Below are 70818 nucleotides of genomic sequence, written 5' to 3' on the forward strand. Positions count from 1 at the left end.
TTTCATGGCAGTGATTACTACCAATGGAGAGTCTTTGTCCCTGGAAAAGGTTTGCACAATTTTAATTGATGCTGAAATGCAGTTAGCAGGATTTACTGCTCAAGAAGAAGTAATCTTGGCAAGTGCGAATGTTGCTCGTGGGTTTGAATCAAATAAGGATGGTTCACACTCAAACTCCCAGCACCATCCATCTTATCAGTCTTCGCATTCTGGTGCAAGATCGAGTGGTAGGTCTGGTCGTGGACGTGGAAGGTCTCGGGTTCAATGCCAGTTATGTGGGAAGCCAGGTCACCTTGTTGACCGGTGTTGGCATCGGTATGATGAGAACTTTCACATTATAACCTTTAATACTGGTCAGTCTCAGTACACGAGTGATTCTGCGAGAGCTAACAATATCTCATATAACAATACTGGGTGTGAGTGTTGTTCGAATAACACGCGTTATCAGACGGGGTTAGAGGGTGTTTCTCGTGATCATATGCCTTCTGCATCAACTCAAGATGAGTGGGTGGTCGATTCTGGTGCCACGCATCATGTGACATCAAAATCAGGTAATCTTGCTCATCGAGTAGAACGTAGTGGGCCAGGTACGCTTATGGTTGGTAATGTCCTTTCTTTAAATGTTAATATGATTGGTAATGCCACCCTAGAAACCTCAACAAGATCATTGTTGCTAAATGACCTGCTTCATGTGCCTAGAATAACACAAAATCTACTCTCGGTGTCCAAGTTTGCTAGGGACAATGTAGTCTATTTTGAGTTCAATGCTGATGGGTGTTGTGTTCGTGATGTCACTACCAAGGAGGTTTTACTGCGTGGACGAGTTGAGGGTGGTCTGAATGTTTTCTCTAGAGGTTCAGTTTCAAGTGCTGAAACAAGTGTTGTTGTTAATTCAGTTGTTAATAGCTTTAGTCTTTGGCATCGTCGGTTATGACATGCAACATTTAACACAGTTGCAAATGCTTGTAAAATAATTGATGTAATGCTTTCAAAGGATACAAATAACATGTGTGAAGCGTGTTGCATTGGTAAAAGTCATAAGTTGCCTTTTGTTAACTCTACTACTGTCTATAATGAACCATTTTAGCTTGTGTTCACTGATATTTGGGGACCTGCTCATGTAATATCCAATGGCTTTCGTTATTATCTATCATTTATGGACGCATATTCTAGGCACGCGTGGGTATATTTTCTAACAGATAGATCCCAAGATGTGGCTGTGTTTAAGCAATTTCAGAAAATGGTGATGAACCAATTTGGTGTGTCTATTAAAGCCATACAAAGCGATTGGGGTGGTGAGTACATGAGTCTGTCTACTATTCTAGCTAAGGATGACATCATTCATCGAGTAGCTTGCCCCCACACCTCTGAACAGAATGGGGTAGTAGAGAGGAAACACAAACATATTGTGGAATTGGCTTTAGTACTATTAGCTCAAGCTGCAATGCCTCTACGTTTCTGGTATTATGCTGCAGTCACTGCTGTTTACATCATCAATCGACTACCAACAAAAGTTTTAGATGGTATGTCTCCTACTGAGAAGCTATGGGGAAGGAAATCCGAGTATGAATCAATGAGGGTATTTGGTTGTAAGTGTTATCCACATTTAAGAGTGTTCCAGAGGCATAAGCTTGAATTCAGGTCTCAATCATGCACTTTCTTAGGGTATAATCCACATCATAAGGGACATATGTGTCTTGCTACAGATGAGAGGATTTATATATACATGTAGTCTTTGATGAGGCAGTATTTCCATTTATGAGTTCTGGTTCTTCTTCTGTTGCATATACTGTTCCAAGCTTTAAATCAAGTTCTCTTGAGCTTGTTACAGATGTTAGAAAATTTCAGACTAATGGTGCTATTGTGGAGGCTGAGCCAATAACTACCAGTTTGAGCGTAAATTCAGAGAATGTACATGTGACAGAAGCAGTTCAGGATGAGGTTTCGAGTACAAATACTGAAAGTAATCAGCCTAATGCACTCGATGCTCAACATGATGATAATGATCAACAAGTTAATGAAGACTTAGGTGTTCATGTTAGCATGGATTCAGAAGCAGGAAATGATGCTGAAACCATAGTAAATTGCCACCCTATGCTCACAAGAAGCAAGTATGGTGTGTTCAAGCCTAAAGCCTATTTTGTCACTTCTGACACGATGGAGCCTGCCAATGTTCATGAGGCTTTGCAGTCACCACATTGAAAACATGTTGTGTTTACTGAAATTGAAGCATTACAGGCGAATGATACGTGGTCACTTGTCTCGCTACCTGAAAGAAGATCAGTAGTGGGCTGCAAGTGGCTGTTCAAAGTGAAGAAAAATCCAGATGGATCTGTCAGCCGGTACAAAGCACGGCTTGTAGCACGAGGGTACTCTCAGGTTCCAGGGGTTGATTTTAATAAAACGTTTAGCCCAGTAGTAAAGTTTGCTACAATTAATGTGGTGCTATACTTGGTTGTAACAAGGGGCTGGCAATTGCGTCAGATTGATGTCAATAACGCCTTCTTGCATGGAGATTTGCATGAAGATGTCTTCATGCAGCAGCCACCCGGATTCGAGCAGAGGGCTTTTGATGGTACTTTGTTGGTGTGTAAGCTTCAGAAGGCTCTATATGGCCTGAAACAGGCGCCGCGTAGCTGGCATGCTAAACTAAAACACTGCCTACTGTAAATAGGTTTCAAAGAATCCAAGGCAGACACGTCCTTGTTTATACGCTGCATTCAAGGCAAGTATGTGTATATGCTGGTATATGTTGATGACATAGTGATCACAGGTGAATCAAATACTCAGATTGAAGAAGTGGTGAAGTTGTTAGGTGCTGAATTTGCTCTAAAGGATCTTGGAGAGCTCAATTACTTTCTTGGAATTGAGGTTAAAAGATATGGAGAGTCATTAATTCTTAGTCAACGCAAGTTTCTATTGGAATTGCTGATGAAGACTAAGATGCATAATGCAGGAGCTGTGTCCACCCCCATGCTGGTAACATCGAAGCTTGCGCAGGGCGATGGTGAACTACTGTCTGATGCATATGAGTATCGTAGTATTGTAGGTGCTTTACTTTATGCCTGCCACACACGTCCGGACATTTCCTTTAGTGTTAATAAGGTTACTCAATACATGCATGCACCTAGACAAGAGCACTTTGTAGCTGTTAAGCGAATACTACAGTATTTGGTAGGAACACTCAATCACGGTTTGATTATAGCGCCAGCAGTGGCAGGTGTGCATGTTGTAGCCTTTGTTGATGTCAACTGGGGTGGCAATACTGATGATCAAAAATCAATCACAGGGAATTGCATCTTTGTTGGCGATAACCTGGTTATGTGGACTTCGAAGAAACAAAAATCAGTTTCTCGATCCACCATGGAAGCAGAGTACAGAAGTGTTGCTGATGCAACTGCTGAAATAACATGGGTGAGTGCACTGCTTGCAGAAATGAGAGTTCAGCAGATGAAGATCCCTGTGGTGTGGTGTGAGAACAATAGCACAGTTGCCATAGCTGCAAATCCAGTATATCACACTAAAACGAAGCATGTAGAGTTGGATGTTCACTTTGTTCGAGAGAAAGTTACAGCCAAGCAGGTTCTGGCGAACTATGTGCCTGCTAGCCATCAAGTAGCTGATGGCTTGACTAAGCCTCTGTCAATAGCACAGTTTGAGATTTTTCGTGCAAAGCTTAATGTACAGTCATTTCTTGGGGGAGAAGAAAAAAAGCAGGGTGAATGTTAAGTATAGCTGAGGTTCAGGTAGTTAAGTTCTTGATGGTTAGTTAGTTGTTGTGTCAGTTAGTTTGTTGCTTAAGGCTGTTAGTATAGTTACAGTAGTTAGTTTTACTTCTTGATGTTGTAAGCTGTATATAACAGCAAGTGATCAGCTTGTATTGGTGTGTGGTACTTACTTTGTTATTCACAAAGCAGTTGATTTCTCAACAGCGCCGATGCCACCCTTGTCCATGACCAACAAGGGGTTGATCAGGTGGGGGTTTTTGTTTTTGAATTTCGAGAATTGTACTCCATAATCGTTACAATTAGCGAGAAAACTTGAAGCAGATAATCCCACAAAGCACAAAGCAGCCTTTGAAATCTGATTTATTAGATGGGAAATGGGAGCTTATTTACACGACTTCCCAATCTGTTTTACAAACTTAGGTTGCTAAAACTCACTTTGCTTTGCTTTTTTCTTTTCTCATTTCTTATAGTTTAATATTTTGAAATAATGTTTTGACAGAGACCCAATTTTCTAAGATCAAGAACAAACTACCAAGCAATCAATGTTGATACACTTAGAGCACAAAATATGGAATATTTTCCTTTCTTCAACCAGGTAAAGCTTAAACTGTTCCAGTTCCATTGGGTTAAAGTCAGGTTTTTCATTTTACGGTTCATGTTAGAAGTTTGCGACTATCGCCTTCAAGTCTCAACGATGTCATTTCTAAGGTTCGAATTGCACCCACCACTCAGTGTTGGTTAAACTCGGCTTTTAGCATATTCATTGGCATGGATTTCCTGTTTAATTTCTTCTTAATTGTCATCTAATTAAACTGTTATGCTTTGTAGGTTACTGCAGATTTAACACCTCTAAATCCAAGGAAAGTGGCTGTAAAATTTGATAAATTCAAAATTGGAGGTCTGGTAAGTTGAAATGTAATCATCTGATTAGCTTGATATTTAAAGTATTGCTTCTCTTTATAATATACTATCGACCCTGCTTCCAACTGCTGCATTTTTAACCTGGATTGCTGTTTTGAAAGTATGAGTTCCAGCATTGCAGTGCTGGTTAACAGTTTCCCCATGAAAGCCTCAAAAAAGTATTTTGAAAATTGGGCATTTGGGGTAGAGAACATTGCATATTTCACTTTAAAGTTTAGATTTTTTTTAGAACATGTAAATGGCTCGTTAAAGAATCTCCTTTAGTGCCAGTAGTTCCTTTAGCCAGGGATAACATATTGCAGAGACCCCATCGTATAATTTGTTTTCTCTCGATCTGCAGATACCTATTAAGGCACCTGGAAGAGCTCGTGGTGAATTAGAGATTACATATTTGGATGAAGAACTGAGGTGAGTTAACATCCTGATATCAAAATGAAATATATGTTCAACATAAACTCACTTTATCTACGCCTATGGGGTATCTCTGACATGTATATGCGGAACTTTTGTATATACGTGTTAGATATGAGTGTTAAATAAATGGCTGTCCAGCTTAGTTGGTAGAGTGTAAGGTTCTTAGCCTTGAGGTCATGGGATCAAGTCTCAGGGTATTTCTTAGATCAAATATAAATTCATTCTATTACTTTTTATACAATTCTTTTCTTTTATTGGAATAAGCATTTAAATTTTACTTTGAGAATGAATGAAGGGTTTTCATGTAAGGACATGATCTGGTATAATAAAAGTTTTAGTTCTTATAACGTATACAATCTATCAATTTGATCTTAAATCAAAATAATTTAATATATTTAACCCTTTATATTTAAAATTTTATCATTTCAATATGTTGTTCCTCTAAATTATTTGTTCTTCCATCATAAATATTATATTATTTCCTTTTACGTTTATGGTATAATAGCAGTTTAACAATAACTTGTCGTTACTTTATGGTCGAATATGATTATTCAATTATTACTTTGATATGATGGGCTTGTTTAGATTGACTGTATCATAAAAAAATTAAATTAAAGAAATTTCTAATATGAAGAGTTAACTTTATTAAATCTCAAATTATGACAAAATTAATATAATATATAAGTTTTACAGATTAAAACTATTATTACATCATGTTATATAAAACATATTTTTTAATTTTAATGATAGACGATTTATTTGCAATAATATTTTAATTAAGTGATATATTTTTAATTTTTCTTAAAAATATTCATTATTAAACATATCATTAAGTGACTTAAAATGTATTTTATCGACAACAAATATAATTATTATAAAAAAAACATCGACAAAAACTGCGTTCAAGATAAAAAGGAAAAATCAGACAAAATTTTCAATAAATCCCGAATAAATATAAGGTATTATATATTAGAAAACTTTTAACTCTTTAATAACGAATGTTCATATTTTTGTATACACAATATTTAAATATGAAATTTAAAAAAGTAATATTAAATTTTTTAATCATTAAAATTATTTGGTCCGTTCCACACATTTGATATACAAATTGGTTAACAAAACAATTTTTATTAAGAAAGCAGATATTTAAGACAAGCTGGTCAACATACGTGTTTTTAAAGGGTTGTTATCAGATAAAAACATCGAGGAAAATAAATGAGTATTTTGCGGGAAAATAAAATAAAAAAATAAACACAGCTCCTCCTGACAAATCTATGTAAGAAGGAAGTTGTTATGGATATAGGTGATTGTCTCAGGAAAAGCGGTTAATATACGGTGTTATTGGATATATTAAAATATATTTAATAAATTTATTTTAGCGTTATCGGAAATGTTGAGTAATAATAATGTAGTAAGTCTAAATCATAAAGAAATATTAAAAAATTTGACAACTGACAAACTTAGCTTGTCGGTTTATGTCGATACTTTATAAAAATGTATCGATCCATATCAATATATCAAGAAAAAATATGTCAAAACTGGTCATGAAAAGACAAAATCGGTAAAGCACTACCGGATATATTGCACGTGTCGATACTTTAATATAAGTATCGACACATAGTGAATTTAAAGGTGAAGCAGTTTTAGTGCATATAAAGTGTCGATTCTTTATAAATATGTATCGATCTACAACGATATAACATGTAAAAATATGACAAAATTGGTCAGGAAAAGACAAAACCGATAAAGAGATACCGAATATATTGCAAGTGTCGATACTTTAATATAAGTATCGACACATTGTGAATTTAAAGGAGAAACAATTTTAGCGCCTATAAAGTGTCGATTCTTTATAAATATGTATTGATCCACAACAATATAACATGTAAAAATATGACAAAATCGGTCAGGAAAATATAAAACCGGTAAAGAGATATCAGATATATTGCAAGTATCGATACTTTAATATAAGTATCGACACATTGTGAATTTAAAGGAGAAGCAGTTTTAGCTCCTAGAAAGTGTCGATTCTTTATAAATATGTATCGATCCACAACGATATAACATGTAAAAATATGACAAAACCGGTCAGGAAAAGATAAAACCGGTAAAGAGATATCGGATATATTGCAAGTGTCGATACTTTAATATAAGTATCGACACATTGTGAATTTAAAGGAGAAGCAGTTTTAGCGCCTAGAAAGTGTCGATTCTTTATAAATATGTATCGATCTACAACGATATAACAGGTAAAAATATGACAAAATCGATCAGGAAAAGACAAAATCGATAAAGAGATACCAGATATATTGCAAGTTTCGATACTTTAATATAATTATCGACACATTGTGAATATAAAGGAGAAGCAATTTTAGCGCCTATAAAGTGTCGATTCTTTATAAATATATATCGATCCACAACGATATAACAGGTAAAAATATAATAAAACCGATCTCGAAAAGACAAAACCAGTAAAGAGCTGCCAGATATATTGAAAGTGTCGATAATTTAATATAAGTATCGACACTTTGTGAATTTAAAAGATAAGTTGTTTTAGCGCCTTTAAAGTGTCGATACTTTATAAAAATGTATCGATCCATAATGATATAACTGTTAAAAATATGATAAAACCGGTCTCTAAATGACAAAACCGGTAAAGCGCTACCGAATATATTGAAAGTGTCGATACTTTAATAAGTACGCGTAATAAATTATCGATATTTTCAAAGAAATAGGTAATTATACTATCGAAAGTATCGACACATGATATAAAAGTATCGACACTTTTGTAGTTGTATCGATTAAATAGAAATAACATATGGCATAGTTAAATATCCTCTGAAAAATAGATAGAACAGATGAGTTTTTGAAATAGAAGCGTAATTGTTGTTGCATTTCAGAAGGCGTTTCTAAAGCGAAGTTTGTTTGTTTGTTGCTACAGTCGAATCGAAAAGTACGTTGTCAAAACCCTAGTTTTTTATTATTACAGTAATCGAAATAAGGTTTTTATGTGTTGTTTGTGGTTTTGGAGTAAAGAAGCATTTGAGACCGATTACATGTAGAAAGTGATATTCTAGGTAAAATATAAATATCGATACTTTTATTAAATATTATAGGTTGTATAAATGTGTCGATACTTGGAGTATTGAGTGTTCTCATTTGTTTAAAGGAAATAGGGATTAAGGTTTTTGGGTTTGGTTTGAGGATTTCGAATTGAAGCCAAGAAGGATTTGGGACCGATTATATAATATTCTAGGTAAAAAATAAATATGGATATATGTATATAATATTATAGGTAGAAAATGATATTTTAGGTTTATAAATGTGCCGACACATTTTGTAGTGGCCATTCAAATTCTTTTGAAGAAAACCGTTTTACCACAAGAGTAGTTATCTATATTTGTATATTGAATAAAGTGTATGTAACAAGTATTTGATTTGATTTGCGTAAACTGATATATGAAGAAAAAATGGAGTCAATGGGTGGAAATATTATTGGTGGCGCATATGACTTTGAAATTGAGGCCGAGACTCAAAAACAGCCAAATGGTGGATATATGTACTTCTAGTAAATATCAATGTCTTTTTGTTATTATTGTTGAAATGGTAATTGTATTAAAGTATTTAAGAACTTTAAATTGATGACAAATTTTAAATGTTGACAGTATGACCGAATGCAAAAGGATGAAAGAAGGTGGCAAATACATCAGTTCAGTATGTAAATTGAAATTGACATTGAGTATTATTTAGCGTTAATGTATTGATTAAAAAAAGTTATGCTTAATATTAGGTTAGAAATGATGTGTTGGAGAAATGGAATTCGATAAGTGATGCTGAGAAGGAACCTTACATCGCACAGTCAAAGATGGATAGTGAAAAATACAAAGAATGGAGGAAAGCCATGAAAAGAATGTATTCATTAAACTTGTAAATACGTTGATACAAAATATATAAGAACTATAACATTATATATTGTTAAAAAATATAGGAAGTGTCGACAAGGTGCAACATTAAAAGGGTGAATTCATTAGTTATACACCTTAAGAAGAAGGGTCAGTTGAATGTGCTGGGAGAAATGGGATTTAGATCATTGGTAGGAGTAAGGGATCGACCTATTCGGAGGGAATTGTGTCGATCCTTGATGGCGCAATTTGATGTCAAACAATGTATTGCTAAATATGGTGATTTTTCATTTCCACTCGGGATCCCATGTGCTGCAGCCGTATTGGGGGTAGGAAATTAAGGCAAAAGTGTTGTAGAAGTCTCTAAGAGTAAGGACTGGAAAGCACTTGCCTCCAAATATAGTTTGAAGCAAAATGTGACATATGCTGAACTTGAAGAAAAAATCAAAAGTGGATCTTACGGGGAGGATGAGCTGAAGGCTCGAGTTCTATTGTACCTTATCGAGATTTTTCTTTGTCCAACGGGTGATACGTCAACGAACAAGGACTATATGAAGTTCATTTGTGATGAAGGCTTGAAGGGTGAATTCAATTGGGCTGAATATGTCCATTCGAGATTGATTGAATCAATAATTACCTTTAAAAAGGGTAACCAGAGATACCTCAAAGGGTGCATAGCAATCTTAGAGGTAAATGAGTTGAAGAACGTTTTTGTTTTTTATATAAAATTAAATTATATAAAATTATAAATTTTATTATAAATGCAAATTGCACTGTTCGATTTTTGGTCGGGCTGTGAGGCAGTGCCGGCTTATGAAAGAACCAAAGTGACACACATCCGTGCATGGGGGAATGAAGAGGTGGTTAGATTGATGTCGAAGTTGAAGTTGGATAGACTGAGGAAGCAAGAAAAGGTAATAAATGTAATTAAATAATATTAAGAATATAATCAATGTCTTAATATTGTAATTTAATTTTGAAGGTTATTGGCAAGGATGTAGTGGATGCAGTGGAGGCAGAGGAGAAGGAAGAAGAGATGGTTGTATTGGGGGATGACGGTGAGGGAAAACAAAGTAAATTCGACATTTTGATGTCTGAATTGGCTGATATCAAAAAAATCCAATTTGATATCATGCAAAGACAATCAAGAGTCGAAGAGAAACTTGAGAGAGTCGAAGAAACACTTGAGAGGCATAATGAGGAAGTGGAAGGAAAAATAGATGGAGTGGTGAAAGAAGTTGAGGTGTTGAGGGGTGAACTTAAGATGGTGAGGGGTGAACTTAATATGGTGAGGGGTGAAAAATTTGATGGAGTGGTGAAGGAGGTTGTGGAATTGAGGAGTGAACTTACGGGGGTGAAGGGGGTGGTTGATGAATACTTGGATGAAGGGGAAAAATTGAAGGGTGAAATAAAAGAGATGAATAGCAATGTAGAGCAAAAATAAGATGAACTGAAAAAATATGAAGAAGAAAATAAGGAGGAAGAAGAAAAGAGGGAGGAAGAAGAAAAGAGGGAGGATGTCAATGTGATCTATACACCAGAGAGTGTTATAGATGCAGATTTGGATTCAGAATGTCCTGCACCCCAGAAGAAGAAGCAAAAGGTAAATTGAATAAAAGAAAACTTAATTTGATATTTATCATGTTGTTGTGACAAAAATTTGTATGCAGAATTGTAGGTTGAAAAAGCGGATATTCCAAGCAGAATTGATAAAATCGAAACTGTAATTTGTGATTATTTATGGAATAGTGAGTTAGAATCGGGGTAAGTGAAATATATTGCTTTGTGAGTGATATTTAAATATTTCATGACAAGATATTAATCCTAATGATTCATACAGATATTCTATAATCTCAATGGGAAATCAATTCGCTAATATATTCGACGTTGCAACGTTGAAGCCTACAAAATGGGTTGGCGGTGTGGTAAGTAAAAAGTACAAAATGTTAAAACCTATTGAATATGTAATTAATTTTGTTAGGTTATTGATTTGGTCGCCTGGACAGTATGCTATGATTCGAAAAAATCACTCCGGAGGATTGGCTACATTCCATACCATTTAGCGGTGAGTTAAATTAATAAATGTTGAAAAGTAATGTTATAGACGGTAAATTAATAATGATTGTCGCGTAATTGCAACAACAGGCGTTGGATGCCAACAACGAAGTAAGTGTTGAGAGTATTGCTACCTTTTGGGGTCCCATATTGGGTAACTATGTGAAATTCACCGACTGTGAGAAGGTAAGACACCATACGAATTGCAAATGATGTTTTCGGATATAAAATGTTGAATTTTGTCAAATTGGGTATGAAATTTGTTGCAGATCATGATCACAATAAACTACCATAATTAACATTGGTATCTGTTGGTGTTGGATATGGTAGATCATGTTGCAACAATATATGATAGTATGTTTACATCTGAAGCAGCTAAATAGAGAGTGAATGATGCTAAGAGATTGGTATATATGAAAGGACATTATGTAAATTATAATGCATATTTTGTTTGGATCATAACTTCATATTTTTTAATGCATATGAAAATATTATATAGTTATAATAAGAAACGCAATTGGGTAGAAGTATGTGGATCTCTATGAAAGTTCTCCTTGAAAAATTTCAAATTTGTGGAGCATAAGAAGAATGAGCAATTGAATGGGTATGAGATCTTCTCATAAATAGAAAGCCTAATTTATGCAGGTTTCATAATTGACATATGTGTTTTTCAAATTTTGTTACAGATATGATTGCGGCATGTATGTGATGATGTGGATGGAATCGATCGGTTCTACAGGGACAACTGGTGATTTTGTAAGTGGAATTAAAAATTCGTTTGCGGTTAACTTGTTAAAAGTCGTAGATTGAATGTTGTGGTTTACAATACTTAACGTACTGACAATTTGAATATAGGTTGTTGGAGAGTGAGATCGATCGCGAATATTAAACGATATCGTAAGCCACAATCAAAATCAACGAAGACAGGAGATAACAAAAGCTGTCATGAGACACAAGAATAACAAAAGTAAGCGATTATGTAAATGTAGAGTTAATTTTGTATAAGATTTATAATTTTTTATACGATTTATAATTTTTTATGTGGATGTAATTATGTATGAGATGAGAAAAGTTAGCAGTAGGTTGGTAAAATGTAAATGTAGGGATTGAATGACCATTTCATATTGAGGGTATGTACAATAACTACAAAATTCAATAACTTTAAAGTAAAAGGTAAATTTACAATGTAGACGCAAAAAATAGATTTTTTAATGAAAAATTAATAAACACAAAGATTTGTTTCCAACATTTTGTCCAGTACGGTTCCCAAACGTTAAGTTTTCAAAAAATAGGTAAGCATATGTGTCGATACATTTATAAAACGTGTCGATCCTAAAAACATCGAAACAAATAATTATAATATAATAGGTAATTTTATAATATAATCGGTATAAATATATCGATTTTATGTGAGAATATGTCTATATAATGTATCGACATTTTTTATTTTGTGTCGATACTTTTTGTCCAGAATGAATGTCAAAAATGATGAACGAATAAAGTGTCGATACATATATAAAAAGTGTCGATCCTAAAAACATCGAACAAATAATTATAATGTAATAGGTAATTTTGTAATATAACCGGTATAAATATACCGATTTTATGTGAGAATAGGTCTACATAATATATCGACATTTTTTATTTTGTGTCGATATTTTTTGTCCAGAATGAATGCAAAAAAATGATGAACGAATAAAGTGTCGATCCCAAAAACATCGAAACAGATAATTATAATGTAATAGGTAATTTTGTAATATAACCGGTATAAATATATCGGTTTTATGTGAGAATAGGTCTACATAATGTATCAACACTTTTTTATTTTGTGTCGATACTTTTTGTCCAGATTGAATGCCAAAAATGATGAACGAATAAAATGTAGATACATATATAAAAAGTATTGATCTCAAAAATATCGAAACAAATAATTATAATGTAATAGATAATTTTACAATATAACCGGTATAAATATACCGGTTTTATGTGAGAATAGGTCTACATAATGTATCAACACTTTTTTTATTTTTTGTCGATACTTTTTATCCAGATTGAATGCCAAAAATGATGAACGAATAAAGTGTCGATACATATATAAAAAGTGTCGATCTCAAAAACATCGAAATAAATAATTATAATGTAATAAGTAATTTTGTAATATAACTGGTATAAATATACTGATTTTATGTGAGAATAGGTCTACATAATGTATCGACTCTTTTTTATTTTTTGTCGATACTTTTTGTCCAGAATGAATGCAAAAAATGATGAACGAATAAAGTGTCGATACATATATAAAAAGTATCGATCCCAAAAACATCGAAATAGACAATTATAATGTAATAGGTAATTTTGTAATATAACCGGTATAAATATACCGATTTTATGTGAGAATAGGTCTACATAATGTATCGACACTTTTTTATTTTATGTCGATATTTTTTGTCCAGAATGAATGCAAAAAATGATGAACGAATAAAGTGTCGATACATATATAAAAAGTGTCGATCCCAAAAACATCGAAATAAATAATTATAATGTAATAGTTAAATTTACAATGTAACCGGTATAACAATACCGGTTTTATGGGAGAATAGGTCTACAACATGTATCGACACTTGTGGAATTTGTGTCGATACTTTTTGTCCAGAAGGAAATCCAAAAGTTGCACGCATAAAGTGTCGATACATTTTTAAAATATGTCGATCCCAATAACATTAAAAGCGATAATTATAATGTAATAGGTAAATTTCTAATGTAACCGATATAAATATACCGGTTTTATGAGAAAATAGGTCATCATAAAGTATCGACAATTGTTAAATTTGTGTCGATACCATTTTAAATATCGTGTGTTTTCCCCCTCCATTATTTATAGTGGATACAAATTTCAAATCGACAAACCCTAAACCTAAAGGCAAAAGAGAACTCTTCCTTTCCGACGAATACTAGCGTTATCATAACAGTGACGATCAAATATTCAGGTAAATTTATCTATATTTTATGGGTTTGATTGATTTCCACATTGGAGTTTTTTTTCTGAATGTGTTTGTGTTCTAATGTAATAGCATCCACACCCAAAATGGCTCCAAAACGTCAGCGTCAGAAGCGCGGTCTTTCTCAAAGCTCTTCTCAACCCACGTCTTCTCAACCACAACCTCCTTTTCAAACAATCGTTTCTTCTGAGGAAATCAGGTCGTTCGAAACTCTGAACTTTAGATCCAATACGGAGAAAGAAAGATGGCAGACGAGTTTTAAAGTAAGAAAGATTCGTCCCGAACGTGTTATTGACCTGGGTTTCTTGTTTGATGATAAATATGCTTTAGTTTTAAATCCATATTTACATCTTGGGGTTGGCTTGAATTCCTTGGTATAGAACTAAAATATTACCCCAACCTAGTTAGAGTCTTCTACAATAATGTTTCCTTACAGCGCGAGCCTAATAAGACTAATATAATAGGAATTAATGCCCATATCATAGGGAATGATATATATATATATATATCTCCGAGAACTATTGCAGAGGGTCTAGGTGTCGAGAATAAAAGGGATTCAGATGAAAATAATTTAGATACTATAGTACAACGGATTGCTAGAAATAGCCCAATTCACCTAGATGTAGAGTAGAGAGTGTTTCACAAAATGCTCAGTTGGTATATCCGGCCTACTGGGGGAAAACATTCAACGCTTCGAGACAACGATTATTGGTGGATAACAAAGTATAAATCCAATAAGGCTCCAAACATTGCTAAATTGATATTTAATACAATTGTATATATGGTCACAAAGGGAGTAACAATTTCAACTTCACTACCATATGGATGTGTCATCACCCATCTGTTGAATAAGAAAGAAGTTGATTTTTCGCATGACGCCCCTGTTCGATTAACCCGCAAGATTGACATGTTATTTATTAAAAAAACGGGATATGATTTTGTTGGAAAAGTCGGTTAGAAGCGAGTGAAGGAGGTCGGATTAGATCAAGAGAGGGAGGAAATAGAGCCCATTAGCCATGAAGACGACCAACTAATTGGAGACGCAATGATGGAAGAAGCTCCGGAAGCTCCAGTTGGAGACGATGTCACAATTAAGACGGTGATGGAATAAATGGTCAATTTTCGGGAGCATATCGATTCCCTTGTGAGCAGAATGCGAGTCGATATTTCATCACTGTGCGATGAAGTCTCCATGTTGCGTGACGAATTACGTCAACGAAATCAAACGAGTTAGGTAATTAATTATTTATATTTCTAAACATTTACACGTTCTGAAAAGTATTTTATTTTCTTTTAACATATGTGGACAACCAAGAGGTCAATGAAGATGAAGATGACGATGAAGATAATGATGATGATGATGATGATCCAAACAAGTATATCGTGTCTGCAACGCCGCCTGCAAGAAAACTTATAATTTTTTATGTCAATGGTGTCCTTGCCTACAACCCAAGACAACCAAAAGGTTTTAATTCTATTCTTTTGTATCCATTATTTTAACATATAAGCGTAGAACTTTAATCTCATTTTTTTTATATTGTAGATGTTGTCCTCATAAAAGAATTATATAAATTTATGCATTTTTTGTAGACAATTTTGTTATTGCCATTTAGTCTTCCAAGATGAGGTTAGAACTGTTGAGCAATTGAATTACTGTAACCAAAATAGTTAATATACAATTAAATGTTAAAATTCAAACTTGATTACAATCTCAGGCATAACATCGACCCTGCACTTGAGAAACTACCTTTGTTGTCTGACCATTTTCTATTCACTTGGGTAAGATGAATCTCATTACAATTTGCTGACTTTTATTTGTCTATGATTTCTACATATTTATGTTCGACTGTTTGTGAAAAGGATCAAGTAAATTGCAAAACATACGATAATGTTACATACTGTAAAGATCTCAATGATGTTTGGAACGCGTTTCCTTATTTTAACGACCTAAATACACTGTTGGTCGATGATTCACCGGAAAAAATGATTTATAATCCGGTAAGTTGCATTTATGCAATATGTTTTTCCAGTTAAACAGGTGTTCATACATTGATTGATTAACAATTTATGTGTTTATATAGAAATACAATTACATATGTCCACATTCATTTGACGATGCTTCCCATTCGGGCGACAATGCTCTAGGTATGAGACAAATTTATTCCTGCTTATGCGAATTTAGTAGTAAAATTACACCTCATTAGTTTGATAATTGAAATTATTTATATATGTCCTCAGAAAAAGGCGGTAACATACGAGAGTATTTGGAAAATTTGTTGAAGGCGCCTAATGTTCCGGACTTCGTTAGAAATAACCCTTTTTAATCGTATTATTTTCATTGTGGGTATATTATTTGAACATTGTTATGTATAAATTATTTGAATATTATTTGAACATTGTTATGTATAAATTTCTTGTGTACGTATGTTACTTGAACATTATGAATTAATTATGCAATTTAATTTATAAGGTAACAACTTACCTTTTTTCAAAACTTATTAACTTAGCTAATATGCATGTTACCATTGATTATTCCATATTTGCTTCTCTGTATATAAATACATTTGAGGATTGTTGAAATATCAATAATAGTTATTAATGTATTTTACATCTGCGTACAAATGTATCGAAACACATTATTAAAGAATCGTTTTCTATAATCTCCACAACAAAGTTTTTATACATAAAGTTTCCAAACTTAAAGTTTCCCATAAAGTGTCGATACATTTTTAAAAAGTATCGATCCCGAAAACATCGAAACCCATAATTATAATGTAATAGGTAATTTTGTAATATAACCGGTATATTTATACCGGTTTTATGTGATAATCGGTCTACATAATATGTCAACACTTTTTAATGTTGTGTCGATACTTTTTTCCAGAATGAATGCCCAAAAGGGTGAACACATAATGTGTCGATAAATTTATAAAAAAGTATCGATCCCAAAAACATCGAAACCGATAATTATAATGTAATAGGTAAATTTACAATGTAACCGGTACAAATGTACCAGTTTTTTGAGAAAATAGGTGAACATAATGTATCGACACATTTTAGATTTGTGTCAATACTTTTGGTCCACAAGGAAAATCCAAAAAGGTTGTACCCATAAAGTGTCGATACATTTTTAAACAGTATCGATCCCTAAAACATCAAAACCCATAATTATAATGTAATAGGTAATTTTGTAATATAACTGGTATAAATATACCGGTTTTATGTGAGAATATGTCTATATAATTTGTCGACACTTTTAAATGATGTGTCGATACTTTTTTCCAGAATGAATGCTCAAAGAAGGGTGAACGCAGAAAGTGTTGATACATTTATAAAAAGTATCAATCCTAAAAATATTGAAACCGATAATTATTATGTAATACGTAAATTTACAATGTAACTGGTATAAATGTACCGGTTTTATGAGAAAATAGGTGAACATAATGTATCGACACGTTTTAGATTTGTGTTGATACTTGTAAATAACGCGTTTTTTCTTCCTTCATTATTTATAATGTAACGCTATAAACCCTAAATCGACAAACCCTCTATTAAGAATACCAGTGTTCATAACAGTTACGACCAGTTATTCATGTGACAAACACTTTTTTCCCTTCTTGTGTTTGATATTTATGTTGTCGAAACCCTACTTTTTTAGAAAATCTTTGAAAAGAGGGATTATGTTTTAAATTTTGCTGTTTGTGAATGGTTATAGGTTGCAAGTTCAATTTTTGTTCGCGAAGATGATGACCTTCAAATGGAGCCCTAGCGTATATATATTAAAGAAAATCGAAAGCGACCAGTAAATATCAATGTATTCATGTAATTGTTCTCTAAATGGTAATTAGATTAAAGTATTTAATCTAATTTAATTGATTCAAATCTGTACAGTCTTACTGAATGCGAAAGGATAAAGGAAGCTCATAATCATGTTGACATCATAGCCAATAAAACCCCTTGCAAGGTCTAAATGGTAATCTAGGAATTGGTAAGGCAAGCTTCCTTTGATGGTTTAGGGTTTAGAGCCCTCCAACGTAAGGAGTGCATGATTGAACATTACGTTTAATAGTTGTATTCAGTTGTTGAAGAATTGTTCTTAATTTTATATAAGGATAATTTTATTGGCTATGTAGTCAACATGAGTAACCTGGATAATCCAGTTACAGAACTGATTCCGGCCATGATTGCGGGAGACTATAGTCTACATATTGTTTGGCATTTATGTGATGATGCAGATGAAATATTAAACGGTCTCGTAAGCCACAATCAAAATAGACTAAGAGAGGAAATTTTGTTAATATAGGGTTAATTTTGTATAAGTTATTTATAATTTTGTATGTGAATGTAATTATGTATGAGATGAGAAAAGTTAGCAATATGTTATTGTACATGTTTCTTATACACAATAGGAGTCATGTTGATACTTACGATATATGGAGATCGTTGTCATCATGTGCGGGACTGAATGGCCATTTCATACCGTCTTCGAAAAAATCAGTTGATGTAGGCTGTGTGCTTGTATTCAAACTGAGCTTGACTTGAGGACATGTTAGTTTGTTATGTCCCTCGCCGTTGCAGTACCCACATTGCCTAATTTTTTTCTCGACCTTGTTCTTCGGTACTTCTTTTCGCTTGTGTTGTTTTCGTTGAGGGTCGCGAACGTTGTTTACTACACTGCTCTGGTTGACTGAATCATTCAAACCAAATGAGTTTTCAAATTCTTCTATTAGTCTTTTCATCTCATCTCTTGCGGTTTTGAAAGGCGCGTCTGTCTTTGATGCAATGTAGCATAACCTACTTGACGTTGAACGTAGAGCAACGAACCTTGCCATTTGCATCACTTCTGGAGGCACATTCAAGTTAACATAATTGGGTGCAGAAGCCTTCGTATCCTTAGTCCACCTACTTTGAATCAAATTCCCGGGCAAATATGTGTAACCCAAGTGCTTCAAAATGTGAAGTTGATGGCGACACGAAAGTCCAACGGTCTCGAATTTTTTGCAGGAGCAAATTAGGGTTTCCGTAAGAAAATAAAAACTAATTTCAAATGTTCTATTTTTTTCTTTGTATTTTGTCAACATATAATGTTGACATTCATCTGATAAGGACTGAATCTCTTCCTCAATCCGGTACAATGTCTCCTGTTGAAGTTCATCTTGGAACGCACGAAAAGATTCGTGGGTAAAAATCTCAGCAGCATGGCTTTCAAGTTCGAACAGTTTTGTGATCTGGAAGTGTTTCATCTGGGAACTTAAGTAATCCGCTTTCAACTCGTTCATATGCATTCTACTAATTCCATCTTCAATTGCACAAACAACATTTAAATATGTCTTATTGTGTTTCAATGCAATCGCTAGTAAAGCATTCATAGACTCGCACCTTTGTGTTGAGTGAATATTGGCAAAAAATTACCGGTTAGATATGCTTGTGCCCATACGTGTCGAGTGTTTCCCTTCTCAATCACCCATGGATGCTTTTCGATGTTGAATTCTAAAACAACCGAACGCCATTGAATATCAAATTCCTCAGTTGTCTAACCGGAAGCCATGCATTTTGATAATGCTGCTCTAAATTTTGGGTCACCAATGTTAGCTTGTGCATTGCGAGAAAGATGCCAATAACATAATCTGTGCTTAGCATAAAAGATAACAGATTTGATAGCCCTCTGCATTGCCCTATCCCCATCGGTGACAACTGAAATAGGCGATTTATTCATCATGGCCTCTAAAAAATTCTGTAGCACCCACTCGAAAGATTGAGACGTCTCGTCAGCGATTATGGCAGTGGCAAACACAATTGTGTTATGGTGATAATTGACACCGACAATAGGCATAATTGGTCGACCATACAAATTATCTTTGTACGTTGTGTCGAACACAATTACATCACTGAAGCATGTGTAATCTGATCTCGATGTAGAATCCGACCAAATAAGATTATACAATGCCCCTGATTCGTCTACCGAGTATATCATAAAAAACTCGGGATCATCATGTCTCTTATAATCAAAGTAAGTAATAAGCGCATTCACATCCCCATCGATGATTTCCTTTGCTTTACCTCTTTGAAGTGCATTGCAGAAGTCTTTATGTGTAAATCCAACATTATGATAGCCCCTTGCCTGCCGCGTTAAATGGTTCATTACTTGTGACGTGCCAACACCGACCTCTTTCAATGTTGTTGCCTCATCGATATCAGCCTTACTTACAATTCTATTAGAACGAATAAATGGTGTCATAGCAGGTGTGCACAATGCATGATTATGTTTCTGATAAGACTTACTTATAACCCAGTGATCGTTTGTATTTGTTGCTGTAACTACGACTCTAGCCTTGCATCCTGTTCTTGTGACTGGCGTATGAGCACGTTGACGATCAACAGTATTGGCTTTTGATTCTCGAAACCCTTCTTTGGAACAACAAAATTCTTGTGTCTTCAGATTCCCTTCCACGTCAAGTCGTGTTGTTCCCTTACGTGCACTAAACCCATGTTCTCGTACGAATCCCTTGTAAAAGTACCAAGCTTGATCACGTGAAGAGAAGAGCTGACCAACCAATCTGTCAGATTCATCAACATTATGTACTTCATGGCATTCCTCGGTTGGCTTAACATTATCTGCATCAATATGATCCATGGCAAAAATTTTGTTGTGCAAGTTCAGTGGTCCCGAAGTTGATGGAGATGTAAGTAAAGGTTCATTCAACATGTTTTAGTCGTGCTTTCAATAGGATGTGGTATTGGTAGTGGTAGTTGAAGGGTGGGTACAACATTAATTTCGTGTGACATATTTAGGTGTGTACAATAACTACCTAAATATGTGTCGATACATTTTCTAAAAGTATCGACCCAAAAAATATCGAAACCAATAATTATAATGTAATAGGTGAATTAACAATGTAACCGGTATAAATATATCGGTTAATTAGAAAACATGTAAATATAATGTATCGATACTTGTTTAATTTGTGTCGATACTTATTGTCCAGAATGAATGGCCAAATGTGGTGCACGCATAAAGTGTCGATACAATTATTAAAAGTATTGATCCCAATAAAATCGAAACCGGTAATTATAATGTAATATGTAAATTTACAATGTAATCGGTATAAATATATCGGTTTTATGAGAAAATAGGTCATCATAAAGTATCGATACTTCTTAAATTTATGTCGATATATTTTGTCCATAATGAATGTGTCGTAACCGTCTTTCGGTTGGGCCCCAGAATTGGGCTTCGACTTAGGAAAATGGATTGGAGTCGCCACCGATCATTTATTTAAAAATAAATGGGTTGATCGGATACCCTATTTCTTACCTGATCTGCGTCTTACCAGAAATATGTCGGGCTCGGGAGTCGGTTACGGTCAAGGAAGGATTAGCACCCTTGAACCGCCCTTTCGGTACTACGTAATTTCCAGTTGTCTTAATTAAGAAAAATAACAAGTTAAATTAAAAGGTAAAGTTTCGACCCCAATTACTTACCATTTATTGATTTGAAAATATCCTTAAAAAATCGAGAAATGTGTTAGATAAACAAGGTAAATAAAACAAATAAGGTAAAAGGGAAAAATAAAATAAATAAAATAAATAAATAAGATAAAGGAAAAAAATAGTAAAGTAATAATTATATATAGTAATATTTGAAAAAGGAAAAATATATATATATATATACGTCAAAGTATTAAAAAATAGAAAAGTTACCCTCTCACTTCACCGAAAGTGATGGGCTTTAGTCAGAAATAAGACAAAAAAATGGGTCCTCTAGGTTAGTAATATATAATATAATGTTTAATAATAATAATGATAAAGACACAAGATTTTCTAAAAAATAATATAATAATAATAAATAAATAAAACGAAAATAATAATATATATATATATATATATATATAAAGTTATAAGATATATTACGTAAATAAAAAAATAATCAAATAAAAATAATTAAGAATATATATATATTAGTAATAGGTATATAAATCAACCATTAAAAGTATAAAAAAATATATGACTAGATAAAGATAATTACAATATATATAGTAATAATAGACTTATAAGTAGAATATTAAAGAAATATATATATATATATATATATATACACATATAATAATAATAACATAAATAATAAAAATAAATGAATAAAATATCCATATAATAAATAAAGGGACTAATATAGATTTTTAAAAAGCTCTTCCCCTCCTTTAACCGAAAATCAAACCGGTTTTTCAAAATAAGCCTCGGGGTAGATCTAGGTTCGAAACTTCGAAACCCTACCCATTTTGGTCATCGGCACAACCCACGTTTTGGGTTATTCGAACCAAATCTCAAGAAAAATAACGTGCACATGCAAAAGAAAGAAAAAAGAAAATGCTACCTTTTATTTCCTTTTCGAATCCTTTACAATAGCTTTGCCTTTGTATCTTCCCGTGCTTTCCTCTATGTTTTGTGTGTAAATCGTGTGTTACAATAGTGAGTTACAATGGCTATTTATAGTGCTTGTGGATCCTATCTTTAGGAGTTTAAATAATAGTAGAACTCTATCCTATTTTTTGAATCCTAGTAAAATTCTATCATATCTTTAGGAGTTTGAATTCTAGTAGGACGAAAAGGTGTGTTGACAGCTGCCCCTCTTTGCCCATAGTCGTGTAACGGGGATAGGGCAAAGATTAAAAGACACACTTTTCGTTCGGTGGAGTTGAAAATTGACTCTGATGTTTCAATAACTCCCTGTCGAATTGAGTTACGGATGACTCCTCCATCGTGAAGTCGAGTTCATCTTGAAATGATATGAAATTAAAGCCGTAGTTCGGAATTTGAATCAGCACGTGGCTTCTCGTTACCCTTCGGTCTTCTTCTCGGTTTAAAGACCTTGGATCGGAATCGAACTCAGAAATCTTCATTGACAGATAGCTTTTTCTTGACTTAAGCTATGCTGTTTGAAAATGGTTGCTTGTCACTAAGGCACGGCTAACCCAGGTCCTCTTCTCGACTTGAAAACCTCGACTGCAACCGGAAAGTAGTGTGATTGATGTGTCATCGAGCTGAATGGAGTCGAACTCGACAATTTTGATGGCAGATAATCTTTCTTTGAGTTGGATATCCTTCGTCGTGAAGTTGAAATCCAAGTAAGTAGCATTGTTCCAAGTCCAATATCCTCCGTCGTGAAGTTGAAATTGGCTCTGGAACCGGGAAATTGTTTGTTGACAACCAGCCGTCCCTTCGTTGTGAAGTTGAACTTGTGTTGTCTCGAGTCCAATATCCTTCGTTGTGAAGTTGAAATTGAATCTGAATGAAATTTTGTTGACAAGCAGCGGTCCCTTCGTCGTGAAGTTGAACTTGCGTTGTCTGGAGTCCAATATCTTTCATTGTGAAGTTGAAATTGGCTCTGGGATTGGGAAGTTGTTGTTGACAAACAGCGGTCCCTTCGTCGTGAAGTTGACCTTGCATTGTCTGGAGTCCAATATCCTTCGCTGTGAAGTTGAAATTGGCTCTGAATGAAATTTTGTTGACAAGCAGCGGTCCCTTCGTCGTGAAGTTGAACTTGCGTTGTCTGGAGTCCAATATCCTTCGTTGTGAAGTTGAAATTGGCTCTGAGATTGGAAAGTTGTTGTTGACAAGCAGCGGTCCCTTCGTCGTGAAGTTAAACTTGCATTGTCTGGAGTCCAATATCCTTTGCTGTGAAGTTGAAATTGGCTCTGAATGAAATTTTGTTGACAAGCAGCGGTCCCTTCGTCGTGAAGTTGAACTTGCGTTGTCTGGAGTCCAATATCCTTCGTTGTGAAGTTGAAATTGGCTCTGAGATTGGAAAGTTGTTGTTGACAAGCAGCGGTCCCTTCGTCGTGAAGTTGAACTTGCATTTTCTGGAGTCCAATATCCTTCGTTGTGAAGTTGAAATTGGCTCTGAGATTGGGAAGTTGTTGTTGACAACCAACGGTCCCTTCGTCGTGAAGTTGAACTTGTGCTGTCTTGGGTCCAATATCCTTCGCTGTGAAGTTGAAATTCAAGTATTGTATGTTGCGGGTGGACACAATTCCCTTTGCCGTGAAGTTGAAACCGTGGAGACCCCTTTATTGTGAAGTTTGGCTTCGAGCTAGATATCCTTCGTCGTGAAGTTGAAATCCACTCTCGAGCAAATCGTGTCACTTTGAGTTCAATATCCTTCACCGCAAAGTTGAAATTGACTCTAGCTAAAACCTGAAAAGTTATCCATATATGTGATGCTATGGATGCAATGCTCTTAGGTGTGCCTAAAATGCATATGCAACATATGTTATCTTGGGGCTCTGGAGAGAAATCTCGATCTCCAGTTGCCTGTCTGGAATCTTGATTCTTGAATCTTCAAATTTTGATCCCTGATCTTGAATTCTTCAAATGTTCAAATCTGATGTGCACATTCTATTTTTGATTTGAGAAATGCTTCTCGACCATCTCAAGTTTGTGCTTGAGCTGAGTGTAACAGTTCAGATGATGCTTCAAAAGAAGTTGTCTTGAAAGAGATAGAATTCGTTTCAAGGGAAACGATCTCAAAGATATATGTTGTTTCATGAGAAACAGTTTCAAGGGAAACAAAATTATGTTTTAAGGGAAATAAATTTGAAGATTTTGTGTTTCAAGAGTAACTGTCTCAAGGGAGACAAAATTATTTTTAGGGGAAATAAATTCAAAGGTTTTGTTTCAAGGGAAACTGTCTCAAGATAGACGAAAATTGTTTCAAGAGAAACTGTCTCAAGAGAGACAAAACTTAGTTCCAAAAGAAACTGTCTCAAGGGAGACGAAATTTGTTTCAAAGAAAACATATTCAAATATTTTGTTTCAAGGGAAACTGTCTCAAGAGAGATAAAATTTATTTCAAGGGAAACTGTCTCAAGATAGACGAAATTTGTTTCAAGAGAAACTGTCTCAAGAGAGACAAAATTTGTTTCAAGGGAAACTGTCTCAAGAGAGAAAAAACTCTTCTAGTGAAAACGGTCTCAAGTGAGACAAATCTTGTTTTAAGAAAAACAATCATGAGTGAAATAAATCTTCTTTCGAGTAAAACAGTCCCAAGTGAGACAAAGTCTGTTTTAAAAAAGCAATCTCAAGTGAGATAATCATCTGCATTAAATGAAACTGTCTCAAGCGAGACAGAATTTATATTGTAAATGTCGATCTTTCTGTCTGTCGAGTTGGTTGAAGTGTAGTTTCTTGCTGCTGAGCTAAACAACTGACATCAATCTGTAAAGGTGCTTTTGAATCGAGTATTCTTCGTCTTGAAGTCGAACTTGACTCTAAAGCTGTAAAAATTATGTATGTGGAAAGAAAATGATAGATATGACGCTTAAAATGTATGCATAAGATGCATGTAACATGAATTTGTTATATTTTATCTCCTGAAAAAGGTCCGATAATTCGCATTAGGATGTTAAATCCCCAAAGATGCCTCAATATCCAAAAATGCCCCAATATTTGATGTTGAATCTTCAAAGATACCCCAAATGTTCCTCATTTCTTGCTTCATCATTGATTCTAAGCATGAGCTTTGTGTTTGAGAGTCACATGTCATTTACCAAGATCCACTCTAGAGATACTGTCTTGTTTGAAAAAAAAATGTTTTTCTTTCTCTTTTATTTTCAAAGTCATGAAAATATCAATTAAAAGAGTTTCAAAAAATGTTTAATCTCAAGTTTTAAAAATATTGCCCCTATCACGGTTTTACAATAGAGACGAATCATAAAACTAGAGTTCATCGGATATCAAAGAATTAATTATAATGTTAATCCTTCAATAAATTATAGTTATTTGACAAGTGTCAAGATCAAAGCTATCTTTGAGAGATGGTCAACTAAGGAAAGGATAAAAAGTCTCAGGTCATTGTGTTTGGTCAAAGGTTTGGCATTTGATGCTCAAAGGATTGATGGGGTAGCTTGCATGCTCAAAGGATTGATGGGGTAGCTTGCATGCTTCTCTACTGGAAGTGTTCTCTGACTCCCAACCTTCGTTGTCACACTCGGATTGTGCGATGCCTTATCAAGGAATTTGTGTGATCACCTCAGTTGCACAATTTTTATATTCGAGCCGCCTTTTCAGGTTTTCAACTCGAATCCTCCTTTGGTTTCAAGACGTTATTCAGGATTTATGTCTTGAACCCCCCTTTGTTATTTTTCTCTACCATACATTAATTACATTGTTTTTTTTTTGCAAACAAAGATTAATCCTGATGGGCGGGATGAAATCTGAAGATAGTCTCTTCTGTTTAGAAATCCATGTATGATTAGAATGGACTTTTAAGGCACGTAATGTAGGCCAGGGTTCGTGGTTATGAAAGAAAAGGATAAATAGGCCCAAATAAGTGTTTCAGGGTATTGAACCAAGGATCAATTCATTCTGATGCCATCGATCTTGTCTTGCTCAAAATGTCTCTTTCTCTTGATGCTCTATGATCTTTGAGTGAAGGGATTCAGTGATTCGGGAATGATTGTGCTTGATCAATCTCATTGAAGCTTGATGCACCATTTGTCTTTAGGGAATTTTTGTATGTGTTTTTGTTCCCTTTTTTATTTTTGTTCTTTCTTTTTGTTCTTGTTTTTTCCTTTTTTGCTTATTTTCTTTTTTCTTTTTGCCCTTTTTGTTCTGATTGAATCATCGCACTTGGCATTTGGTTCACCTTTCGGTATCTCATCTGAATCAATGTCTTCACTCATGTGAGCAGATTTTCTCCACCTTGCCCTCAGTATGAAGGGTGATCCTTGGTTAGGGTTGAATCAAAAAGAAAAAAAAATACTATAGGCTCAAAAGGGGACGCAAGGGATATATATTTTCTCCTGTTGTGAAGGGATAAAGAAAGAAAGCCGTTCATCATTTCATACATATAAGTCTTCACAGAAGAGGTATCCCCAGGGGGATAGATTTTCAGGATTAATTATATTCACATGAAAATAGTGTAGTTAATGCATGATAGAATTATTTCGAATGAATTATTTTTTCTGCTCCTTGCTCCCAACATGTCTCAATGTTCAGGCTCCTGGCGAGATGCCCCAAACTGTATCTTGGAAGAATGCTCATGTTCAAATGAACAACTCAATGCCTTGGGTTTTAATGGTAAAAAAGGTTAATTTTGAGTCTAAAAAGACAGTTGTGTGATCTTATTGACTCAAAGAAAGGTGTGGGTGTATCAAAAAGATAAAGGTAATGTTCAAGAATTTCAAATGGAGGTAATGTCAAAATTTGGTTTTTTGATAATGACCATGAGTTATTTTGGGTAAAGAATCAATGTGTTTTATTCTAGGGTTTGAGACATGGTAAGAAAGGTCTAATCTTGTCATATGTCAAAAATCTATAATTCTTGAAGAATTAAAAGAATCCTTAATTCATTTAATATTCAAAGAACTAAAGATTAAAATTTGTTCAATTGCTCCACCTTAGAAAGTAACATGAATTCAAACGTTTAAAATAAGTGTTCAAACAAAATAATCCTCTAAGTGCAAATGGTATATGCCATGCCCCCTTCTTCGGCAAGCGCCTTACAGTTTTCAGAAGAATTTTTGGGAATCCTTATGTGGCAACAATTTCAACATTGTAGCCCTTAGGAGATGGGTACTCTTTTCTCAGATCATCCTGGCAGGCTTAGTCCTACAATCAGCTGATCCAGCTCCCCCTGTACTGATTTCAGTTTTTCTTTAATTGTTAAAATCTGGCTTCCATGTGGTGTAATGTGGTTAAGACCACTTTATCGAATCCTCCGTGATTTAATTTCATGTTTATGAAAATGCTTAAAAATGTAGATGAAGATGCAAAAACGCAAGAATGCATGAAATGTTCGAGGCATTGATCCAAGAAATGTGACTGTTATTATGAATAATCCTTATTGGGGACAAAAATGTTTTATCTTTTAAGAGAAAAAAATATCCTGACAGCTTCTGACATGTTGACTAGTCTTCTGCTTTCGTCTTTCACCGGTTGAATAACCTGTCGAACCTCTCCGGCCTCTCTGAATGAACCGTGAAAATGTTGAGTTGTTTTTTGTACTGGTCCAAGAAGTCTCGAATGATCGCATCTCGAGCATTTACTTTTGTTGAGCATGTTCCCAACGAATTCGTCATTGGAGCCCTTAATTGATAGGAACTATGTGAAGTTCATTAATCTGTTTCTTGAATTCGCCGGCAATGGTCTCCAATTTCAGCTATCATTTTGCCATTGTTGTGTTCAAAGGGACTTCCGAGATACATAACCTTCATCTTGCCCCTGCAACCTCTGCCAGTCAGTTCTTCAAAGATAAGCTTTCATTGTGCTTGATGTAGACCCGGTTCATTTTGAGTCTTTTATAATGCAGCAGAGTGATATACTCTTCAATTGTGGGCACCACGTCTTCTGGATTGAATGTGACACATAGTCGCCTTGTAGACTATCCTCTGTATTTTCATCTCTTGTATTACAACACCTTTGTCCATGGATTCAGATTATTCGAGTTTTAACAAACACGTTTTAGTGGATCAATGACCTCTTTTTAATGATGTAAGTGAAATAAAATAAAGATGAAAAGAGTTAGTGAGGTGAAAAATAATAAAAAACGATCATAAAAATGAAAGTCCTACCCCACATGATACCTACCCCATATGCTTATTATTCCTACCCGGACATGATCTCTATCCCGCATGCTAATTTCAAACAAATCCTAACCGCATATTTGTCTAGTTCGCATGCTTTGAACAGAAAGTAAAGCATGAAATAAAGCAGCCTAGGGTTTGAAGTGAGGTTTTGGGGTGGGCTCTAATTCTCTATAGTCTCCCGGTTTAAGTTCTAAAAAAACGGTACCCGAGTTCTCCTTGCTGGTGCCCCTTTGGGCTTGCCAGACCTTTAGTCCTAAACCCATCACAGGTTTGTGTGGACTAAGTTAAACTCGAGAGGACACATTCCCTTATGTCTATGCGGAGAATAAATTCACACGAAGACATAAGGTATATGAATCCCGAAGGCTACTTGCTAGGCATATGCGGTGAATAAATTCACACGAATGCGTCGCTTTCACCCCCACTTAAAACGGGTTCGGAGCTCGGGTTTAGAGCCTTAGATGAAAAAAGACTTTAAGGGCTGAAATCATTGAGAAAACGGTTAGTACAACTAATTACTCGAAAATATAATCAAAAGTAAGTAATAAGGATCAAAATGTTACCTTAAAATTTAAACTTACCCTTTTCATTAAAAAGACAACTGGAAATTACCTTAGCCTGACTCACTTACCTGTGTCCCCAGCGGAGTCGCCAAGCTGTCGTAACCGTCTTTCGGTTGGGCCCCAGAATTGGGCTTCGACTTAGGAAAATGGATTGGAGTCGCCACCGATCATTTATTTAAAAATAAATGGGTTGATCGGATACCCTATTTCTTACCTGATCTGCGTCTTACCAGAAATATGTCGGGCTCGGGAGTCGGTTACGGTCAAGGAAGGATTAGCACCCTTGAACCGCCCTTTCGGTACTACGTAATTTCCAGTTGTCTTAATTAAGAAAAATAACAAGTTAAATTAAAAGGTAAAGTTTCGACCCCAATTACTTACCATTTATTGATTTGAAAATATCCTTAAAAAATCGAGAAATGTGTTAGATAAACAAGGTAAATAAAACAAATAAGGTAAAAGGGAAAAATAAAATAAATAAAATAAATAAATAAGATAAAGGAAAAAAATAGTAAAGTAATAATTATATATAGTAATATTTGAAAAAGGAAAAATATATATATATATATATACGTCAAAGTATTAAAAAATAGAAAAGTTATCCTCTCACTTCACCGAAAGTGATGGGCTTTAGTCAGAAATAAGACAAAAAAATGGGTCCTCTAGGTTAGTAATATAATATAATGTTTAATAATAATAATGATAAAGACACAAGATTTTCTAAAAAATATAATAATAATAAATAAAAAAAACGAAAATAATATATATATATATATAAAGTTATAAGATATATTACGTAAATAAAAAAATAATCAAATAAAAATAATTAAGAATATATATATATTAGTAATAGGTATATAAATCAACCATTAAAAGTATAAAAAAATATATGACTAGATAAAGATAATTACAATATATATAGTAATAATAGACTTATAAGTAGAATATTAAAGAAATATATATATATATATATATACACATATAATAATAATAACATAAATAATAAAAATAAATGAATAAAATATTCATATAATAAATAAAGGGACTAATATAGATTTTTAAAAAGCTCTTCCCCTCCTTTAACCGAAAATCAAACCGGTTTTTCAAAATAAGCCTCGGGGTAGATCTAGGTTCGAAACTTCGAAACCCTACCCATTTTGGTCATCGGCGCAACCCACGTTTTGGGTTATTCGAACCAAATCTCAAGAAAAATAACGTGCACATGCAAAAGAAAGAAAAAAGAAAATGCTACCTTTTATTTCCTTTTCGAATCCTTTACAATAGCTTTGCCTTTGTATCTTCCCGTGCTTTCCTCTATGTTTTGTGTGTAAATCGTGTGTTACAATAGTGAGTTACAATGGCTATTTATAGTGCTTGTGGATCCTATCTTTAGGAGTTTAAATAATAGTAGAACTCTATCCTATTTTTTGAATCCTAGTAAAATTCTATCATATCTTTAGGAGTTTGAATTCTAGTAGGACGAAAAGGTGTGTTGACAGAATGCCAGACGGGTGCACTTATAAAGTATCGATACATTTTTAAAAAGTATCGATCCTAAAAACATCGAAACTCATAATTATAATGTAATAGGTAATTTTGTAATATAACCGGTATATTTATACCGGTTTTATGTGAGAATAGGTCTACATAATGTGTTGACACTTTTTAATGTTGTGTTGATACTTTTTTCCAGAATGAATGCCCAAAAGGGTGAACGCGTATAGTGTCGATACATTTATAAAAATTATCGATCCAAAAAATATCGAAACCGATAATTATAATATAATAGGTAAATTTGCAATGTTACCGGTATAAATATAATGGTTTACTTATAAAATAGGTCAATATAAGCGCTACCTATTACATTATATAAGCGTTACCTATTACATTATATAAGCGCTACCTATTACATTATATAAGCGTTACCTAATATGTTATTGTACTTGATAACATTTTCGGTTAAATAATATAACATAACCGATCTAAATTTTAATCAGTCACTTATTTAACTGATCACGCCATACATTAACCATTTTTTAAGCGTCGCACAACAGAAATACCCAAATTTTGATTGATCTGATTTTTTAAATTTTTTTTAATAAATTTATTAAACCTGATTTTATATGTTTTGGTAGTTAAAATTATTTAATAAATGGCTGTTGTATTCCAAAATATTGGAATTCTTTTTACATAAATTTATATATTTTTCTCATTCGTAGATAGTAAATATTTCAAAGTTTCTAATATCGGCGCATATTATTGTTTTCTCATTTCCTCAAATTGGCTAGAAAGTACACCGAAAGTTAATCCGTCACGCTTCTATATTCTTCTTCTTTCTGGAACTCCCAATTCCTTTGATTTGTTTTTTTTCCCGAACTTTCTTTAGAACTCTGTCTCAAAGCTTGAATTCTTAACGGGATTCATTCAACTTTCTTAAAGTCAACAGTTAAATTTCTTGAAGTCCTCCCCAGTCAAAAGAAGCATCCTTATTCCTTTTTTTAGTTCCATTCTTCAATAATTGTTTTAACTACCTGCTTGATGGATTCAAAACCTGAATCTTGAAATCCCAGCAAAAAAAAAAAGGAAACCAAAAGAAAAATGTTCACAAAATTACCACTTACACACCCGAAAGCATCTAATTTTGGGTTTAATCATTTGATTTCTGGCAATAAAGATGTTTCCAAGTTTGGGTATTTCTCAATAAACTCTGTTTCGCAGCATAAGTTCAGGTTCAAGCTTGTGGGGGCTCATGGGGATAGATGGAAGCATACCAGTATGTATCATAAGTTCATTTTGCTTTTATGTGTGTAGATATATGTATTGTTGAAGATAAGTTTTATCAACATTGTTCTTCAATTTCTTCTTTTAAGGTAGTTTAATTCTCAGGTACCCTGGTCTAACATTTTAGCCATTGGGATGGGATACTTTTAAAGTCTAAATTGTTGGGCTTTGCTAGCTATAGCCTATAGTATAGCGGTCCTAATAGTAGCAGTTTACAGTTAATGGAATGAGTATCTTTATAAAATATATTAAATTTAACAAGTACCATTAGCTGAACCAAATTGCTCTTGATACTTAAAAGTGGATGCTTTTATTTAATTCCTAGTTTTATATTTGCACCTTCTGTTGTCTTGACAGATACTGTTCAAGAAAGAATAAATTCATGGCTGTCAAAGACTCAGCATTTTTTGACTGAGGTAACTTCGCCTCTAGTAAAAACTAGTCACAGTGGAAAGCCTGATGCTGAAAACGATGTCGACACTCAAGACATGGACGACATTTTCTTGGGAGAACAGACTGTTACTAGTAGAATGCCTAATGGAATTCTTTCATTTGCTGCTATTGTGTCTATTGAGCAGTTTAGCAGGTGAAATTTTCTTTTACTACATTTTTTAAGTACTTTTGTGACTATGGATTAGTATGTAAAAATCTAGAGGGTCTCCATGTTAAAATAAGACCCTGAAAGCTATGAATGGTGAACTCAGTTTGAGGATGTAATTGACGCCAATGCTGTAACCATTATTTGGTATACTCTGAGTGTTGTGCACAGAAAAGTTATAGGAACCAAAGAACTTTTAGCTTATCCAGATTTCCGCTTTCCATTTCTTACACGAATATTAGTGATTCATCTATAGTTTTTGAGTTTCCAATTGGATCAGGGTTTGAATCTTAGAATTTAAGTTTGCAGGATGAATGGATTGACTGGGCAAAAGATGCAAAGGATATTTAAAGCTCTGGTTCCTAAAATTGTCTATGATGATGCTCTTAATTTGGTGGAGTATTGCTGCTTTAGGTTCTTGTCAAAGGATGCCTCTGATCTTCATCCCAGCCTTAAGGTCTGCACTTTTGACAACTATGTGCATATGAACAATCTGTATTCTTTCTTATTAGTTATCATTATCACTATTTTCATTTTCTTCATAAGATGCTCAGTGAACAATAAGTGAAGATGATCTTCTGGCCTTTTTCCATACTTACTTTTATGCTTGTCTTTCTTACTGTTTGCATGCCTATTGTGTGATCTGTTTATGAATTTTGCAATATTCACTTCCAGTTCTACACAAAACTTAAAACAAAGACAATCGATAATTTTAAATTTTTTCACATAATGTATGATTGGCAGTTCTACAACCACCATCAGCAGTTTATGAGCTACATAATCAGTAGCTTCCCCCTCAGTTTCATCTATGTCTTGGGAATCATGAAGTTCCTGATTAGCTGTTCTTTCTTAACAAATTTTGTTATGTTTGCAGGAACCTGCATTCCAGAGACTAATTTTCATCACAATGCTTGCCTGGGAGAATCCTTATAGTGATAAAAACGATTTGAGTGCTCATGCTTCAAGAAAAGCTTCTTTCCAGGTTCTATTCTTTTACCATCTTTTGAAGCATTCTGAAATTATATTACCATTGAGGCATTGAATCCTCCCCTGCCCCCCCCTCCAAACACACGCACACAGAGAAGCACTCTTTTATTTTGCATTAAACAGTATGATCGTTGAAATTATTTATTTTTATTGGTGGTATTGAAGGGAAAGCGGGTGAGAGAAGAAGCCTTCACTCGGATCGCTCCTGCTATTCCTGGTGTAGCTGATCACTGTACAGTGCATAACCTTTTCAAAGCTCTTGCTGGTGATGAAAAGGGTATCTCATTACGAGTGTGGCTAACTTATATTGATGAACTTCTCAAGTAAGTTCTGATTTCATACTGCTACTAGTTCAAGTTAAACTTTCATGATCAGATGTGAACCAACTGTAGATACATAATCAGTAATAGCTCAACCTCGCCATGTTATAAGAACTACTAACAGTAATAACTCAACCTCAGATGTGAACCCTGCAGGACTAACATAATAATAACAATATTAATTGAGCTGGCCTAGCGTTTTCATGCGTGCAAGCCTGCATTTTGCTCAATTCTTTCCACTCAGCACCATCCAAACCCCTATTATAATTGGTATGGTGTCATAATAATAGATCCAAACTTCCTTAAATAGAGGAGGTCGAATTTGTTTTTCCCTTATCTTTTATTCTATGTACCCATTTTTAAGCAACTAAATTATATTCTTCTTTTGTTTCTGTTTTCATATTTCTTTCCTGCCTTTATATTATTTGAACTTCATTATTTAACACCTGTATATTTTAAAAATAATGTTTAAAATCGGTGTAGTGGTTAATGGTTTCTTCTTTTCACTTTTTTTGACAACTTTCTCCCTCCTCGTTTGAACCTTTATGATAAAACATATGATGGTATTGATCAATGGATCTTGCATACTTCTTTATGTTCTTCTGCTGGCTAGACTCATTTCTGTTAACTAGCTCCTTTTGATTTCATTATGGTAAGCTTAATTCCTGCTGGTTTTAGTGTAGAGTGCATGAAGGAAGGAAATTATATCATAGCCATGAATATCCTCAGCTCTCAGGAGAAAGAATCTTGTGCATTGGTTCCGGCAAGAAACAACCTGTTCTAAAATGGGAGAATAACATGGCATGGCCGGGAAAGCTTACTCTAACTGATAAAGCGCTGTATTTTGAGGTACTTATTGTCCACAATAACTTGTTTATCAATTTTATATCTTAATCTATAATACTTTTTTTCATCAGTTCATGAGTCGACTGATGTTTCTAATTGATAAAAGCATTAACATTTTCCTCTTCTAATTTTTTCCCCATTTTGTCTTCCTGAAAATATTGGTTTCAGTCATGAAAATAAGTAGAAAAGTTTGAATTTTTTTAAAGATGTTTGTTAGGAAACGTAGAATGTCCATATGTATTTAACTGATCCTTATATTTGATATACGGGTTGAACAGCTGAAGCTTACTCTAGAACTGTTACAATATTGGCCACAAAATTGTAATTGATGTATCAGTGACTGTTGTGTTGCTGCAGGCAATTGGATTTCAAGGGCAGAAAGATGCAATAAGGCTTGATCTTACAGGGCATGGGTTGCAAGTGAAGAAAGTAAAAGTTGGACCTTTCAATTCAGGGCTTTTTGACTCTGGAGTTGCTGTTTCATCTGATCTGGGGTGAGATTCTCCAATCTTGTAATGGTGAAGGATTGGTCCTCCTTTTATGTATTATTTTGATTTGCTGCTTGTTTTGGTATAAAAAAGGATATTTTTTACTGTTAGAGTTCCTCTTAAATGAATAGAAAACATTATATTTGAACTCTTATTCAGGTCATGGGTGCTGGAGTTTGTTGACTTGGGAGGTGAACTGAGACGAGATCTGTGGTATGCATTTATCAGAGAGGTTATTACTCTACACAAGTTTCTTAGTGAGTATGGACCAGATGACGATGATGGATCACTCCTTCAAGTATTTGGTTCTCACAAAGGGAAGGAAAAGGCAATGATGGGTGCAATTAATGGCATTTCTAGACTTCAAGCACTCCAGTCCACCCGAATGTTTTTGGATGATCCAATCAAACTTGTCCAGTATTCGTTTTTGCAAAATGCACCCCATGGTGATGCCGTTTTCCAAACTCTAGCAGTAAATTATTGGGGTGGACCATTAGTTGCAGAACTTACAGATGCAGGGTATCCGCAAGCTCAAGGGAGGAGCCCTTACGACGAGACATTTGAAATCAGTGATCACGTATTTGACATAGATGGAAGTGTTTACTTGCGGAACTGGATGAGATCTCCGTCTTGGAGTTCTAGTGCTTCCATTAGTTTTTGGAAGCATTCTTCTATTAAACACGCAGTTGTGTTAAATAAAAATCTTGTTGTAGCTGGTGAGACCCTAGTAGAAAGGGCAGCGGCAATCTGCAAACAGAAGTACCAGGCCGTTGAGAGAACTCAAGCTACAATTGATGCTGCAAAAATTCAAGGAATACCCAGTAATATAGACCTTTTCAAGGTTTGGCATATATTTGTCTATGTTTTTGCTTCTCATTGGTTACCTTTCGATTTTATACGCCAATTGATCGAACTTGTTGGAAATTCTCTTTATGCAGGAACTTATTCTTCCTTTCGCAATAACTGCTAGGAGTTTCGAAAAGCTTAGACGCTGGGAGGAGCCACACTTGACTCTCTCTTTTCTGGCGTTTGTATATACGATTATTTTCAGGTACACACTTTACATATATTACTGCTAGGCAAACAATAGTAACTTTCTAAATGATGATATATATAATATGGAGCAAGATGATGATTCATTTATGCATCAAGAACATAGATGTTATAAATAGTTTACAATGACCATCTTGTTACGCTTTAACGTTTTGGATACGAGAATTCGTGAGATATCCTCTATATTTCGCTCTTGATATTTAAAATATGATAAATGCTTAAAAAATTGTTCCTTGCGCTCGAATTTTTGTAAGCATTCTCGTATTCAAATAGATATTTAAATCGGGTTTTCGTCGTTTTTAACTAGTGTCACTCCATGTTAGTACACTAAGATGATTTCTTTAACGTTTACTTCCTAGGAATATGCTGCATTATGTGTTTCCTGCGGCATTGATCGTCTTAGCCACTGGCATGCTAACCCTTAAAGGGCTCAAGGAACAAGGACGCCTGGGTAGATCTTTCGGCAAAATCACTATCCGTGATCAGCCACCTTCAAATACTATTCAGAAGATTATAGCTTTAAAAGATGCCATGCGCGACGTGGAATACTATCTCCAGAATCTGAATGTTACTCTCCTTAAATTACGCACGATTCTTCTTGCAGGTCAGCCTCAGGTACGATATTATGGTTCACGAGGGGACTAGTAAAGAATGATAAATGCAATAAGGATCTTCGTTTCTTTTATGGTGCAAATCTGCATGAAACTATACTCATTTAATCATTTTAACAGGTAACAACTGATGTTGCACTGGTGTTGTTATCATCTGCAACCATTCTTCTCATTGTTCCTTTCAAGTATGTTCTTGCCTTCCTTCTATGCGATCTCTTCACTCAAGAGCTCGAATTCAGGAGGGAAATGGTTAAGAAATTCTTAAGTTTGCTGAAGGAGCGTTGGGTCACCGTGCCTGCAACCCCGGTAATTGTATTACCGTTCGAGGACTGGACGAGAGCTGCGAATCAAAGAAGCCGAATGGATAAGAAAATAAATCAGAAGGAAGGCAGGACAGTCACACGCCTAGATAGTTTTTGACATCCACTGTAGTTTTAAAATGAAAAGTATGTTCGATTTTGTATAAAAGAAAGGCAAAGAACGTTTTTTCCTTCATTTTTGTATAGACATTGTTGCACTGATATATGTGGCAATTTAGTTCTTGGTATTTATATACCATGAAAATCTAGTTTTTAGAACCGTTAAAAGAAAGTAAAAGATGGAAAAAGATGTTTTTTTCAATGATTTATTCACCAAATCATTGCAGAATCAATAACGTTTATCCTTATCAACAACAGCCTTTTGTTTGGCAGCATAACTCTTGCCATGGAAATCAAGAAAAAGAGCCAAAAGAGAAGCATTGAAAACAGCGTTGAAACACCAGCCCTGGATCCCCGAACAACCCGATCCCGTGAAATGGTAGTAAAGCATCAAAACGGAAACCAGAAAGCTGAACACGAACTGCGCAATCTGGCAATTTGTGACCAATCTCTTCCACTTGGGACGAATCCCCACCACACAGAGAAGATAGTAAAAGTACATTATCACATGTACGGTCGCATTGGTGACGAGTGCCACCGGGAACAGTGACTGGGAAGTGTTTAACCAGAGATAGCACATAACAACGACAGTGCCGTGGTGGTAGACGTGGAGAAACGTCAGCCTTTGCTTGGATTTGCTCAGGATAATCAAAAGGGTGTCGATGAATTCGAGAATCTTGGAGAGGTAGAAGATGTTGGCCCAGAAAAAAAGGGGACCGGTGGGAGGGGTGTCGGGAGGGAAACAAACGACGTGGGATAAAGGAGAGGGGATGGATACGATGGAGAGTGTGCATCCGACGGCCATGACGAGGGAAACAAGGAAGAGGTTGAGGGAATGGAGGGCTGTGATGGGTTTGAGGATGTTGGGACCGAGTGAAGGGAGCGGTGTTTTGGAGAGGAGGAAGGTGACGGCGAGGTAAGTGAGAACCGTTAGACCGAGGAAGTGTGGGGTGGAGCCGAGTGTTTGACCCTGAATCCATTGGAAATGGAGGATTTTGGGGTGGTTCACTAGCCAGAACCGGAGAGATGAGTACAGTTGGTCCATGTTGGTAGTGGAGACTGCTGCCGGCTGTGGTGGTCGGACGATGGGTGAGGAGGAGGTCAATGCTTTATGCATTTAATAAGAAGCCAAGGCCCTCCGCTGAATCGTGTATGCTTTGTTATCCTTTCATTTTTCACATACTTTAACGTCAGCCCACTATTCATTTATTTTCCCTAGAGGATACAACGGGTCTTAATGGTCAAAAAACAAATTGAACGTAAAATGAAGGCTTATTCTTAAATATCAGTATAAAATATTCAAGATTAAAAAATAAATGAGGATGAAAATAATAAATAAATAATAGAATTGGAAGAGGAAGATGGGGGGTCAAGAGAGGAAAGGTTGAGATGAGGGGGATTAAAGATGAAAAGAATTATCCACAGTAAACCTGTGAGTTAAGACTTTAATTCACTAAAAAAAATATAAACAATGACATTGTTAGGTTTGGAATTATAAATCATAAAAGAAATTTTGCTTTTTTACCTTAACTTTTTTTTTAAATAATGTGTAGTGATTATAAGTTACACATTTATTAGACACAACTATTTAAATTTAAATTTCATTTACTAATAAAATTATTTAATGAATATTTTATTTTAACATTTTATTGATATCGGACATAGTTAATATATATCAAATAAATCAAATCAAAATAAAATTATTGAAATAACGAAAGAGGGAAAAACATTTAGATGTCTAAAAATTTAATTGATAAAATTAGAAAATTTTATAATTAAATAATTAAAATAGAAATACGATCAAAGTTAAATTACAAAAACATAGTTTACCCTGAAAAACTAGAAATAAAATAATTTAATAATCATAACTTTTTAACAGAAAGCGCATCTAGTGTAGTGGTATCATAGTACCCTCCCACGGTACTGACCGGGGTTCGATTCCCCGGATGCGCATTTTTATTTCTTCAATTGAATTTTTCATTTTTCCAGAAGAATTTATTATTTATATAACGATGTGCGCTGCACAGATCTTGTTGTTACCTTCTTCCGGACAACCCTCTTTCACTGACCCATCGGAGTTCGGGTTTCCCCATTGGCACCAGATTCAACCTTTCCTTCTCCGATGCCGACAAGTCCTAGAGCAGAAATAATGTGGCATTCTTGGATATAAACCATTTAGAAGATGACCTAGCCCCCACACAAAAGCTGATATCTTAGATTTGCATAGAGTTCCAGGAAAGCACCATAACCGAGCATATTGGTACTTATGGAATTGTCAAAGATAACCTGCCAATAATTAAAAAAGAAATGTCTATTATCATAATGTATTTGTTGGACTTTGTTCAGAGGTGGAAAAGATCAGTTGGCATAATGTATCTGCTGGACTTTGTTCCTTTACCTTTTCAAGAAGCACTCGTCTTCTAAACACTCCACCTAATTTAAAAGGTCGATAGCGACTCCAAAACATTCTAAAATCCTTTTCAAGGAAAACCCAAGTCGTACCAAATTTCCTCCCGCTCCCGGGCGAAAAATGGTGTCGACAGCTTGACGACTCTGCTGGGGACCCTAGAGGGTCAAGCCTTAAGTCAATTATATATTGTCTCTATAGTTAGAAATTGAGAATTCAGTTTTATTTAATTTATGATTCCTTTGATTCCTTTCAATTATTTTTTTTGTATACTAATGTGTGCATTTGATCGATTTTCATATATTAAAGTCTTGGATTTGCTTTAGTTCGTTTTTTTGTAATTGTCTGTCGAAGGTTTGATAATTTCTCCTCACACACGACATGTGCATTGCATAACATAAGTTCTATACCCGAGCTCTTCCTTTTAAGTGGGAGTGAAAGTGACGTCTTCGTGAGAATTTATTCTCCATGTTAGACCTAACAAGTAGCTTTCGGGATTCATATGCCCTATGTCTTCGTGAGGATTTATTCTCCGTGTCAGGCATAGGGAAATGTGCCCCCTCAAATTGAACTCGATCTGCTTAAGCCTATAATGGGTGAGGATCGAGGGTTTGGCAGCCCAAGGGGGGACCAACATCAAGGACAATTCGAGTACATTTTCTTCATAGGGCTGAAACCATACATACAGTGAACTGTAGAACGGTCACCCTTAGTATAGACATATCGAACATATGTCCGTCAGTAGGTACCAAAATAAGTGTACACAAAGGAGAAATGAACTCTAACTTTTTTCTTTTAATTTATTCGATAGATTCTTTTCGAATAACAGCATGCGAACTAGATACCATGCGGTTAGGATTATTTAAAAAAAATTATTGTGGGTAGAAAACATGTCCGGGTAGGAATGTCATTTAAGTATATCATGTTCGGGTAGATATCATGACGGGGTAGATGTTCTATTCATCTTTGAATAACATTTTTATCTGTATTAATTATCTTACTTGTACTAACTAATTTCTTTTCTTTTGTTTGTGTATACTAACTTATTTCTTTTGTCCATGTCATTTTTCATCTTCATTTGCATTACATTGCATCAACATAACATAATACAAAGTGTTGATTTGCAATGGGATATTCAAATGAAAATTTTGCACAAGACGAGATAAAAAAAATTCAATTAAGCAGTCACATACACAGACATGCGCCGAGGGATAATAGAAGACCGGAATACCAGAATGAGACTTGTTTGAAGATCGTGCAATATTTGAGATTGGAAAGCTGATCCTTTGATCCAAGAAAGTATTGAGGGGTATCAATTCCAAAGACGAAGCAGTGAGCTCGAAGATCGTGCAGCATTCGAGACTGAAATGATGAATCCACTGACCCGAGGAGTAATCCAGCAGTGGAGTCTTATCTACAATCATCTCATCGCTTACCACCAAAGAGCAACACACTAATTTCACTATCGCCGAGGCATTAACAGAGTTAGTTTACAGAGCATTGAGGGGCATCAGTTCCAAATATGAAGATATGAGATGAAGTAGTGAGCTCGAAGATCGTGCAACATTCGAGATCGAAATGACGATCCATCGACCCGATGAGGAATCCAACAGTAGATTCTGATCTCCTCATCTACGATCACCTCATCGCTAGTTATCAAGGAGCGACACATTGGTTTCAACATCGCAGAGGCATTATATAGAGCATTGAGGGGCATTTTCAAGGACGAAGGTCCAAGATAAAGCGACAATCCACTTCAAACTCAATATCTAATCGAAGGCATATCTGTAAAGTGGACTGTCTTGTAATGTGAAAGATTTTATCACTGGTGAAAATTATTCTACGATATTCATCGTTGAGATCAACATTTTTGCATCTGCATTTGCATTTTTGCATTTTGCATTTGCATTTGCATTTAATTTTTAAACATTTTCATGAAAAAAAACATATTCATGAAGGATTCTATAAAGTGGTCCTAACCATGTAACACCACATGGAAGCAATAATCTAAAATCAGTACAGTTGGAGCTTGCTCAGCTGGTTGTAGGACTGAGCCTTACAGAATGATCTGAGAAAAGTGTCCACATATCCCAAGGACTACGATGTTAATCTCGTGCACTGTCACCGCATAGAAAACTCCAGGCATTCATCTGAGAACTATAAGGAAATGAAGCGCAAGATCCAGAACCTGATAAATTCAGGGGCATGGACAATCAAAGAAGAATGGGGGCATTACATTTACCATTTTCATCGAGAGCATTGTTTTGTTTGAACACATTTTTGTTCTGTCTTTCATATTTGTTTAATCTTTTAAACAACTGAATTTACGCTACCTTCTAAGGTGGAATGATTGAACGAGTTTTAATCTTTATTTTTTTCAATTATCAAATGAATTAAGGATTCTTTTAATTCTTCAAGAATTATAGATTTTTGACATATGACAAGATTAGACCTTTCTTTTACTGTACAAAGCCAAAGAAAAATACCTTGTTTCTTTACCCAAAATAACTCATGGTCATTACCAAAAGACCAAATTTTGACATTACCTAAAGACCAAATTTTGACATTACCTTTATTTGAGTCATACCTATACCTTTCTTTGAGTCAATAAAGTCGCACCATTGTCTTCTTAGACGCAAAACCAACATTTTTTACCAATAAAACCTGCAGACATTGAGTACGAAATGTTCACTTGAACATGAACCTTCCTACCATAAGACACAACTTGGGGCATCACACATCAACTTCCTGAAGGTGAGCCCGAACATTGAGACATGCTGGGACAAGAAGCAGAAAGTAGAATTATTTCTAAATAATTCTATCATGCATTAATTACATTGTTTTCATGTGGATAAAATTAATCTTGAAAATCTATCCCCTTGGGGATACCTCTTATGCAAAGACTTATGTGTATGAGATGATGAACGACTTTGTTTCATTTATCCATATATGTATATATCCCTTGTTTTCCCTTTTTTGAGCCTATATTATTTTTCTTCTGATTCAACCCTAACCAAGGATCACCCTCCACACTGGGGGCAACGTGGAAGAAATCTGCTCACATGAGTGAAGACATCAATCCAGAGGAGATATCAAAAAGGTGAATCAAGTGACAAGTGTGAAAATCCAATCAGAACAAAGAGCAAAAAGGAAAAAAGAAACAAAAAAAAAAAGAAAAAGAAAAAGCAAAGAAAAAGGAACAAGAAGCACATGTAAAGATTCCCCTCGAGTCAAATGACACATCAAACTTCAAACTATGAGATTGATCAAGCGCAATTATTCCAGAATCACTTCACTCGAAGATCATAGAGCATCAAGAGAGAGACGCATACGAGCATATTCAAATTGAGCAAGACAGGTTTGAAGGTATCAGAATGAATTGATCATTGGTTCAATACCTTAAAACACTTGTTTGGGCATATTTATCCTTTTCTTTCATAACCATTGAACCATGGCCTACATTACGTGCCTTAAAAAGTCTCTTCTAATAATACATGGATTTCTAAGCATAAGAGACTATCTTCATATTTAATCCTGCCCATCAGGATTAATCTTTATTTGTAAAAAGTATTCTAAAATCCTTAATGCATGATAGGGAAAAATAATAAAAGGAGGGTTCAAGATGAATAATTCTGAATGACGTCTTGAAACCGAAGGTGGATTCGAGTTGAAAACCTGAAAAGGCAGCTCGAGTATAAAATTGGTGCAGTTGAGGCAATCGCACAAATTCTTTGATAAGACATTGCACAATCCAAGTCTGACCATGAGAGTTAGGAGTCGGAGAACACTTCCAATAGATGAGCATACAAGCTACCCCATCAGATCAGTGAACATAAAAGAAATAAGAAGGCCAAACCATTAACCAAACACAATAATCTGAGATTTTTTCCCCTTACTTAACCATTTTCCAAAGATAACTTTGATCTTGACACTTGTCAAATAGCTATAATTTATTGAATGATTAACAGTGTAATTAATTCTTTGATGTTCAATGAACTCTAGTCTTATGATTCGTCTCAATTATGAAACCGAGAAAGGGGCAATATTTTCAAAACTTTTTGATTAAACATTTTCCAAAACTTTTTGATATTTTCAGACTCTCGAAAATAAAAGAAGAATAAAAAAACATTTTCAAACAAGATAATCTCTCTAGAGTGGATATTGGTTGTTGACATATGGCTCTCAGACACAAAGTTCATGCTTAAAATCAGTGCTGGAGAAAGAAATTATGAATGTTGGGGAATCTTTGGAGATTCAACGTCCTGAAGTAAACGATCAGATCTTCTGAAGGTCTTTCCTCCATATGCAGAAGCAAGTAGACTATTGATCGCCTTTGATATAGTTTCTCTTGAAACAAATGGTCGTCTCGCTCGAGATGAATTTTTGCAAAAACAAATTTTGTCTTCCTTGAGATAGTTTCCCTCGAAACAGAAGATTGTTTTTTGCTTGAGATAGTTTCTCTCGAAACATAAGATTTTGTCTCCCTTGAGACAGTCTCCTTTGTGACAGTCTCCTTTGAGACAGTTTCCCTTGAAACAAGTTTAGTCTCCCTTGAGACAGTTTCCCTTGAAACAAATTTTATCTCCCTTGAGACAGTCTCACTTGAGACAGTTTCCCTTGAAACAAATTTTGTCTCCCTTGAGACAGTCTCCCTTGAGACAGTTTCCCTTGAAACAAATTTAGTCTCCCTTGAGACAGTCTCCCTTGAGACAGTTTTCCTTGAAACAAGTTTTGTCTCCCTTGAGACAGTTTCCCTTTAAACAAATTTTATCTCTCTTGAGACAGTTTCCATCGAAACAAAAGATTTATCTCGCTTGAGATAATTTCACTCGAAACACAATATTTTTAGAAACTAAGCCTGATTTTCAGGGGTTTCTTGAAGAAAAGCTTAAGAGACCATCGTGATATATAGGGGTTTCTTGAGGACAAGTTTGAGGGACCATCGTGATATGTAGGGGTTCCTTGGTGACAACTAAGAAACTGAGTTTGATTTTCAAGAGTTTCTTAATGAGTAAGTCCTCTGGGCCATCCATAAGACATTCAGTGCAGGATGTTTTCAAATGAGATTTTAGAAACTAAGCCTTCTGGGGTTTCTTGATTTGTAAGTCCTCCGGGCCATCAATAAGTCTTCCGAGCATGATGCGTAAGTCCTCTGGGCCATCCATAAGACCTTCAGTGCAGGATGTTTTCAAACGAGATTTAAAAACTAAGCCTTCGGGGGTTTCTTGATTTGTAAGTCCTCCGGGCCATCCATAAGACCTTTGGGCAGGTGTTTGCAACATTTTTGATACTCAGTTCATCACATATGGAGTTGAATCAACAACACCTAACTCGAGGGACCAACATTGCCAGTAAAGAATTCATAATGAAGAGCTTGTTCAACCTTTTTCCTAATTCACAACATCTCAAATCGACAACGCCTTACTAGAGAGATCATCATTTCCAGTGGAAAGACCAGGATGAAAAGAACCCGCTACTTGAAGAACTAAAGATGAAGACTCAGCCAGGAGAACGAAGCAAGATGACATCATTTGCAGCAATGACTCGACGATTTCACAGAATGAGAAGAATTGGCATTCCCAGTGAGGAGTTCGCAGCGTGACAAGAAGAGACCAAGATAAAAAAAATGGTGCTCTTTTATCTTTGCTTCATTCCCGTTTCACAGCAATGAGCAAAGAGGGGCAGCTGCTAGCACCCCATTTTTTATTTCAACTCATGCCCTACGTGAAGCACAAACCCTACCAATATCCCATTCATTTTTATTTTCAAATCCCACTCCACTATCTCCAACATGTTCCCCACGCCTTGCTGCCCATGCTCAAACGCACAACACCTAACAGCCCTGCCTCCCATGTACTGCCCCCCACCATCCCATGATATGTCATTCCCAGTACCCAACACCTTGCCCAAGTCGTGCAAGTCCCTATGTCGTGCCCATGCTAGTGTGCTTCCACTATCATTATTTTATTTTTCCTTTGTAATGGTTATACAACCGAACAAAAAAGAATGTAAAGGGGGGAAGCTCAGATTGAAAAAATGTAAGAGAGAGACGATTCAAACTAAACAGCATATTGTAGGGGATTTTCTCCCCATTTTTTTCAAGAAACCAATACAACATTCAGAGGTCAAATTTTTCTCTTTTTTCTGTAAATTTTGTTGAAGCCTTAGTTCTATATATTATATTTAGAGTTAATTACCACATAGGTCCCTTTTATTAGACCGTGTATATGCTTTTTAGTCACTGGTTTGAGTTGTTTTGATCTTTAGTTTGAATTTCTGGATCTAATGTGCTATTTACCCTTATTTAGTTTGTTTAGAAAATACTCAGGTTTAAAATAGGGTGAATCTCGTTTCAGTCCCTCATAGTTAGCCACATATTTATATTTTGGTCACTAATTCCATCTTTTATCTATTAGTTTCGATTTATGCTAGATTTTTTGTTTTATTTTATTTCGGTCACTTCTCATGGTGTTATTTATTTATTTCGAATTGTTCTGTTGGTTTTTGTTATTTATATTTTGGTCACCATTTTTTTTATTGTATATGATTTGCGATTTAGATGCATGGTTTTCTATTGTTTTATTTTAGTCATCAGATGAATGTATCTTTTTTTTCGAGATTGGCTACTGATATTTATATTTTTCCGTTTTAGTCTTGTATTTATGGTTTATTTACGATTCTAATGTTCATGTTAGGTGATTCTCTTGTTTCACACCATGATAGTTGATTTTATTAATCTTCATAATCTTAAAATTATTCTAATATTGAATTCTTAGGAAAATTATTATATTCCTTTTATTTTAGTTGGAAAGAGAAATATTCGTCCTAAAATATTTTAGGGAGTATTTTCTCTTCAATTGGAAATGTGGGAATATTTTTTATTTTTCCTTAGAATTTTTGTTTTATAATATTGTATGGTTGAATTCGGAATAATGGAATCATAATTTAAATATATATTCGAATTTTTAGATTTCTACTATTTAGAAATAATATATAATTGATAGGTACCAATTTTGGGCGTTGTGGGAGTGTTTATCCTTCCCCACACGTAATCGACCCCTGAACCTATTTTATTATTAAAAAATAAATTTCTGGTTACACGTGGCTCGGTAAATCTTTTAAATGACGTTTTATTAAAGACTCTTTTAAAAGAAAATTTTTAGGTATTCGATCTACCTAATTCAAAAGGTCGATGGCGACTCCAAAACATTTCAAAATCCTTTTCAAGGAAAACCCCAAGTCGTACTAAATTTTCCCCCGCTCCCGGACAAAAAATGGTGTCGACAATGTGTTTCTTGTTTCATTTCCTGCCCAAGGTCATGTAAATCCTCTTCTAAGACTTGGCAAACGCCTTGCCTCCAAGGGTTTGCTTGTCACACTATCAACACCCAAATGCTACGGCAAACAGATGGCTAAAGCCAACAACCTTACCGACCAATCTATCCCGGTGGGCTACGGCTTTATCCGATTTGAATCGTTTCAGGATGGTTGGGACGATGATGACACAAGACGCCGAGACCTATAGCAATACATGCATCAACTGGAACTAGTAGGCAAAGACGAGATTACGATAATGATCAATAAACATGCCGAACAAAACCGCCCCGTTTCATGCTTCATCAATAACCCTTTTATTCCTTGGACATCTGATGATGCCGAAAGCCTTGGCATCCCTTCTGCAATGCTTTGGGTGCAATCGTGTGCTTGTTTTGCTGCATATTACCATTATAATCATGGGTTGGTGTCGTTTCCTAGTGAAAGTGATCCAAAACTTGATGTTCGGTTGCCTGCCATGACTGTTCTCAAGAACGATGAAGTTCCTAGCTTTTTGCACCCTTCGACTCCTTATTCTTATTTGTGGACCGCCATTCTTGGTCAGTTCAAGAAACTTGATAAGCCTTTTTGTGTGTTGATGGACACTTTCGAAGAACTCGAGCGGGAAATAATTTAATATATGTCCTAGTTTTGCCCTATAAAGACTATTGGTCCATTGTTCAAGCACCCTAAAGTACTAAACGACACGGTTCGTTGTGACATGATGAAATCCAACGACTGTGTTGAGTGGCTCGACTTGAAACCAACCTCGTCAGTGATATACATTTCATTTGAAACTGTTGTTTACTTGAAACAAGAAAAAGTTAATGAAATAGCTCAAGCTCTGTTAACGACTGGTATCTCGTTCTTTTGGGTGATGAAACCACCGTCTAAAGAATCAGGCCTTCCAATTCACACTTTTCCCGAAGGTTTCCTAGAGAAAGTAGGTGATAATGGAAAGATTGTGCAATGGAGTCAACAAGAGAAAGTGCTAACTCACCCTTCGGTTTCCTGCTTCGTGTCGCATTGTGGTTGGAACTCAACAACGGAGGCACTTTCATTTGGTGTGACAATCGTTGCGTTCCCTCAATGGGTGATCAGGTGACGGCTGCTGTTTACTTGGTCGATGTGTTCAAGACTGGTGTGCTAATGTGCCGTGGAGCTGCGGAGAATAGGCTAATTCCCAAGGAGGATGTGGTGAAATGCTTCCTAGAAGCAACTACTGGCCCCAAGGCGTCGGATTTGAAGAGTAACGCCTTGAAGTGGAAGGTGGCGGCGGAGGCAGCAGTTGCGGACGGTGGTTCCTCTAATAGGAACATAGAAGCCTTCATTGATGAGGTGAAAAGGAACATACCACCTTGGCTCTATTGCAGCTAAATAATAAAATGATTCCTCCTGAATTTCACATACAAATCTCATTTGTAGAGAATTTCAAATGATTTCTGTGATTAACACAAAATACAACTCCATGAGTAAACGCTTCAACGTTAGACTGCAGATAACTTGTAAACATATTGTCCATTATCCTCCATTTTCACCAGGTTGAACTTGTAAATATATGGTAGCAGGGCCCCCTCTAGTTTCCTTCTAATATTTAGCCACTCACTCGATACAAGCCTTTATAAACAAACTTGTAGCCGAAATCTTTGGCATTACTAATGTGGTTATAAGTTATAACTACGTATCACCCTCACATGCTTTAACAAGTTTATTTTTATCTTTTAAGCATGTAAACTGATCAGAAGAAAATCTACTCATCATAGCACTACCGTAAATACCCAGGTTCTGCCATTCAGCGACGCAAGACAAGTTCATTGTGAAGCCCAACAATACACAATGACATTCATCACCGACTTCAATACCTGCACCACATCATGTTTGCTTGGTTATGTCAACCCATTTGGCCAACCACTTGTTAAGGTTGGCTACTCTCTTATGAAGAGATAAGCCCCAACATTTCATTTGTTCTTAAGCTAAAATTTAAATATGTTTTTAAAAATTAGTTAGGAACGTTACTTTGATTTTTGTTATAAACATTAAATTGATTAGCTTATGTTGTGCTAAAATATCTATAGGCCTTGTTGGATTTGAATTCACGTCGATTTGTACAAAACTTGCACTTTTTGTTCCTAGGCATGAGGCAGAGTGTTATTTTCCAAATTCGAAGACACAAGTTGATTCATATATATATAAACATCTTTCATGCTTGATATCCCACCGTATGATATAAACTTTTCATTTTCTTAACATAATTCACAAGTAGCTTATTTTAATAGTTAATTTCTCATTCATCATTCAACCATTTTGAGCATATGATATACCGTTATAAAGGTCTCATGGAGTAAAACATAAAATCATAATTTTATGATTCGAAACTCCACCTTTATTCATAAAAAATATACCTCAAAGTTTTCAAATCCTTTAATATTACATAATTATATTGGGTATAGATTAAATTTAAAAATCAAATTAGATTAAATTCATAAAGAAACGTTAAAGTCTTTACCGTTAGATTTTTTTGGTAAACCTTAACATATCAGCATGTTTAAATGTTAGATTTTATTTTCTTTAAAATAACTAAAATTTACAAAATATACATACAAAAATTACTTAATTGAATGTATTTAAAATATACTTTCTCATATGGTTATCAATAATAAATATTGAATAATAATACGTCAAGTTGAAAATTTTGAACACGGGAAGGTAATTTTTAAACAAGTCCGACCTATCTTCCATTTCTAGTGAATTTCCATTAGAATTTACACAAATTACAATGAACATTGGAGTAAAAGCCGCTGCTTCAACTCTATTGACTGCACAAAACAGTAAAAAGTTACTACAATTACTTTCTACCCAGCAGACCAAAACAATTTGATGATTCATGTGCATCGTTCATCGTACTTTGCCGGCTCCACCAGAACTAATGCCGGCGATGACCAACGTCTTTCTTCTTCCATTTCTGATTGTTGAGAACGTGAAATTCAATGAATAATTTCAGTATATTTTCATTGCTTATTATTTCAATTACATTGCAACCAGCTTATATATAGAAGTTGTGCCTTCAAGTTTACTCAACCTCTCGTACAACTTTATAACATAATCTAACATCTCTCAACAACCATAACATCTCACTCACTCGTACAATAGGAGCACATGTACACAATCCTGCATATTCTAGAACACTGTGTATTCTGGAATACATATTCCAATACTGATCATATTGCCGACGATGACCAACGTCCTTCTTCTTCCATTCTTGATCATATTGCTGACTACCCTCCATTTTCACAAACTTGAACTTGTAAACACGTGTACCGGAGTCCCTTCTAATCTCTTTCGAGTATTTAGTCACCAAGTACAAGCCTTCATAAACAAATATATAGCCAGAATCATTCAAGTTCCCAGTATGATTATACCTTCGTATAACTCTCACACGCTTTCTGTCAATCATATTATTCACCAAGGCAATATTCTCACCTACAAGTTTTTGATTTTAAGTTTCTTCTTACCACCAAAACATAGGATTTTAGCCTTCACCGCAGTATGTAGACTCATTGGAAGAAACTTCACTCGTAACACTCTCGTATCGACCGAGTCGACAATGCTTGTAGCCCAGGTTCTACCATTGAGCGACGAAATACAATTTATTCCTCTGTGAAGTTCATTGTGAAGCCCAACGATGCATAACTCTCCTCTCCAATTGAATTCATCATCGATTTTAATCCCTGCAACACATCCTATTTGTTTGTTAGTGTTAACCCATTTCGCCAAGCAACTGAGAAGGCTGGTTACTCTCTCTTATGAAGCACTAATCCCGAAGATTTCGCAATTTCTGGGCTCATCCCATGATCTTTTGAGACCTTGTCACGTAATCCCTTGACCACCCTTAACATTCTGTAACATCTCAGAGCTTCATCGATATCCCTACGAATGTCGTACCATTCTTGGGTAAAAATACTCCTTTCTTTAGAACAAATTCCTTTGGAATGATCCTTAACATGCTGTATTCTTTTGCCGATATGTCCTGTTTGCTTGAATCTTGGAAAGGATCCTTTTTTTACTGGGTTTGGACGTGATGCCACCATGGTTAGTCCTGGTAAACGGGCCCCAAAAGAAAGTTAAAGAAAATAACAGAAGAAGAGGGCAATAACTCCATAGCAACACCAAAGAAGAAGAAGTAGATGGTAAAACAAGCCAAAACTCACACTTGAGAATGGAAAGCAAGAAACTCTGAAACAAAGTTGAAGAGATGAAAAAATGAAGACTACAACGCAAAAATAAACGTGCAGGAAATTACCTGGAAATGACAAAGGTTTCAACTTTAATAGGCAAGAAGCACGAGAGAAAGCAAAAGGGAAGTAAAATAGAATATCACCTGAGAAAATTTTAGCAAGGGTGGAGAAATTGGGTGTTGAACTTGAAATGTAGCAGTGTTGACAGGGGAATGATGGAGTCATGGAGGCGAACGGTTAGATTGTTTACAGTTGCCACCTTCAAATTTTTGAAATGGGAGTGGTTTGAGAATGGAGGGTGATTTGAAAAGACGTGGTAAGTTTGTACTTTAATTTAAATTAATTTTTATATTATAAAAAAGCAAAAAATATAAACGTTATAGAAAATTAAAAAATAAACTTTATAGAAAATCAATTGTGAGTTTAACGGGAAACAAGTGTTTATATTATATTTAAAATTAATTTAAGTGTTTAAATATTTTTCGTTAAAATTAATATTTTATTACTAATAGTAGATTTTTTGAGTATATTATCGGGAATGTCATTACCTCCATTCCCTTAGGTATTGTAATATTACCGGCGTTTTGGACTAAAATGCCCTTAAATTTTTATTTTTTTTTCCAAAATATCATTCTTCTGTCATTGAATAATAAAAATTCTACGAATGTTAAATTACAAATTTATCCTTAAATTATTTTAGATTTACAAAAAAAATTATATAATTAAAATTTTATATGAAGTTCAGGAGTTAAAAAAAATTTACCCTTTAATTAAACATTTTTTATATTTTTAATTTTGTAAAAAAAATTATATAAATATTATGAATTTAATTTTTTAAAGAAAATATATAAATATTTTACAATTTGTAATATTATACAAATATATAATAAGAATAATTTGGTCAAATATACATTCCAATAATCTTTTATTCCTTTAACCAAACACGGTAATCTTACATTACTGCTAAACCAACCAAACACAAAATACAACATTCTCAGTAATCCTATTCCCTGGTAATCTTTTATTCTCACTGATAATCTTACATTCCGCGAACCAAACGCACCCTTAGATGTTAGAAATTATAAAAAAAAAGTATTGATTTTGATAAGTTAAAGATAATTTTTAAATTTGATATAATAGTAAAAAATTATTTTGGATTAAATTTATATAATTATTTTTTAAGTTTTTAACTCATTATTTTTTAGTTTTTTTAAATTTGGTTATGATGATGTGACATAGACTGTTTAAAAATTATGTCACGTAAATAAAAATGCATCTTACAAAACAAATTTTTAAAAGGTGTTTCCTAAATGACATATCTTTATCAAAAGGATATTATTTTTATCGATAATTTTATTTAGTTATATTTAGTGGAAAAAATTGTTTTAGATATTATTTTCATAAATAAGTGGTGATTTTATCGAAGAATTACCCTAACAGGAAATAATTATCTGTCAGGCAACGTTTCGTTAAATTTTATCAATTTAGTACCCTATCTGACAATGCACAGATCGTCATCCGCGCCTTTGCGAGGTTTCGTCCGAGCTGATGCTACTTCATGCCTTATCCGAGCTGGCGCCACGTAAGGACAGGCGCGGATCGCCATCTGCACCTTAGCATTTTAAAAATTAAAAAAATAAAACTATTAGGATTAACATCGTAATTTAATACATATTAATTTCATGAGTTGAAGAGCTTAATATGGTTAGCTTATATTGACATATTGTAGTGTTTAGGTTATATTTCTTGACAATGTAAGATAAAAACTAAAAGATGTATTTCTTTATGGACGTATTTACATGTATTTATATTATCTTTAGTTCGAAATATTAAAAATATAAAGCAAAATTTACGTAAAAAAAGGATAGTTCATATATTATTATTATTATTTATTTATTAAGTATTGATGGACATATCTTTCACACATTCATGTTATTATTATTGATCGATGTTTGGTTTATGATTTAACATGTACAACGCACATATAATATTTTTAGAAAAAATTCAATATTCTTAAGAGAGTTTTTGTGTTCTTTTTCAGTTGTTAAAATTACAATTCTTTTAAAGAGTTATTTATTATTCTCATTTCTCCTCAAAGTTTTCGAGAAGAGTAATACTGGTAATTTCAACTTCAAAATTGAATGTATAAATTATGAATGATCACGTTAATATCAAGGGGTAATACCCATTTTAAGAATTATACTAATTAAGACGATTTTATTTCTAAGAAAATAATTCTTACATGACACAATCAAATTTTATTTTATTTTAATTTATTTATTTCTTGGTCGGGACTAAGAAATAAATTACCAGTAATATTATATTTAGAAATATCCATAAAATAATCTAGATATTTGTAATATTTGATATTATATATAGAATTTTCTATAAAATAATTTAGATATTTTAAAGATTAAATGAATAAATATTGACATGTGTTAACAATTAAATGATCACTAAAATTTATAAATAGGGTGAGATTTATCATTATAAAAAGAGAAAAAGGGAAAATAGTGTCAAAATTGTGAGCTAAAGCAATAGAGCTTAGAGGTAGATAAGAGAAAAATAGTGATGTGAGTGTACAATATTGTAAATGCGTTTTGAAATACCTAAATTTTGTCTATCCTATCTTTTTTATTTAAGTTGATTTTAAAGCACAAAATATCATCCGAGTTGCAACGAATTTCCAAACGGGATCCGAGCATTTCCAGGTTAATATGTCTTTTGAAACGAGATCGACTTTCAATTTGTTTTCTAATACATTTTGAAACGTTTCAGTTGGACATCGAGAATTCAGTATAATTATTTTAACTTAAGATAACGCATGTAGAAAATTCAATACAAGCACAATACGAGAATTTTAGTTAATTATTTTATTGATTATTTGTAATTAAATTTAACTTTAGTTTTTCTTTAGTTGTTTATGGTAATTTAAGATTATTATTATTATTTTAAAGATTTATTTGTGTATCTAGCATTAATGAGAAAAATACTAAGTTTTGCTTTTAGGGGGTGTTTGATTTAAGGATTGTGGACATTCTCATATTTGGTTGGTCGGGACCGGGAACCTCATTCCCGGTAATATTTTATTACTAATAGTAGATATTTTGGGGTATATTATCGAGAATGTCATTACCTCCCTTCCCTTAAGTATTGTAACATTACCTACGTTTTGGACTAAAATGCCCTTTTTTATTTTTATTTTTAAATATCCTTCTTCTGTCATTGAATAATAAAAATTCTACGTAAGGTAAATTACAAATTTATCCTTAAATTATTTTAGATTTACAAAAAAAAATCTATAATTAAAATTTTATATGAAGTTCAGGGGTTAAAATTTTTTTTACCATTTCATTAAACCTTTTTTATATTTTTAATTTTGTAAAAAAATTTATATAAATATTATGAATTTAATTTTTTAAAGAAAATATATAAATATTTTACAATTTGTAATATTATACAAATATATAATAAGGACAATTTGGTCAAATATACATTCCAATAATATTTTATTCCTTTAACCAAACACGGTAATCTTACATTCCTGCTAAACCAACCAAACACAAAAAATAACATTCCCAGTAATCTTATTCCCTAATAATCTTTTATTCCCTGATAATCTTTGATTCTTACTAATAATCTTATATTCCGTGAACCAAACGCACCCTTAAGGTTCTTTTGAAGACCTATAGATATACACTCTTCTTATATAATGAAAGGGAAAAAAAGGAGAGTGCCCAAAAACATTATAATATGAGAATAGAAGTAATAAAAGATAACTTTTGTTTCAAGTTATTTCTTTTTTATTTTTGGCTTTTACCCTTATTGCTTCAATTGGTTTTGGTTTTATTTTATTTTTCTTAGATAAAGCCTTAATTTTAGGCTAGTTTCTTTTAAATCTTCTATTAGCTTAATTAGGAAGATAGTTAAAATGGTTTCGTTTGTGCTTGAAGTTTTATTTTAATTATTTAAAACTCATCATGGTTAAATATTAGAGCTTCAATTTTAGGATTAGTTTTATTAAGTCTCTTTAAATTCATAATTTGACACTTTAGTCAGTTGAAGTCTTAATCAACTCACTTAGCTTAATTATGTTCGATAATTGAATGTTTGATTGCATAATTCAGTTTCAAAAAATAAATGCAATGTTCATTTATTAGAGATTAATAGTTTATCATCAGTTTATACTCGAGTGTGACCATTATTATTTTCTGAAATAAATTAACACCCATTTTAAATATGCGCATCATGATTTCAAAATTAAAACAATGTTTATTTATTATGATTAATGATAAAATCTCTGCTTATGCTTGGGAATGGTTATTGTTGTTAATTCCTAAATAAATTAATATCTTTTTTAAATTTGCATACATAACGGATTATGAATTAAATAAAATCTCGAAGTCATAATTTCCAATTTCAAAATAATGGTAATTGACTATGTATCAATTATGGCAGTGTGGGGTGTTAATCATTCTCCATATGTAACTGACTCCTGAATCTATTTATAATTTCGCATATCAAAACTGATATTTTAGAAAATTAAGATTTTATTAAAATTACATGTTTTTATGTGGCCCAATTCCATTTTAAAAATGATTGGCAGCAACTCTCATTTTTTATAATATTTTTGAAACACATCATCGGCCTAAAAAAGTCATTATGACATATTTTATATTAATGAAAGTATTTTCTTCTCTTAAGTCCCGATTAAGACTTGGTTTGTTTTAAATTTCCAGTGTACTTGTATTAGTTTTAAATATATGCTTGACTCTATCGCCTCAATAATATATAGTTGGTTGTTGACTGAATGATATATGATCGATCATGTTACCTAAGTATTATTATGCAGTAAGAATTTATAAATAAAAGGCTAACCAATGTGATAGAGAGTTAGCGTTGTTGAATATTCAAGGTTGGCTGGCAAGGAATTCAAAGTTGAAATTGCATGGGGCGGCTGGAAATATGGGCGGCAAATTAGGCAGCTAATTTTGTTGAATATTGTAATATAATTAATTATATTTTAATCCCTGTATACTTTAGTGTATTTACAAGATTAGTCCTTAAGCTTCAACTATAAATACCCTACCCCATTTAGCTTCAAAATCATCCCAAATCATTTATTTCTCCCAATACTAGAGAGCTTTCTTGTGAGTAGTGAGTGTTTTGTAAACACCTGTAAATTTTCTCTCTTAGTAAAAGATCTGCAGCAGTCATGAGATATAGGCATAATTGGCTTAACTCCGTTATCAATTTCGGGTTTTATTTTTTCGCTTTTATTTCGCATTCTCACTAATCTGGTTATATGGAAATTACTCGTTACTCGTTTTATTTCCCAACAACTGGTATCATGAGCTTTTGGTAATGAATTTTGTCAATTTTTCTGCAAGGTTACTATTCATGTAAATAGTGAAATTTGGTCACCGATACGAGCTTGTCGATGGAGGTGTTCTAATACACGGTGGTTTGCAGAAATTGTCAGAAACGATCCAAACAAAGCCAGATTCGAGTGGGAGTAATGGTTGCAGAAGAAGGGAATGTGAAATTTGAGAAGTTGAATGGTGCGCTCAAGACCTTCTTGGAATGACTTAGACCGTAGGTAATGCTCGGGGGAGAGCAAGGTGATGCCCAAAGACTTTTGGAGGCCATAACTGTAGCCGGAAAGCTGACTAAGCTTGCAAGTGACAAGCCAAGTAGCAATGTGTCGTCCATGCCCATGCCCAGAGATAGTGGCAATAATGGGGGAGATTGAGAAAAGGTGCAGCGGAGAAAAGGTAGAGAAAGCTCTTCGAATGGCCAATGTGATCCATCGACTGTTAATAGCCAAGGAAAGCCATCGGGAAAAAATGGCAAGGCTAAGTCCGGTGTGAAGAAGAAGAGGAGCAAGGAAATGAAGTGCTACTTCTGTGATGGTCCTCATTTGGTTAGAGGATGTCCCTAGAAGCGTCGCCTTATAACCATCATGAAGAGGATGGGAGAAGGAGAAGTAGCGGGAATTGGCGCAGTTGCAAGTGTTAAAGTTGCCAAGCTAGGGAAAAGACTTGGTTCGATTGAGGGGATCAATGCGGCCAAGCAAGGAACAAGACATGGTGTGACTACAAGTTCTCAAGTAGTCAATCCAATATCAAAATGTGACGAGACTGCAGGTGTCAAAGAAGTCAAGCATAGGAAAGGACCCGGTGCGATAGCAAGAGATAAAACCGTCAAGCTGATAGTGCAAAGTGAGCAAGTCTGCTCACACAATATGTCAGGATGGAGGCGTGGTCCAAGTTGAGGCGTCTCAAGCATAAAGGGACACTTAAGGAGTATGTGAGTCGATTCAGAAGACTCATGCTCAAAGTCCCAAGTTTGACAGAAGAAGATGAGTTCTTAACCTTCATGTTCGAATTAAAGCCATGGGCGAAGAAAGTGTTGGAGCGAAGGGAAGTCAAGGAATTGTCTAAAGCCTTGAAACCGCTGAGTCTATCAAAGAATTTGGAGTCAATAAGAACAAGACTTCCAAAGCAAAGTCAAAAGTCGAGGGTAGAGGCAAAAGATTCCGTAATGAAGGCAAGTCAGAGGATGAGGAATATTGTTCCTCGAGTGACAGAGAAAATCCACTCAATGATGAACCAGATGGTGAGTCTGTGGATGATGTATGCAGTCTTGGCACAAGTTCGAGTGTCAAAGATGCTAAGTCGAGGGTAAGAGTCAAGCAAATGAGAGGGCGCAAACTTAAGATGCCAGAAGTGTTGCAAGATTACCCGAGGGGAGCCAAGTCATCCAAGGTGATGGATGAGCCCAGGATCGAGTTGTCCAGAGAAAAGGATGAACCCAGGATCGAAGAGGCGTTGAGAGTTGGCTCAATAAGGTTCATTTCTGCCAAGGCGAGTAGAAGCCAAGTGAATGAGGAGTTGTCCATGTCCAAAGAGTTTGTCGAGCATGTACGTGTAGAGAACATGGCTTTAGAGACCATCATAAGAGAAAGGTCGAAGCAGGGGCTTGCCGAGGATGTTCAAGTGAGGAACAATCCTTCAAAGACTAGTGGACAAGAGTAGAAGGGAGCCAAGATGTTGAGGGACAAGGCAACCATGGAGAAACTGCCCAATAACAAGTGGGTTTACAAAGCAGTGATTACAAACAAACTGAAGTTGTGTTCAGCTTCAGTTGGCATGCTACAAGAACAAAATTAGAAATACTGCTGCATTGATCGAGGTGTGAAGACATATTAAAATCAACCTTCAAGTAGAAGATTGTTGAATATTCAAGGTTGGCTGGAAAGGAATTCAAAGTTGAAATTGCATGGGGCGGCTGGAAACATGGGTGACAAATTAGGCAGCCAATTTTGTTGAATATTGTAATAGGGTTAATTACATTTTAATCCATGCACAATTTAAGGTATTTACAAGATTAGTCCTTAAGCTTTAACTATAAATACCCTAATCCATTTAGCTTCCAAAATCATCCCAACACATTTCTTTCTCCCAATACTAGAGAGCTTTCTTGTGAGTAGTGAGTGTTTTGTAAACACCTGTAAATTTTCTCTCTTAGTAAAAGATCTGCATTAGTTCGGAGACGTAGGCATTATTGGTTGAACTTCGTTATCAATTTCGGGTATTATTTTTTCTCTTTTATTTCGCATTCTCACTAATCTAGTTATAGGAAAATTACTCGTTACTCGTTTTATTTCCCAATAAACGTAGTATTAATAATATATATTGGTTATTCTATAGTTGTTATTCCTTAGGTTATGAGTTCGAGCATTAAAAATGTCAACGGTATTCTGAAAACTTACCGAAGAATGAAAAAGTAACAACGCATGACTTCGTGATAGAGTTGTGAGACTTCTTAGTTTTTGGTAACACTACTAGGAAAATAAGATGTATTGTCGGGATTAAAGTCGATACCAACTCATTCAAGGGGTAAGTCATATATTACTTTCTACCCAGCAGAAGAAAACAATTTGATGATTCATGTGAATTGTTCATCGCACGTTCATATTGCCGATAATCTTTCATTTTTCTAGTTTATTTAATTTTGAAATTGCAATAGATCTAAAAAAATATTTAAATTAAAAATAATAAATTATGATTTAACTTTTCTAGATTCAAAATTAGACAGGACCTAAAAAGCAATAGTACTCTATGAAAATGGGCTAGGATCTAATACATCTAAATTAAAAAATAGAAATACCTAAGGGTGTGTTTGATTCACGGAATGTAAGATTATCAGTTGGAATAAAAGATTACCAGAGAATATGATTACTGAGAATGTTATATTTTGTGTTTGGTTGGTTTAGCAGGAATGCAAGATTACCGTGTTTGGTTAAAGGAATAAAAGATTATTAGAATGTATATTTGACCAAATTGTCCTTATTATATATATATTTTTTAACAAATTGAAAAATATTTATATATTTTCTTTAAAAAATTTAAATTCATAAAATTTATATAATTTTTTTATAAAATTAAAAATATAAAAAGGTTTAATGAAAGGATAAAATTTTATTTTAACACTGAATTTCATATAAAATTTTAATTATAGATTTTTTTTGTAAATCTAAAATAGTTTAAGGATAAATTTGTAATTTAACATTCGTAGAATTTTTATTATTCAATGACAGAATAAGAATATTTTTGAAAGAAAAAAAATTAAGGGCATTTTAGTCTTAAACTCCGGTAATCAAATAATACCTAAGGAAACGGAGGTAATGACATTCTTGGTAATATACCCAAAAAAATCCACTATTGGTAATGTAAGATTACCGGGAATGACATTCTCCCAACCAAACACACCCTAAGGGTGCGCTTGGTTCAAGGAATGAAATATTACTAGTGGGAATAAAAGATTACCAGAGAATAGGATTACTGAGAATGTTATATTATTGTATTTGGTTGGTTTGGCAAGAATGTAAGATTACAGTGTTTGGTTAAAAGAATAAAAGATTACTGGAATGTATATTTTACTAAATTGTCCTTGTTCTATATTTATTTTTTAAAAAAGTGAAATTCTAAATATTTAAATAAAAAGTAATTATATAAAAATTCTATTTATTGATAATATATTACTTGAGTATTTAAATATATCATGTATTATTTTAATTAATATTAATATTAAATTTTACATAATTTATGTAAAAATATATTAAAATTTTACATCAACATTTAACTAAATGTTTATATTGTGAAAATTCTTCATAGATATTTATAATAATAAAAAGATGTAAATTATTTTTGTTATCTAAGATATAATATTTATTATATCTTCCATATATAATAATTTATTTATTTATCTTTTATATTTATACTTAATTCTGCATACTTTATCATTATTATTTATCTAATGAATTTATATTACAAAAACATAATTCAAATAAGTAAGAAAATATAACACTAAAAATCATATTGTCTATAATTTTATATTTCATCGTCATTCATTATTATCTTTGCTAATATTTTAATAAAATTATTAATACTCGATCCTAATTTGATTTGTACTTAACTCTTGATTACGAAAAGTAAGCAACCCAATAATTCATGATTCCCAACCTGTAATTTGTCTCCGAACATACAAAAACCGATAGAGGCCAAACTTTGAACATACTAGACTGTTAATTTCTTTCATCAATAAATGCTTATCTACATCCACATTTAAGCTATAATCAATCACATAAATAAAGGTTCATCAAGAAATATAATCTCAATATTGTAAACATAAAACTAACGTAAATCACTTGCAGAGGAATCAAGCCTCTTGCAAAAGCGTTTCACTGTTTCAGCATTGAACCAGTTCTTTTTCATCAGCAGTGTAAAATGGGCAATTAGTACTTATAATCCACTGTAACATCCGCAATACCGGGTTAGTGACTAAATTGAAAAGTTTCAGAATTTGGTGATCAATTTAGGAAAAATTGAAAAGTTTAGGGATTTAAAGTGTAATATTTTGATAGTGGATTAAATGGTAATTATGGAAGAATTGAAAGGGTATTATGGTCTTTTTATATAAAAGATATTTATCTCTTATTTAAAGAGAGAAGCTTATGGGTGAGGAAGTATCTGGAAAGCTTCATTCTTCTTTTTTTCTTCTTCCTGTTGGTTTACTTCATAAGGGTGAGTTTAATTTCAGCTTCTTAATTCTTGAATTTATAAATTAGTTTTGATTCTTTGGGTATTAAATAAGCTTAAGGAAAGCTTATATGAGATTTAAACAATAAGATAAAGGAATTAAGAAGGAATTTGTAATATGAGTTTTAAGATGAAATTTTGATATGGTATGGTTGTTGAAGTTTTATTGATGAATTTGACTTGTCATCAATCTAATTAAGAAGTATGAAGTGTTAGAATTGGAATTAGAACATATTGAAAATTTAGTGTGATTCTTGAATGCCATGTAAATGATGGAAATTTGGGTTTAAAGAAGTGATTATGGAATAGAAATGAGTTTAAATATGTGTATGGAAGTTAGGAATATTAAAGGAAGTAAAATATGAAGGTTTAAGCTGAAATGAAGTGAATTTCGAGCTCAAAAATATGATTTCTGGGCAAGGGGAATCGGTACCCATTCAAGAGGAACCGATACCCCTTCAAACGAACAAAAATTTCCATAATGTCATGAGGGAATCGATACCCCCATAGTAGGGAACCGATTCCCCCTAAAGGAAAATTGTAAATATTGGTTTAATAAGTTCGTTTAAGTTGCTAGTATCAAATTACAAGGTGTAGGTATCTAATAATTGTCTTAAAATGTATAATTATGTAGATTCAGAGCCTAAACGAGTTCCGGAATCATTGACAAGTAAGATCGATAAAAAGGGAAGATAAGAGATTGGAATGGACTAGTGAGGCCAGGTGAGTGCATACAAGTTAGTTTATGATGTTTAATGGAAATAAGACTTGCGACAAGTCTATTTCCTATATTAGAATGCATTAATTTATGATCATAGGCATATGTTTGATTTGGGTATGTGATATATATTACAATATGTGTTAAATGATTGTGTGAATACATGTATTATGATAAGTATAGGAATTAATATGAATGGTCTATATGATTGCATGGGAATGTGAAATAGGTTATATGATAGGTGACCATACATGTTAATAGTATACGTGATCAATTATAAGAATTAATATAATAGATTTATATGACTACATGAGAAAGGCGATGAGTTAAATAAGATTAGACTATAGAGTAATATGAGAATAATATATTAGTGAATGGAATTGAGTATAAATGATGATACCAAACCATAAGATAAGTATTTACTTATAGGATAATATGATATTATATGAATATAATATATAACTTTATGAGGAAGAATTGGGTGTTATATGATTTAGGTATGAAAATGATCTATGCGTAAGTAAATTACGTGATTATGTGACTATGTGTGAAATAGAGTAAACTAGGTAAGTATAAGATATGTAAATATATGGCTATGGAACAAAGTATGTAATAATACAATGTTATTTGATTTATGATTTTGATATGTGCATGGATACATGAAATGGATATAGGTTATTATATATGTTACATGATTATATGCATGTGTGATATATGCTATGAGACATGCCCAATGTGAAATGAAATAAGCCAAGTGACTATATGAAATATGTGATTGTAAGATCAATGATTACATGTACATGTGGTACGTGACAGAAAGGAAATGATATGAATAAGTGAAGTGAAATGATATAAATGACAATGCCCATGTTATGTGTCATGAGAGCTAGGGGTATAGTTGGCATGCCAAGAGTCGAGGGTCTATGTGGTCCTTCGGGACATATATGTATTCTTTAGAACATGTGTGAAGTCTGGTGAGACACATACTTGATCCTTGGCATATGTATATGATTCTTAAGGAATGATATGTGGTCATTCGGGACATATATGTATTCTTTGGAACATGTGTGAAGTCTGGTGAGACACATACTTGATCCCTAGTATATGTATATGATTCTTAAGGAATGATATGTGGTCCTTCGGGACATATATGTATTCTTTGGAACATGTGTGAAGTCTGGTGAGACACATACTTGATCCCTAGTATATGTATATGATTCTTAAGGAATGATATGTGGTCCTTATGGACATTATTATATGGCACTACGGTGCAATTCTACGCGGCACTACGGTGCAATTCTATGAGGCACTTCGGTGCATTTATATGAGTTGTGGTGACAGCATTAGTGCACAACCTCCATAAACTCACATATCTATAGTTCTCACATATGTACATGGGCTAATCAAGAGATATAAACAAATATATGTTAGTGATATGATAAATGTTATAGAAATGATATGATGTTGTGTGTGTATAGTGTTTGATTGAAAAGGCTAAGCATAAAAGTATGTGATTACATGATGAACTATTAATGATGAGTTATGTGTATGTATGTATTTACTGTAATTAATCTGATATGATTTTATATGATACGAGGAAATCATGTAATTTGATATAACATGATAGAACAGAACATGCATGTATTGATATATGTTATAAAGTGCATTATAAGTTTTTATGCCTCACTAAGTCTTCGACTTAGCGTGTGATTGTTTCACACGTAGGGTACATAAGCAAGAAGAGAAGAGAAGAAGAGTAATACAGGTCAGCATCTCCCTTACAAGATTTCAGATCAGAAAATAGATGAGTTAAATGATTTTTGTTATTTTGAATATAGTTGGCATGTACTAATTGATTGAGTTAAATATGCTCTGATCGATTTTGGTTATTGTGGTCAATTTATGTAACTAAACCACTTTTACTTTAATGAAATGTTTAAATTTTCTTTGAATTTTGTCAAGAGTCAAAGTTTGAAAAGTCAATGTGACACCTCGGACTCGTATCCGGGTCGGGTACGGGTTGGGGGTGTTACATCCACATTTGAAAAAATATGCTTCATAAATGAAACGAGATTCGTACAAAGAGTTCATAGATGTTGATCTACATTCACATCTAAGCTAATCGATCACATAAAAAAAGCTCATAAAAATGTCATTTCTAAAGTTAATGAAAATCACATGCCGGAGAATCGAGCCTCTCACAAAAGCGTTCCACTTCTTCAGCACTGAACCAGTCCTTTTTCATCTGCAAAGTAAAATAGGCAATTTGTACCTCATCATCATACTTATAATCCACAATCGAAAAAAAAATACACTTTTTACACTAAACGAGGAATGTACAAAGTAAGGGCAGCCTTCAATGCTAAAGTTCTCCGGGGCGCTTTCGACAAATGACTTTATGAAATAGAGAATAAAGTTCCCACATTCTTTACCATTTCTTTGTTGTGGCACTTGAAAAGATCAAGGGTCAAACAGAGACATAACAGACGATCAAACAATATCAACATTTTGTACTGTAATCACCTTAGGGACCAAAAGAGGAATTTGATAAATTGTCTGTTTATTCTCAGGCCTGCCTTCATCTTTATAAATGTTGAACACGAAACTGCTAGCAAGAAATTCATATTGAATATTAGAAATTGTGGCAATTTTACTCGGCTAGTAACACGAGTTATGCAAATGAGTAAATATATTTTCTTATATTCGGTTCGTATCAATATGTTATTTGTCACAACCCCAAGATATGATCATAGTTGTAGAGTTTACATTGTATGGCATGTTGGCATGAAAGCATATTTCTGGCCATTTAACAATGTAAGACAACCAATACATGGCTTAAGGGAAAACATACCGGTTCACATCGGGCATATTTAGAATGGAAGCAAAGAACTTTTCCAGGGTAGATATCACTACAGCTTCGATCATCCCAGGTTCCTCCTTTTGTAATTTTGAATCAGTCACTGCACTTCCTAATCCATTTACTAAATAGCTCTGTTTCTTCAGTTTAGCAACAGTTATACCGGCTGCCCAGACCTGCAATGAAAAGAATACGCGACTCATCAGTATTTCCAGTTTCCAGAACAAGTATATAATTTATCCAAATGAAATTACAAAGTTCAAAGTTGGAACAATGAACCTACGATCTTATACACCAACAAACAAGCTCAAAGAATTTTAATTATGTTTTTTGTTTTAATGCTAGAGATGCTATGTATGATTTCCCAGATTTTTGAAAACGAAAACGACAGTCAAGCTTAAATATTGCAAGTGTTCTAGGATAAGGTGAGATCCATTTTCTTCCCTCCGGATGATAAACCATCAATGAAGCTTCCATTCAATGATACCGATAGGGCTAGCGAAAAGCAAAATAGTATGATAGAGCTCTAAACAAACTTGGAATAAGTAAATATATAAAAAAAATGTTGAAAGCTTATTATTCAAACATCCCGAGGACGGACATAAGCATTCCAGTGTCTTTTATACGGCTAGTAGTACATAAATCTAAGATTTACAATTGAGTAAACAAAGCACAATACATGGATGTTAATTTGATAGCGCTACCACACGTAGAAATTTCCTAATGTTCACAACTAGAATCTGGATTCATTTCTCATTCTCTTGGATAAAGGCAATATGAATCACAGTCCATCAATTTGAATTTGCATAAGCTTGAATCATTGTAGTTTCATTGTACGCCATTTAAGACCAAATCTTCAGTAAAATCAACTAAATAACTCAAGTTCATAAACACAAAAACCCAAAGTCTGGATCTTATTAAAATTCCATTGCATGTTACTTATCTGAAATTCATAATTTGAGATAAAGATCACAACTGAAATTCACAAGACAAAAACTATAATTATCATCAAAGCATCATAATTAGAACTCAAATAATCAACATACAAAAAACAAAACCTTAGGATTAAAAGGGTCAGCTGCTCCTGAATCAATAATCACCTCTTTTATTTTCTCTCTCAATCCAACTCTTCCCAGAAAACTATCAAGAAGTGAACCATATTTGCCCAAAAACAAAAAAACCCAAATTTTCTTTCAAAGATCAAAATTTGAAAACGAAAAAAAACTCAAATTCATTAAACTTACATCAACAAGCTAGTGTTGCTAAAAGCATGGAAAATGAAGCAACTTTGACGACCATCTTCCTCTTTCTCCAAAACCCACTCTGCCAACTCATTTCTCAGTTCAGATATACGCCGCTCGAGCCTTACATCGAGATCAAACCATAGCAATTCATTAACATCTACTGCAAAAGTAACCGCATGGATTCCTCTTAAATTGTGCCATTCAACGTATCTCTTTAAATGCTTGGTTTTAGCCCCCAAGCCATCCCAAAACAACCACCGTTAGCAAATAAAAATGTTGAAAATATCAACGCCATAAGCAAATACCTAAAAGGGAGATGGGAGACTAATACGCCAGGAGCAAAAATCAACGCCAAATGGAAGGAGAATAAGATTTTCTTTCAGTTAGAACCAAGCGGTGAGAGGGTATTTTAGACAACAATGAACAAAAATAAAAAAATACCTAAGGAGACGAGAATATAGAATATTTCTTAGTTATTGACAATACACACATACTTTAACTGTTTAAATTTAATATAATAATTAAATATTAAAGGGAGAAAAATAAAATAAAATTTAAAGATACAAAATTTGAGCATTTTGTTAAAAAATCAATCGATATTCAAGTGACAACTAATCACCCGATAGTTTTTACATTGGAAAGGGCGGTGCAAGCTATGTCTTCAAGAATCTCAATGCTAACTAGCTATAGGAAGAAACAGCCTGTGACAGACAACATAAAATTTAAATTACGGACATGTTTTTTGTTTGTTTTCTCTTCAATGTTTTTTTTATACCTCCAATCTTGTCATTGACCTAACATCAGTAAACTCTTATATCAAGTCGTATAGTAGTGTAAGATGGATCAAAGTCATTGACCAGCCTCAAACCCTCGGCTTCACCACCCTCCCCACTGTCAAGTTCAAAACCTCTCAATTTCCAAAGACAAATTGTTCATATAATAAATGCCAACAAAAATAAAATCTGTTTTTTTAACTCATAAATGAGAGTGTGGAGATACGCGTTGAGCATATGTTAACCTTGTTTTCTTCTCTTTATAAATCCCAGTTGGCTAGGGTTTCCTCAAGGCTCAAAAACAAACCTTGGGTTTCTTTTCTTTCTCTTTTCTTTATTTTCTCCCAAGTTTTTCGAGTGTTTTAGGGTTGTTTGTTTTCCGACATGAATCAATGGGGATTTTGAGAGGAATGTTGGTTGGCTCGATGCCGGGCTTCGACATCGTCGAAGTGAAAGTATCGGACCAGGCTTCATTCCCCTCAAACATTCTCATTTTACTGTTCTACTTATGGAATTAACGAAGCGAGAAAGTTGATGGGAATGTTGTTTGGATCGATATCATTTAGGTTTAGGACAATGAATTTTTCTTTTAGAAAGTTTCTAGGCTTATATGATATCGGACCAGGCTTCATTCCCGTCAACCAAACACTTCCTATGATCCGGTTGTGTTCCAGACATGAGAGATGAATGTTGGTCGGTTTGAAGTAAAGTTTTTAGGTAATGGAAATCAAGTAATTAACCGTTCTTTTTAAATGTGTTTGAGGTTTGAGTTTTGTATGGAAACCTTCTGACAGGCTTTCCAGTTGTCGAAGATGCTAACAAACACACACACGAGAAGATGGTTTTGACTTATTTGTTTGTGTTGACCATAACCATATTTTTTTTTCTTCTGTTTTCTATGGTTTTCGTGTTAGATTAATTATCTCTCGCATTCCCAGACAACTCACAGCACAAATCTGTGGTCTAATTTTTAATTAGTTAATAATTTCTCTTATTTTTTTAAAAAAAATTGACCATTTTAAATAAATGTAACCGCCCGTGTATTCATAGAGAAAGAGCAGCAAAATGTAACTGATGAATTTATTTCATTTGAAAATGCATATACAAAGAGGTGATATAACAATTTATTGATTGACTTATAGAAAGAATTGTGATTCTATCTAAAAATTTTAGTTTCAAACATTGTGTTTATATGGTGGTTGTGAAGATGTACATATGGTGTTTCCTTCGAGTGTTGTGACTACTTTAAACTTTTTCGGTGTTGTCTTCGAACATTGTGTATTTGTGTATCTGTCTAGATACTAGGAAATAAAAAGATAAACTTTGAAAATGATTCGAGTTTTGATTAAATTATGTGATAAATATGTGTTTTTACATTCTACCTTACTTGATATGTGTTCAAATTGTTTTTACTGATTATCTCAATAAACTTTAAGCTCGTTAAGTCGTTTTCAATGTCATTACAAGACTTATAGGTAAAGTTCGAATTGATTTATGATAATATCACCTCAAAATCACAGGCCAACCATTTGTATATGTAAATATTCGTTTTTACAACGTCTAGAGCATAATCATAGAATCATTTTCGTAATACTCTTTTAAGCATCGGTGTGTATTTTAAGTTATTCGAGTTATGCTTCTTCATGCTTAATATGTAGTGAGGTTAATGGTTTGTGTTGCTTTGATTGAGTTTAGCATGATGATGATTTCTGTGCGAGGAACATAATTCATGTTTTGATTACTTAGAATGTCAAAGTGATTAAACTAACTGCTAGCTTGAGCATGATGAGAATTGCTTGAAAAGTATGATATTTTAGGTTTGGTAACGTTGAGCTAATGTAAGCATGGTTGTATCTACCTTAACAATTGGTAAGCTTATGTTGTGTGCCAGCTTGTTTTGGATTGAAAGGCACGTTCCATGCATTTACCATTACAAAGATTATAATCCATTGAGAGGGGAATGTTATTATCTCTGGAGGATCCAAGTTCAAGCAGTTGTATCTGCATTATGTGTGTGCATTGTAACGGGCTAAGAAAATTATGAAAAGATATTACCTAATTACATTCTTTTCTAATACTTGCATCCAATCTATTTTGTCAACCTCAAATTACAGTTTTAAAATTAGATGCATTGTCTATCTGAAAAATCAAAGAAAAAAAAATGAAAAAAGTACTTAAAAATGTAATATTTTACCAGAAAAATACTTTTTTCTTCTGCAATTAGCCTCCCTTCTGCAAATTTTCTTAATAATACACATACAAACACTCATACATATATAATTTGATCAAGACCAAGGTTGAAAAATAACAAAGAAAAACTTCATTAATTCATGCAAGAACACTTAAAAACATCTGACAAGTTTATGAGAAAAAACCTCCATTATTCAAGGTTTCTGATCCTTCAAGTCCTTGACATAAGGCATATCTTCATCTTTGTGCTTGAGATTACTGTGGTATATTATAAAGCTATGTCTGCTATCGAAATCCTTGACAAAGTTGTTCATTTTCTTCCCAGAACCCATAGCAGAAGCTTGATCTTGATGTAAAAGACCTTTGATTGCTTCAGGCATAGATTGGTCCTTCATTAATTACACTTTTCCAGTACTCCCTTGGTTCCTTTCTTGCGTGGCTGAAGTTGGAAAACTATTCAAAAAAAAGATCAAAAACACTCATCAAAGATATAACCAAATGAAAACTGATATTAAACATTATTTAAAGAACTTAATAGGAAGATAATGGGCTGATATTTTTCTTGAAAGTCTGGATACCAGGAGAAAAAAGCAGAAAATCAAGATATTAAACATTGTTTAAAGAACTTAATAGGAATATTATTTAAAGTACTTGCGGCTTTGGTGCGTAGGTTTTCATATGTAGCAGAGTTAGCTTTATATGATGGCACTGTATGTGAAATTTTTATGGATATAGTTCCTCCAAAGTGCATCGATGACCTTGTCGCCGATGTGATACAGTCACTTTGGGTTAGAGTCCTAAAGAAAGGTCAATCATTCACATTGTCAACTATAGGCAAAGGAAAAAAGAAAAGGTCTATGTCCACTTTATGTTGATGATGGTATATAGTGCAATGTCCAAAACCTGTGTGCTGTATTAGATTCAATGAATATTAGGAAAGAATTTTAGGTGTATGGTAATGTAATCTTTCTGAGTAGACGCTTTTCACCTTTGTTGACAATTTTAGTGAAAATGAGTTGTGGAAATTGTCAATGCAAAGAGAGTGGAACCTGTGAAATTGCTGATATTAGTTAGGCATCTGCTGATTTATCTTTCAAAAGAAATGGTTTGAAGAAAGATTGCAGGCCTTCTTTACTGGCCAGCTTTTTTATGTTACTTTAATCATTTGAGTTGAAGAAATCAACGAGGTTTTCAGTGCTATATGATGATGAAATCTCGATGAAACATGCATATAATTCATAGTCAACTCTTTTTGCAGAATTTCTATCCCACTATCGCAACATATGGCAAACGGGTATAATTTCGTGAATTTCGCACCGCACCCGCTTCACTTGGGGCGGGGATAGGTATAATTTTAGTGGGCAGTGGGCGGGTATGGATTTAGAAAGTGGTACCCGTCGCGGGTAGGGGACGGGTAATGGGTTTGAGACCTTACCCGCTCCGCATCCGCCCGCCCCGCATCCGCCCGCCCCACATCTGCCCGCCCAGCTAAATATTCATTAAATTTTGGACCATTATAAATTTAGGTGTAATCTAAGAAACTAATTTATAAATCATAATATTGTATACGATATAACTTGTAATTTAATCAAATATTAGGGATAAGTTTATGAATAAATTTTTTTTTCTTTCAAACCTCTTGTTACTGAGCCGATCTTTCAAACTTCTGGTATCTACTCTCCAGCTTATTCAGGTATGTTTCTTCCCTTTTTA

The 70818-nt window shown here is 34.0% G+C and overlaps 2 protein-coding genes, 1 non-coding gene and 1 pseudogene across 6 annotated transcripts; 3 read left to right on the plus strand and 1 right to left on the minus strand.

The window, feature by feature from the left end:
* Positions 1-15527: 15527 nt before the first annotated feature.
* On the minus strand, positions 15528-38324 carry LOC120134418 (elongation of fatty acids protein 3-like). Its single transcript, XM_039150855.1, has 5 exons — positions 37479-38324; positions 33840-33845; positions 24762-24773; positions 17906-17914; positions 15528-15538 (listed from the first exon to the last, which is right to left on the minus strand). The coding sequence occupies exon 1, from the start codon at positions 38307-38309 to the stop codon at positions 37494-37496; it is 816 nt and encodes a 271-aa protein (XP_039006786.1). The 5' UTR covers positions 38310-38324; the 3' UTR covers positions 15528-15538; positions 17906-17914; positions 24762-24773; positions 33840-33845; positions 37479-37493.
* Positions 31441-37371, plus strand: LOC120134417. Of its 4 annotated transcripts, none has more exons than XM_039150851.1 (11): positions 31441-31934; positions 32300-32528; positions 32850-32997; positions 33415-33522; positions 33693-33850; positions 34531-34696; positions 35048-35187; positions 35341-36022; positions 36120-36232; positions 36594-36849; positions 36966-37371. In XM_039150851.1, exons 1-11 carry the CDS (start codon positions 31760-31762, stop codon positions 37263-37265), a joined length of 2475 nt encoding a protein of 824 aa, XP_039006782.1. In that variant the 5' UTR covers positions 31441-31759; the 3' UTR covers positions 37266-37371. The 4 variants fall into 4 exon arrangements, with proteins under 4 accessions (XP_039006782.1, XP_039006783.1, XP_039006785.1 ...); XM_039150852.1 differs by having other exon boundaries at positions 35051-35187; XM_039150854.1 differs by having other exon boundaries at positions 36594-36838; positions 36966-37087.
* Positions 38325-39146: 822 nt separating the features above from the next.
* TRNAG-CCC lies at positions 39147-39217 on the plus strand. The gene has a single exon. It is a non-coding gene; the product is annotated as a tRNA-Gly (tRNA).
* A 7709-nt stretch (positions 39218-46926) lies between these two features.
* Positions 46927-48362, plus strand: LOC120134252 (annotated as a pseudogene).
* Positions 48363-70818: the final 22456 nt, after the last annotated feature.

Source organism: Hibiscus syriacus, unplaced genomic scaffold, assembly GCF_006381635.1.
Source record: "Hibiscus syriacus cultivar Baekdansim isolate YM2019G1 unplaced genomic scaffold, ASM638163v2 tig00110597_pilon, whole genome shotgun sequence".
NCBI classification, from domain to species: domain Eukaryota; kingdom Viridiplantae; phylum Streptophyta; class Magnoliopsida; order Malvales; family Malvaceae; genus Hibiscus; species Hibiscus syriacus.

Excerpts from the sequence above, each read along its gene's own strand:
- LOC120134417 (XM_039150851.1), top strand. The coding sequence starts at position 31,760 with ATGTTCACAAAATTACCACTTACACACCCGAAAGCATCTAATTTTGGG. Across the intron at positions 33,523-33,692 it reads CAAGAAAAGCTTCTTTCCAG|GGAAAGCGGGTGAGAGAAGA; the intron begins GTTCTATTCTTT and ends GTGGTATTGAAG. Across the intron at positions 36,023-36,119 it reads GTAATATAGACCTTTTCAAG|GAACTTATTCTTCCTTTCGC; the intron begins GTTTGGCATATA and ends CTCTTTATGCAG.
- LOC120134418 (XM_039150855.1), bottom strand. The coding sequence starts at position 38,309 with ATGGACCAACTGTACTCATCTCTCCGGTTCTGGCTAGTGAACCACCCC.